The sequence below is a fragment of the Rosa chinensis genome, chromosome 2 (assembly GCF_002994745.2).
Source record: "Rosa chinensis cultivar Old Blush chromosome 2, RchiOBHm-V2, whole genome shotgun sequence".
Taxonomy (NCBI): Eukaryota; Viridiplantae; Streptophyta; class Magnoliopsida; order Rosales; family Rosaceae; genus Rosa; species Rosa chinensis.
This window is the reverse complement of record NC_037089.1, coordinates 81,403,575-81,475,663: the sequence shown is the minus strand read 5'-3', so window position 1 is coordinate 81,475,663 and position 72,089 is coordinate 81,403,575. Positions and strand designations below refer to the sequence as shown.

Genomic DNA, 72,089 nt, shown 5'->3' with positions numbered 1-72,089 from the left:
ACTTTAGTTGTTTCTTCTTCATCTTCACTTGATTCTTCTTCATCTTCAGTTTTCAGCTTTCGCCTTTTTCTCTCATTTACTTTATTCCGTTTTATCTGTTTTAACTTTTCCGCAATTGTTTCTTCTGAACTTTGTTCTTCAGATTGTTCTTTTCTGTATTCCTCACTTTGTTTTCTTTTTAGTTCGGCCATTCCTTGAACTTTTTTTAAAAATCCTGTAAACAGTTAAGAAAATTAGAAGAATTCAACAGTTATTTTGATAACTACATAACCAGTGACATATTTATGCACATGTTTATGATAATGATTCAATAGTTATTTTTATAGTTACATAACCAGTGACATATTTATGCACATGTTTAAAGTAGTGACATAAATAGTGACATGATCAGTGACATGACCAGTTACATTATCATAGCCAGTGACCAGTGCAGCGACATGGGCAGTGACAAAGACATTGAACTTTGACAAAATGCTGAAATTTTATGGCATCATCCCACATGTAATTCAAACAAAACTAACGTGGAAATTCATTTTCTCATCAAATCCCACATGTAATTGAAACAGAAATCATCATTTTCTCATCAGATTCCACATGTAAGTCAAACAAATCTCAACATTTTCTCATCAGATTCCACATGTAAATCAAACAAATCTCACCATTTTCTCATCAGATTCCACATGTAAGTCAAACAAATCTCGCATTCAATTTCATTTTCTCATGAGACTCCACATTTAATTGAAATATCTTTTCTAATTCAAACAACGCATGCTATTCAAATCGAAATTATATGAAAGAAGTAGGAGGAAGTTACCGGCGGCTGTTTGACGAGCACTCTTAGTCGGTGAATTTGTAGAACCGTAGAATTTGGGGCTTAGTCGGTGAATCACTCTTGCTTACCCACGGTTGACGGTGGCGGAAATCAGTCGTTGTTCGCTGTTTTAGCCGGAGAGAAAATCTTCGAGCGGTTTGTCTGATTTTTGAAATTGTGAAAAGATATTGTAAAATGAACCAAGAGATATAGTCGCCCTCGGGAGGATAACTGCCAGTGGCAGTTTTCTGGAAGTTGAAGGGTTGGGTAGGTAATTTTAAATATAGACAGTGATATAAGTAGTGACTTCAATTTTTACAGTTTCTAGTTGTATTTATTGTCTCCTGACATTATTTTTTAAGTTACTTGGCCAGTGACATGGGCAGTTACTTTATAATGCATGTAAGGATATGAATTTTTTTACAGTGTGCTTTGTGCAGCGGCACGCTGCAATTAAAAATAAAAAGATCAGTTTTGTAATGTCTTGTCTTTTGCTAGTGAGTGACTTTGTCAGTTACTTTTCCAGTGACTTGGCCAGTTACTTGCTTTATGTATTTGCTCATGACATTACCTTTTACAATTATTTTGCCAAATCATGCAGTGTCTTGGCTAGTTACTTTGGCAGTTACGTTGTCTATGACTTTGCCAGTTATTTAAGACGGACAGTGACTTGGCCAGTGACATTCAGGTCGCCATTTCCAGTGACATTCAGTTTCTCTGTAACTTAGCCACTTACTTACTTTAAAAGGTATCATATCAGACAAAATTTTATATACCGAAGCAATATCTGCAAGAAAATATTAAAAAAATGAAATTTTTTAATATTTGGAAATGACTATATAACCTATATAGTCATTTCCTATATAACTTATATAACCTATCCTATTCCCTAAACAAATTTCTACACTTCATTATGTTGTGAGTTCCAGAGATGGACGATTTACCAGAGGATGTTCTGGAAGCAATAAGAGAGATGGATGCTGCAGAAAATGCACAAATCAATAAAGAGCCAGAAGAGAAACAGATACCTGCTGAGGTCGTAAACTGGGAGGAGAGCAAAGTATACAATTTTATGGACCAGGACACCAAGAGGAGAGTCCAGAAATACTGGCAAAATGCACCATCAGGGTAATAATTTAATTAAGTTAAATTTCTATTTTAAACTTATTGTCACTTGCCAAGTCACTGTCCATGTAACTGACAAAGTAACTGGCCAAGTCACTGTCCATGTGAACTCATGATGTCGCTCGAAGCAAGCGCATAATTTAACCCTGAAATATCGTTAGTAGTATAAGCAAATAGGGATCGTTCTATCCGGGGATTGAGGGTACACTTGTAATTATGAAACAAATAAAGAAAAGTATTATTTACAAAAATAAAATAAAGAATAGAAATATATACAAGTAACAAAATAAGGGGGGGGATTAGGATTCTTAAAATTAAAATTAAAATAAATAAAATAAAGAAAATGTAAAAACATATATACAAGGGTGGAACGCAAGGAACAAAGATCAAAACCACATCCATATGTAAGAAATCCAATTACAATTCCTATAGTTGATTTTAAATGTCATGAGAGAGGAGTTGATCATGTGAAACATTCGAAAGCAAATGATTTCCCATATTTTACTTTTCAATGCTAATTAACCTAAGCGAAAGCACCTATATTAATCCTATCAAACATGCAATCAAGCCCTAGAAAGCTAGTCAATCATGACATGTTCAACGCATTAGACATAGAGAAAGGCTATCAACTCAAGTGTACAACTTAGTATGGAAAAGTCCACCTAATTGCAATCCTCTTTAATTAAATTCGGTCTTTGCACAAAACCTTTACTACTTTGATTCAAGTTTACACAAAACGAAAAGTCGATTTCATGTTCTTAAACCTAGCACCAATTATATCAAAACCCTAAGTGTTTGCAACCACATAAGATTAAAATACAAAAGTTTTCTATCATGCAAATTTAATTAAACAAACCCACATAAGCAACATAAAAATCAACATATAGAAATCACAACTTTATCTCAAAACATATAAACGGGCTTTAAACTTTGCCCTTAACATTATTTTTTAACTAGAAACAAGTTCATATGAATTCAAACAAGGAAAACAAAAGATCATTACAAGGAAAAAGAACGAATTACACCGTGAGGGGAGATGAAGATGGAGAGCTTGAACGTTGGAATCTTGAATCTTGGAAGCAAGTCTTCAAGGTGGACGATGGAGGCTATGTCCTCACGGCTTCTTCTTCTTCTCTTTACTTGAAAATGCAAAACTAAGAACTAGAGAATGGAAAATGAAAATGGAAAGGAAATGGAGAGACAAAGAAGATGAGATGGATGAAGGAATGTAGAGGGAAAATGGAAAGGAAATGGAGAGACAAAGAAGATGGAATGGATGAAGGAATTGGTGATTGAGAGTGAGAGGAGAAAGTGTTTAAATAGGGAGGAAAAAGAAGAGTGAAATGATGAGATGAAGAAAAATAATGAAAGTGGAGTATGAGAGTGGTTTGTAAAATATGTAAAAGATGAGGTAATGATGAAAGCAAAGCATGAAGGTGAAGAAATGTGGAAGTGATGATGATCTTTTAGAGTAGAAAAATGTATCCAAGGAAAAAGAAATGCTTTCTTCATGTGGGTGGGAAACATGAATATGTGGTGTTGAGCTGTTTTCAAGTCAGTTTCTGCCCCTTTATTCCTTCAATTATTTCTCCAACAAGACTTCATTATATGCCTTCGACTTCTTCATATGAAATTATCCACCATGAGTGTAGATTACTGTGGTAAAATTTCAGAATTTCTTGCCATGTGGTTGGGCCGGAAATGCTGCTGGACCTCTTACAGGTCCAGTTTTCCGGTTTTGCTTCTGTAGAGAATTGGGCTGATTGTTTGAAGGCCTTCCACTCATATTTTTCTCTGGCACTCTTCATAAGAAATGATCCTTTGGGTGTCTAGAATGGATCTGGAAGGTTTCAGCTCATTTGAAGTTCATTTGGTCAGGCGGCCGCTCCTTCTTCCTTGCTTGGCTCTGATTCTCCTAGCCGGAGTAAGAAAATATTCAAGGTTGACTTTTTAGTGCATTTTCATTCTTCTCCATCATTTCTAGGTAATTATGGACCTAACGCTCATTTCACCTTCATTTACTCCAATGTACCTAAAAATAGAAATTGAATTAAAATCGATTCAGTTAAGGAATTAACTAAGCAAAATGTGAGGAATTAACTATTAAAATATCACATTAAAATGCTCCTATCAAATTCCCCCACACTTAGCTTTTGCTAGTCCCTTAGCAAAACAAAACAAAAAAAATCCAAAACAGAACAAAGACTTGACAAAAGGCAAGTAAATGACTCTATTGCTCCTAACTGTTGTCTCAGAGACTCCAAACTCATGGCTTTCACGTTAAACACTTAATCAAAATCACAAAGATAATTCCATAGTTAATAAACCTGTGACATTCATATGACTAAGCAAGATATGGAGAACTTAAGTTATACAGTGAATGATAGCATGTTTCGAACAAGTCCAATCCAAACTTACAGGGCATACTCTCGATTTTTCTCTCAGAAATGGCTATGCTTAAAAGCTTCACACTCAAGTATATGCAAGAGAACAAATTGTAAGGCAACAAACAGCTTGCATATTTCATCAATAAACACATTTTGTGAAGAATTTTTAAAGACCTCATGAAATGACTAAGTGCACAAATGGACCTAAACCATAAGCTCGACTGCGTAACTGACTCCACTAACCAAAGACTGCCCATCTCAAGGATCAAGTCAGCACTTAAAACAGGTTGTAATGGGGCTAAGCTAGGGTTTTCGAAATGAAGATTAAGGATACAAAAAAATCCTAAGGACCTAGCAGAGCATATAAGGACCACCTTATGTCATCATTTTTGTAGACCAAATATCATTGTTTTGGGCCAAACCTTCACTCTAACCAACATGGGAATGGACAAAGGCATAATTTTCAACTTTGAGCCTTCTACAAATTTGCAAGTCCAAAACCACACTTCAACATTTTCCCAAGAGTTTTCTTTTCAATTTTTCTTCTCTTTTGCCGCTTTTCTTTCTTTCTTTCTTTCTTTCTTTTTCTTTTCAAGGCAAAAAATTTTTTTTTCTTGGATTTTTCCCACCCCATACTTGTCTTTCATCGTCACCCCTACATACTATGTCATGCTCTACGAAGTCCTTAAGACAAGGGTAGAGATATCCTGTACTAAGCTCATGGTAGGGTAGTGAGGGTGATGAAACAAAGGTTTTCAACGTAGGCTCAAAGGGGTTCATTCTAAGGAGTCCCACGACGGGCACAATTGGGGACACATGCTTGTTTGGCTTTGGTGGTTACCCTAATGCCTTCTATCCTATCCAGGATCAGTGCATATTATGGCATACAAGTTTTGACAGTCACAACAGCCGAGTTCTAGTACTCTCTAGTCCATTAAAATCTATGGCACATGATCATTGGATTTTCAAAGAAAGATGAGGTTTTGCAAATACAGCCATGAAATTCTGAAATTATCAGTAAGCACTCAAAAAGAAAGTATTTTAGCTCAACAGCTCACTTGGGTCAAATGAATCAGACTTAATCCTAGCATGCTTAATGAACCAAGTTACAATCCTATCTCAAATCTTCATACAAGCATCACAATGTCGATTAACCACAGAATTCAATTAAGTCCTATTTTGATTGTGAAAACCTTCAGCCATGAATTCGGAGACATGTTCATCCTAGACGTTAGGAGCATCCTAAGACTCAAACACACAAAAACACTCTAAAACCAACATTTTTTTTTTACAATTTAATTTAATTTCAACACTTAGGTACGGGAACATGGAGTCTCGATGTGCAATGGGACTGAAACAGCTACCCTTTTTCAAGACTATGTTTAATCCAATATACCTTAGTGTATCACAACATCAATTAAAAACACAATAAAAACACAATCCAACATCAACTATTTTTTTTTTTTTTATATACTAACTACTAAAAACACAATAAAGCAATAATCCTTCCCCCATACTTAATTCATGCATTGTCCTCAATGTATAAACAAATAAAAATCATGCAAAGCATAAATCAAGCATAGAAGAGAAAGTTAACACAACGAAACCTAAAACAACCTAAAATTCATGAAAATAAAATAGAAGGAAGAGTTCAAGAAAGCAAATCTGCGTTTGATGTCTCCTCCACAGATACGGTTGAAATGGGTTGCCTCCCATGCATCGCTTAATGTTTAAAGTCTTTCAGCCTAGACTTGTACCTCCATTTACTCCTTTGGAGGAGCGGTATGCGGGCGAGTGGCAGCCCTTTTGCTGGTTTCAGCCTCCGGAGGAGAGTTCTCATGGTGTGATGCAGTAGTGTCCTTGCGAGGAAACCCAGGAGGATAACTCTGCAAGTTATTGACTTCCTGAGCAAGCTTGTTTATTGCAATGTGACAGCGGATCAAAGAGCAGTTCATCTCAGAGATGTAATCGATCATGCAATTGACTCTCCAATCTGTGACCATAATACCATCGCGGAGAGAGGAACGCAAATCATCAATCGAATTCGACAAGCTTTCCAGGGTGGCCATAGGCCGAGGAGCACGAGCAGCTGGTGAGGAAGAAGACTCTCCGGGATGCAGTCTGGGAGAGCGACGAGGCAGAGGAGGGGGACTGCGGGTACGCTCACGGATAGGACGATGGTCCCATGGACGAGTAAGCCCAGCTCTAGTGGCCGCTTGACGACCTTCTTCCTCCAAAGAGAGAACACGGCGTTGATTTACGCCCCTGCGAGGGGTTACCTTGGTTCGAGCCATGAGGAAGTAGAAGGAATTTGAAACTGCACGCTTAGACAAACCTTAGTAAAATCTGGAGGAGACAAAAAAGGATTTATATGTAAAACACAAAATAGGGTAGAAATCTCAACAGGCACACGGTTTTAACAAAGCTTCTCCGGGAAGGAGAAGAGTTATGATAGTTCACGGCCCAAGAAACTCCCCCACGTGTAAATATTCCTTTCTTTTCCTGGATTTATGGCATGCTTTCGGCTATAGCTTGTCTGTCACGGATCCTCGAGATTCGTTTGATTCCCCCACGCGTCCTTTCTTTTCCTTGATTCACGGCAATTAAACTTGCTTTCTGCTGTAGCTTGTCTGTCACAGCTCCTCGAGATTCGTTTGGTTCCCCCACGTGTCTTCCACGCACCAACAGCTTTTCCGTGTTTTCGGGTGACTTTAATCCAACGCGTAGATTTAATCTCAGAGATCGTCCATCCAACGGTGGAGATCCGTTCACTCGTTCTATAAATAGGTGCATTCTGAGGGAGCGACTATTCACTCCAAAAGAAAATTCTTCCGAGTTCCAGCCTTTCTCTCTCAACCCTTCAGCCTTTCTTTCGAAACTCAAATCATTTCTTCATCAACATGGAACCACGAACTCTGCAACTAATGGAGCAACAGACCCAGCAACAAATCGAGGATGGAGGAAACAACCAAGCAGCCGGGACTAATAACCGGTGGGCTCCCACACCGCCTCAACTAAGAATCCTCAAGGGCCTTTACTATGATAAGGGTTTTAAGTACCCAACTCCAGAGCAGATTCAAGAGATCTGCCTTCATCTGAAACAGTATGGGCAGATCGAGGACAAAAACGTCTTCTTTTGGTTCCAGAACCTCAAGGCTAGTGAGAGGCAGAAGTTGAAGGAATTTCGGAACGTTCCGGTTGGTGGATCTCTCGATCTCAATTTTGGTTCCACTGGTTCTACTAGTAATGATAGATCCACTGACAGATCCATTGATCTAAACTTTGGGTCACGTGTCGGCTATGGTGCTGATGGATCGATCATGGAACAACGAGGAGAATATCACCAGGAGATTGAAACCCTTCCACTATTCCCCATGCATGGTGAGGACATCTTGGGCAACATGAAGACTACTTCCGAGGGAGGTGGCGGTTATGGCGGTGGCTCTCACATTTCCCTTGAGCTCAGTCTCAACTCCTACAGAGATGCAGACATGGCTTAGTATTATTATTATTATTATTATTATATTTTTTTAAATTTTTTTTTTTTGTAAATAGCTGAATTTAATAAGACTGAATGAATGCAAATTTTTTTTTATATATATATTTTTTTATATTTTATTTTTTTTTATATAAAGGACTCAAAAATAAAAGACAAATATATATATAGGACTCAAAATGAAAGACAAAAATATAAATCTCTTCCCCCACACTTAAATATTGCATTATCCTCAATGTAATCAATTAAAAGCATGCAATGTAATAAGTAAGCATAGATAGAAGACATTTACGAAAACAAATCTTAAAATAAAAACTAAAGAGAAAAATTGAAAAATAAAAAGAAATAGGGAAAGAGAAAGCAAATCTGATTTGCATGGGTTGCCTCCCAAGTAGCGCTTGTATTTTACGTCTTGCAGCCAGACAGTACCTACATTAAATAAAGTTAGTAACTATAATTAACAAAGAAATACAAAATAAAAACAAGTATAACTATTAATTACAAACTACAAGTATAATTAACAAGTATATTGTACATAAGACACAAGTTAAGTACTCAAGTGAGTATAAAACGTGAAAAGTATTTTTACAAGTTTAAAGTGTGAAACAACAAAATAATTTACACGTATAGAGTATTCACAAGTATTTCTTTTATTATAAACATTATTGATATCGAATCAAATTCCAAGCGGTAAATCAAGTGGACGTGCGGCCCAAGTATAGTCGCCTAGACACAAACTCCCTTTCAAATCGTTTGGGCAACCTTACTGAAATGGCCAGGTGGGGGAGGACGAACACGAGAGGAAAAATCCATTTTGGCATGAGCTACTCCCACATAGTGGTTTAGGCCCATTTGCAAGCACTTCTGGATTCAAAAACCCGTCATGAACGTTGTCCCCTTCCTAGACACCATTCCACATAGGCTATACTTACTAATATGAAAAAGTTCATAAGTGTGAAGACAGTTCAACAAGTGTTAATAAAGGCCGCCCTCAACCTTAAGGGACCTGAGCTAGGTACCAATAAGGGGTTTAGGCCAATATTAACAAAAGAGACTTCACCTATTCCTCTCAATTTACAACCTACAATTAAAATTCGTGTTCAATAATATAAATAATATTTAAACTAAGTTTTAAACAATTTATATACAACAAATATATATACAATAAATGATACAATTTAGCAAGTGATTTTTCAATCCCCGGCAACGGCGCCAAAAATTGATGTCGCTCGAAGCAAGCGCATAATTTAACCCTGAAATATCGTTAGTAGTATAAGCAAATAGGGATCGTTCTATCCGGGGATTGAGGGTACACTTGTAATTATGAAACAAATAAAGAAAAGTATTATTTACAAAATAAAATAAAGAATAGAAATATATACAAGTAACAAAATAAGGGGGGGGGATTAGGATTCTTAAAATTAAAATTAAAATAAATAAAATAAAGAAAATGTAAAAACATATATACAAGGGTGGAACGCAAGGAACAAAGATCAAAACCACATCCATATGTAAGAAATCCAATTACAATTCCTATAGTTGATTTTAAATGTCATGAGAGAGGAGTTGATCATGTGAAACATTCGAAAGCAAATGATTTCCCATATTTTACTTTTCAATGCTAATTAACCTAAGCGAAAGCACCTATATTAATCCTATCAAACATGCAATCAAGCCCTAGAAAGCTAGTCAATCATGACATGTTCAACGCATTAGACATAGAGAAAGGCTATCAACTCAAGTGTACAACTTAGTATGGAAAAGTCCACCTAATTGCAATCCTCTTTAATTAAATTCGGTCTTTGCACAAAACCTTTACTACTTTGATTCAAGTTTACACAAAACGAAAAGTCGATTTCATGTTCTTAAACCTAGCACCAATTATATCAAAACCCTAAGTGTTTGCAACCACATAAGATTAAAATACAAAAGTTTTCTATCATGCAAATTTAATTAAACAAACCCACATAAGCAACATAAAAATCAACATATAGAAATCACAACTTTATCTCAAAACATATAAACGGGCTTTAAACTTTGCCCTTAACATTATTTGTTAACTAGAAACAAGTTCATATGAATTCAAACAAGGAAAACAAAAGATCATTACAAGGAAAAAGAATGAATTACACCGTGAGGGGAGATGAAGATGGAGAGCTTGAACGTTGGAATCTTGAATCTTGGAAGCAAGTCTTCAAGGTGGACGATGGAGGCTATGTCCTCACGGCTTCTTCTTCTTCTCTTTACTTGAAAATGTAAAACTAAGAACTAGAGAATGGAAAATGAAAATGGAAAGGAAATGGAGAGACAAAGAAGATGAGATGGATGAAGGAATGTAGAGGGAAAATGGAAAGGAAATGGAGAGACAAAGAAGATGGAATGGATGAAGGAATTGGTGATTGAGAGTGAGAGGAGAAAGTGTTTAAATAGGGAGGAAAAAGAAGAGTGAAATGATGAGATGAAGAAAAATAATGAAAGTGGAGTATGAGAGTGGTTTGTAAAATATGTAAAAGATGAGGTAATGATGAAAGCAAAGCATGAAGGTGAAGAAATGTGGAAGTGATGATGATCTTTTAGAGTAGAAAAATGTATCCAAGGAAAAAGAAATGCTTTCTTCATGTGGGTGGGAAACATGAATATGTGGTGTTGAGCTGTTTTCAAGTCAGTTTCTGCCCCTTTATTCCTTCAATTATTTCTCCAACAAGACTTCATTATATGCCTTCGACTTCTTCATATGAAATTATCCACCATGAGTGTAGATTACTGTGGTAAAATTTCAGAATTTCTTGCCATGTGGTTGGGCCGGAAATGCTGCTGGACCTCTTACAGGTCCAGTTTTCCGGTTTTGCTTCTGTAGAGAATTGGGCTGATTGTTTGAAGGCCTTCCACTCATATTTTTCTCTGGAACTCTTCATAAGAAATGATCCTTTGGGTGTCTAGAATGGATCTGGAAGGTTTCAGCTCATTTGAAGTTCATTTGGTCAGGCGGCCGCTCATTCTTCCTTGCTTGGCTCTGATTCTCCTAGCCGGAGTAAGAAAATATTCAAGGTTGACTTTTTAGTGCATTTTCATTCTTCTCCATCATTTCTAGGTAATTATGGACCTAACGCTCATTTCACCTTCATTTACTCCAATGTACCTAAAAATAGAAATTGAATTAAAATCGATTCAGTTAAGGAATTAACTAAGCAAAATGTGAGGAATTAACTATTAAAATATCACATTAAAATGCTCCTATCAACTCACTGGCCAAGTCACTATCTATGTAACTAACAAAGTAACTGTCCAAGTCACTGTCCATGGCCAATTCACTGTCCATGTATATGGCGAAGTCACTGTCCATGTGAAGACACTGGCCAAGTCACTGTCTATGTAACTGAAAAAGTAACTGGCCAAGTCACTGTCCATGTAAATGCGGAAGTCATTGTCCATGTATATGGCGAAGTCACTGGCCATGGCCAAGTCACTGTGCATGTATATGGCGAAGTCACTGGCCATGTGAAGTCACTGGCCAAGCCACTGTCAATGTAACTGACAAAGTAACTGGACAAGTCATTGTCCATGTATATGGCGAAGTCAGTGTCCATGTAAATCCGGAAGTCACTGGCCATGTGAAGACACTGGCCAAGTCACTGTCCATGTAACTGACAAATTAACTGGCCAAGTAAAGTCGCTGGCCAAGTCACTGGCCATGTAAATGAGGAAGTCACTGGCCAATGAGTTGCGCAAGTGAAGTCACTGGCCAAGTCATTGGCAATGTGATTGTTAAATAACCAACATCACAAACTATATTACTTACACTTCATTCTTTGCAGAGTATACTTCTGGGATGGAAGACGGTTTGGAGCACAGGTTTCAAGACAGGATTTAAAAGACATAATCATGGATGAACCTATAGCAAGCAATTGCATCGAATGTTATGGAATTCTCTTGACTGATCAGTTGTTGGAGAAAGAATCACAAGGCTTGGATGTCCCAACTTTTATGAATCCATTATGCTGGGTAAGTAGTGGAACAATTATCAATCTAAAATCAAAGCAACTAATTCTTCATTGATAATAACTAGTCTTCTTTTTTTCTTACAAACAGCATTTTGCAGAAAATTTGACGGTGTATTACGTACATTTGTACCTCTGCGAACCACTGTTCCAAAATCTGGCAAGATCCAACTATATATTCTTCCCAATCTCACATGAATCAGGATTTCATCATACACTGCTCATTTTTGACAAGGAATTAAAGAAATGGTTCCACTCTGATTCAAAAAGACCAAAAAAATTATCAACTGGAAAATGCTTTCAAAATGTTCAAAAAATGGTATGAAACACCTTCGTCATACTAATTTCATATATTTAATTTAAGCAGAAAGCATATTATTGATTATGAAACGATATTGGAAATGCAGGTTGAAATGGTAGAGCTTTGGATGACTCGAAATTAAGTAAGAGAAGTTTCTGAGAATCGAGTCTGAAAGATTACCCGTTCGAGGTAGACGATTCGAGTTCTGCAATTCTTCAAATCCCTAAAATTTGGGGCTTTTTCTGTGAAGTACTTTTGCACAGTCGGCGCTGCTCCACCGTTGAGCAAAACAGTCGTCGGAGAATGTATGTGTCTCAGAATGTGGTAGCCAGAGATGAAGAGGATTAAGAATTCTCTATTTCGGAGTAGGGTTGAGTGATTTTTTGGCGTTTGAAATCCCGAAACGATATGGAGAAGATGAACAAGTTTTACTTTACCGGCCAGAAACTGCCAAAGAAAACTGACGGTGGCAGTTTTGTAATTAATTTGAAATGCAGTGGTAGATCGTGAACAGGTGACCTAAATTATCATCGGAACATTCGTGGTGTTTAAATTATAATATCACACTTCAAAATGACCTTTTTTTATCATTTTCCCTATTATTATTTTTGGCTGAATAGAGGATTAAGAAAGGCAATGAAACTCCTTAACGCCTCAAAATTTAATTAAAGAAGTTAAAAGAGATACTTTCGTGGCTAGCAGCAGTTTAATTTTCACCACACTTCATCTTTAGATTCTTCTTCTTCTGCTGTCTCTATTTAATATGTTAGATGGTACCAGAGGTAAAAATCTCAATTTTGTTCCCGCCCTGTCTAGTTTGGATTTCATATGCAATGTGTAGTTCTTTTTCTTTTCTTTTTTCTTTTGGCAAGAAAGTTTAGGTTACAGAGAGATTGCTCTCCAACCAAGACAAGAAGACCCTGTTGAACCACCACAACTATCACCACCAAGGCCCGCGATGTAAGAGCCTAGCTTGCAACCCAACTTCTAATTTTGAGTCGATCAATTTATAGCTACGCGACCTTACAACTTAATGAGTACCACGGTGCTAAACTATGTCCTATGGATTGCTACACATGTGAGTTTCTTTACCAGCTTCAACACCAAAAGAAAACTAGATTTTCAATTCGAGGCTCAGGTAGGTCAGCAAAGGTGGTAACTGACTAACTGTTACGGTTCTCAAAGATGGAAATATTGGGTTCCAAATTGGACCTTGGGCTTAATGTGGGCTTGGTGGTATTGGATTCACATAGCCTCTAGGTTTTTAACTTTTTAGTTTAGTTTTAGGCTAGCATCGAATTTTTTTATTTTTACATATATTGTGTGAATATCATGAATGATCACTCAATTTTTACATGTTTGACATTTTGGTCCCTCACTTTTTAAAAATATATCACTTTAGTCACTCAAACGTTAACTTTGTTATTTAGTTTAGTCACTATGTTAATTTTTCCAGTAAAAAAAAAAATTCCACAATATCAATGATATTTTCATCCAACCAGTCATGAAAAATTGTGAAGTTTGAATTGGAATGATTGGGAGAAGTGATGAAAAAGTTATATTTTGATAAAATTACCCTCTAAAAATGCATTTTTACAAAAAAATCGTGTATTTAACTGAGATTTTAATGAGGATTTAGCAAAGTAACTAAAGTGATTAACAAAGTAATAGTTGAGCAAACAAAGTTATATATCTGAAAATTTAGTTACCAAAGTGTCGAATGAATCATAGTTAAATGACCAAGGATATAGCCACAATAGGGCGAGAATGACTCTTGACCCTTCTCAGATTTTCAAACTAAGCCATGATTGGTCAATATATGTGATATTGACATATATATATATATATATTATACTTTAATCTAATCTTCTTCTTTTTTGAGTTAAAAAAGTCATACTATTATGAGGTTCCATGGAATATTCCTTGATGGTATGCCATATAGCTAGGGTTTTTTTCATTGCTCCACTTTAATCTAATCTTTGACCCTTCTGATAAGAAAGAGAAAAGGTTTGTTTTAAATATTATAATTACCAGCTTGGGACAGAACTCCTACTTCTAGTCTCCTACTATCTCATAATTTTTTAATATACTTTCCTAAGATCATCGGCCACGGTAAGCTATAACTGGCTTGCTATATGGCTTACCATCAAGGAATATTCTATGGAACCTTTGAACAACATAGCAAAAGTTTCCCACGGTAAGCCAAAAGCCATAAGGCATAATTGAAAAAAGTAGTATAATTCATTATTATGTATTAAGATAATTTAGTCCAAATATATTCAATATTAGACTCAAATAAAAGATCTTGTTGTGATCTTCATAATAGTTTAAATTTTATTACTAAGAAATTTATAAGCATAAAATTTTAGAAGAAAAAAGAAGTGTAATTAAAATTGATAAAGGATACACATGGAATAAAAATAAGGTGAGTTCAATATAGAGGGACAAAAGAGGAACAAAAGAATAAATAATAAAAAATAGAAGTGCCATACCTTATCAAGTTGAATGCCATATATGGCTTGAACTATTGCCAAATGCCAAACGGCAATTTTTTTTTTTGGAAAAACATGAGATGGCTTATGGTGGAAGGTGATGATATTCCATATATGGAGTTATGCCCTACGATGGCAGATGGTCTAATCAATCATTGATTGTTTTCTGCCACCAATATCTCAATTTGGATAGAATTCTAGTCGCTCACGTTCCTTATAATTTTTAATATATTTTCTTAATAAATGATTGTTTTCTTCTATGTTTGTTTATATTCAGGCTTATGCAGTATTTTTTTTTTGTCTCATAGTCATTCTCTCAAGTCGTTTCCTCTCATAATCTCGTCTTTTGTCTTTCTCAGATTTTCTCCCTACAAACGGCAAGTTGAAGTCTTCATAATTGAAAATTTGGAATATGAAAGCCTTTTTAGAGAGATATCATAAGAGAAAAGCAACGGATTAGTTAAGACCAACTGAAGCTCCTCAAATAAGAAATGCATCCAATGATGGTTCTTCAGAATATCATCCCGAAGAATTGAACTTGGAAAATCAATTGGCACCCCCTCAATCTCATCCGATAAGTAATGCATCTGAATATATTGGTACGTCAAAACATTCTGTTAATGAGATTAATATAGAACACCTTCCTAGAGATCCTAGACTTTGGACTCCGATTTTAGAGTACCATCCTAATGTTCAAGATCGAGTGTGAAGACATTATTTGTTGCAAGGTCCTTGTCAACCAAAAAACTATAATTTTCCTCAATCAGAATTTAGTGGTGTTAAGCGAAGGTTTAACACCAATTAGTTTAAAGATCATCCTAGTTGGTTGGAGTATAGTATAGAAAAGGATGGTGCATATTGTTTGCATTGTTATCGTTTTAAACCAAATATTGGAGACCAAGCATATGGTGATGTATTTGTTGGTATGAGGTTTAATAATTGGAAGAAAAAATATAAGCTTAAAGATCATGTTGGAGGGACCAATAGCGCTCACAACAATACTAGAAGAATGTGTGGAGTTTTATTAAATCAACACAACAAGATCGGATTAACTATCGCACTCATTTGATTGCATCAGTTGATTGTGCTCGTTTTCTACTTCCACAATGGTTGCCATTTCGCGGTCATGATGAATCTGATTATTCAAATAACCAACTTTAGAGAGCTTTTGAAGTGGCATTCCGATAAAGTTGATGGTAAAAAAATAGGTTGTCTTGAAAAACGCTCCAAGAAATCGTCAATTAACATCATCTAATATTTAACGATATTGTCAATGTTGCTGCAACTGAAACTTTCAATGTCATAATTAGTAACATGGATGATGCATTATTCTCTATTCTTGTTGACGAGTCTCGTGATGTGTTAGGAAAAGAGCAAATGACAATTATATTGCAATATGTGAGCGAAGGACAAGTAATTGAGAGTTATGTCGGTGTTAAACATGTCACTTATACTACTTCTGCATCACTTAAGGTAGCCATTGATCAATTCTTTTCAGATAATGGATTAAGCATATCTAGCCTTCGTGGTCAAGGTTATGATGGAGCAAGTAATATGAGAGGAGAATTCAATGGTCTAAAAACACTTACTTTAAAGGAGAATGGGTCAGCTTTTTATGTCCATTGCTTTGCTTACTAGCTTCAGCTGGCTATTTTGACTGTAGCAAAAAATCATATCTTGATCTCTAATCTCTTTATATTTATTGGCAGTCTGATGAATGTTGCTGGAAGCTCATATAAACGTCGTGATTCTCTTTGAGAAAAAAAAAAGTGGCCAAGATTATCGAAGAACTTAATATTGGTTCTATTTCAAGTGGGAGGAGCTTGAAGAAACCAAACCACCATAAACGAGCTGGTGATACAAAATGGAGCTCACACTATGGTACTTTGATAAGTATCATCAACTTATTTCCATCTTTAGTTGAATTACTTGAAGAATAAAAAAGAATGGATCATCTTCAGATCAGAATCAAGATGCAAGCAAACTATTGACTCATTGGAATCATTCGACTTTGTATTTAGTCTGCATTTGATGAAGGTTTTGTTGGGAATTACAAATCAATTATCACATACATTCCAAAGAAGAGACCAGGATATTGTGAATGCATTGAACTTAGCTGAAGTGTGTAAGGAGCAATTGCAAAATATGAGAGACAATGGATGAGATTCTCTTCTTAGTCAAGTTAGTTTCATTTTGTGAAAAGCATAAGATTGATGTTCCTAACATGGATGATGTTCTTTGTATTTCAGGGAAATCACGGCGTAGAGCTCTAAATATCACTAATCTGCATAGGTATCGAGTTGAATTATTTTGTGCAGTTATAGATATGCAACTTCAAGAGCTAAATGATCATTTTACAAAAACTACTACCGAGCTACTTCTCTGTATGGCATGTCTTAATCCATCTACTTCATTCTCAGCTTTCAGCAAAGAAAAATTGATTTGGCTTGCTCAATTTTATCCTAAAGGTTTTTCTGCAGTGTCTCTCTTGGCTCTTGAAGATGAATTGGACACTTACATATCTGATATGCGAAGCAGTAGGTGATTACACAATTGAAAGGAATTAGTAACCTTTGGAGAAAAAATGGTTGAGACACAAAAGGACAAAGTCTATCCATTAGTTACTTGCTCCTAACATTGACACTAATTCTTCCAGTTGCAACTGCTACTGTAAAAAGAATACTTTCTGCCATGAAGATCATAAAAAGTGATTTGCAAAACCGAATGGAAGACATGTGGATGAATGGCAACATGATTGCATATATTGAGAAAGATATATTTGATGGTATTGATAATGAAACCATCATGAAAATATTTCAAAATATGAGCAATCGTGTGGAAAATTATAATTATTTTAGAGATACTTGTTATTTTTAAGTATTGTAATGATTTATAATTTTTATATTATTTGATAAAGTTTATGTTTGTTTAGTATTATTATTTAAATTCTGACCTCCTAATTAAGATTTCTGGCCACACCACTGTGAGTGGCTATTTGTGAAATTCTTTTTTTTTTCTTTTTTTTTGAGTGAAGACTTTATTATTGAAATATCGATCAGTCTAGCACGATTGAAATAGAAGCTGGTTCGGTTTGAGCATGATGAATCACTGCGTGCCGATGTAAGGGGGCATGAACAACCTTAAATGCTTAAAATACTGTTATGAGATCCCAAAGAAACTAGTCGTTTTGTTGCTTCATTTTATTCCTCTTCAGATGTCTTGTTTTGATGTTTTCTTTTCTTTTGAGCGTAATCCTAAAAAGTGAATGTGTTAAGAATGAATTGTGTAATATACCGGCGTAGTTGATAATATATTTTATATAAATGCGTTTTTCTAACTATGGATATTAATTTTTTGTTTTAAAGAAGAAAAAACTATGATTATGTCGTTATTGTACTTTGCATTCATATTGAACGATCTTTTCAACTAAAAGAAACCATAGTGGGGAGTTGCCACAATGGGGTAGTGCCACAAAACAAATTTTGACAAAAATAAATAAATATCAGATAATTGGTCTGGTGGTCCCACTTAGTTTGAATGTTCTGATACTTTGACAGATTTATGAGGTGGTCCGACGTGTCGATGGTTCTTAGGCGGGTCCCACTTAGTTTGAATGTTCTGATGCTTTGACGGCTTTATGAGGTGGTCCAACGTGTCGATGTGCTTTTAGGCGGGTCCGACATGACATCATGTATAATCTCTACAAAACCTTCGACATCTTGACGTACAAAACCGTACTCCAATTAGTTAGGAAGCTAGGATGTCCTATAATAAGACGACTCAATGTTTCCGTCTCACATTTCATTAACCGACAAGTGAAGCCACAACGAATAAACGTCTCACAAGACAGAACCGACGCCCTGGAATGGCAGGAGCAGACAACACTACTCCCAGTTCACAAGGGTTAGTACAAAATTCATGAGTTCCCTGCTTCCTCTTTTATCTGTTGCAGCCCCAGTAGTCAGTTTGTTGATTAAAATTCTCTTGTCAATGATCTTCATTTTTAGTAAGCCCAAAATTTATGCAAGTAATCTTAGCTCAAAACTAAAGAATGCAGGTTGTACTATTGTTTTATTTTCATACATATGGAAGTTGGAACTCTATGTCGTTCATGGAAGTTGGAACTCTATGTCGTTCATGGAAGTTCTATTCTCTGTTTTTTATAGTCGAAGATTTTTGTTATATTTCTTGAATTCTCGTTACTGTGTCATCTGTACGTGTAACTTTTTACATTTTATATTATGAACTAAATAGTAAGAGGCCTGGTTTTTTTTATAGATGCCAGAGTTTTCTATATTCATTCTTATTACTCATGACCTCATGTACATGCAGTTTTTCGTTGTAGCAAACATTAGATGATCCACTCCGCTTTCTTGATTTCCCATATTCAACAGGCTCAATATATTTTTCATCATTAAATATGGAAGTTGCTTAGATATTAAAGAAAAATGGGCAAGTCCCATGTGTTAGAAGAACATAGAAACATCAATCAGATGTGCATAGACCTACATTGGCATGTTACATCATGAAGTAAGAATGATTAGAAGCAGCAAGAAGGATTACCTGAAGAAGCCATCGGTGATGACTGCAAAAAGAAGACTTCTACTCTCTTACTGCACCTCCTGCTCAACTAGTAAATAGGACTAGTGCTTTTTAGAACGTGTACAGCAGTGAGAGCAGGGACTCCTTTTATATTGATATTATACTAACTAATCCCACCTATTAAGGGATTCAAAAGCATACTTAGTATCTTAACAACCAAATCAACATCTCAACAGAAACCAGCAGTTCTACTTTCATAGGATATTCAAATTACATATCAAAGACTCTACTTAGACCAAGTCAAATGGGATTATCTGCCACGTGTAATTAACCAAGCCCAAAAACTAACACCATGTTGTAGAAACAGGGGTACCCTGTTTTTGAAGTTTGGCAGTGTTACTTTTCTCAACATTCTTCTTCTTCTTCTTCTTCTTCTTCTTCTCATAGGTGCAGGGAGGAGGTTCAGAGTTCTCAAGGGGCGTTGCACCAATATAATTTTACTCTCCTCGCCATGCTAGGAATTCTCCTTCAAGTGAAGCAGGCAACCGGGAGTAAATCTCCATTTGTCACAGACCACGTTACAATGCTGACCTTTGTTGCCGTTTTCTTGATCTATATCTGGTCATTGGCAACTTACAAGTTATGTCACTTTCCCACCACAGATTTGGCCGATTTCATGGACAACATTAGCCTCTTCTTTGGATCACTTGCTCCGATCTTACTACTGCTTGTCCTCGTTCAAGCTTTCGGGTTGTTCACCCTCGGTTTGTGGATCCTGTACTTTCTTAGAGACTTTCTAACTAAGAAATCATACAGAAGGGCACTTGTTTATGTCTTGAAAAAAGTGCAAGAGCTGTTTAAAGGCCAAGAACAAAATGAGGCAGAGAATATTGTAGGATTACAAGAAGCAGGAGAGGAGAGTGCTGTACAAATACAAGAAGCAAGAGAACGGAAAGTTGATGAAAACAAAATGGAGGAGCTGCAGAATGGACTACCCTGATCGATTAAACATATTTATTCAGTTGTATTATTCGTTTCTAAACCTAGTAATAATATAGGCTTTATTTTTTTCTTCCACCTGTGAAGTTTTTCTCACCTGTATTAAATTTAGAGGATAATATGTCCCCTGTTGGAATATTTTTTTTCTTCGGGCAATTACCCTATTGGAATGTTTATTTCAATTTGCTTTTTTGTGTAATTTGGTTCAGGGCCCTTTGGTTCAGTTATCTACTTGTCTTGCTATTTAATAATTCGGGTGTTAGACATAAATATGAAGCAGCAAAGGATTTAATACAGATTGAGTTTCTCCTAATTCCCAACTAAACATTAAGCACTTATATTTTTTTTTCTTTTTAGCTTCCTGCATCATTTTACTCAAATAAGAGGGTCGGAACTCGAAGATAGATGAAAATATAATGACAAAAAAAAAAGGAGGCGTGTCAAGTGGAGGTGTCAAATAGGGAGATTAAGAGAATTTTGGAAAAGACGGTCAACTCTTCTAGGAAGGATTGAGATATTAAACTTGATGATGTTTTGTGGGCCTATCGGACTGCATATAAGACTCCTATTGGCATGTCTCATTTCCGTTTATGCTATGGAAAGAATTGTCACCTTCTGGTCGAGCTTGAGCACAAAGCTATGTGGGCTATCAAATTTTTGAATTTTGACTTGGAAGTAAGTGGTGAGAAGCGGAAGCTTGATCTTTGTGAGTTGGAGGAGATCCGAGAAGAGGCATATGAGAGTGCCAAATTGTTTAAGGAGAAGACTAAGGTGATACATGATCGAAAATTGGTGAAGAAAACATTTCTTCCCAAGCAAAAGGTTCTCCTATACAATTCTAGGCTCAAGTTATTTTCCGGAAAGTTGAGATCTAGATGGAGTGGACCTTTTGAGGTAGTTGAAGTTTTCCTTCATGATGCAATCACAATCAAGAATCTTCAAAGTGGGGAGCCCTTCAAGGTAAATGGGCATCGATTGAAACCTTACTTGGACACCAGATTTTACACTCAAGAGGAGGAGGTCACCCTCCAAGATGTCCCTTGACTCATCCTTGACATATGGACCGGCAATGAAGTCCTTAAACAAAGCGCTCGCTAGGGAGGCAACCCTACCATTACTTGTGATGTTCTTTCTTGTTCATTTTGCATCAATAAGGCTATTTAACCATGTTTTTGGGAGGTTGAGAGGTGCTTGGAGTGTGGAGAATAAGGAGATATTTTGAGCTACAATTCCTATGTGGAGGTCATGGAGGATGATTTTGGGTTGTGAGTTGATGGGATTAAGACCACGAGCTTAATGGAGGACCCTTGTCCTTATTCCTTGATGGACTATTTGTGATGCATTGCTCTTAGACACTACACATTTCTCAATGGAGTTGATCTTTTCATGAGCACCTAGAGCGATTATGGAGCATATGTTAAGGAAATCAAGGCCTTGTGCCTTGAAGTGGTGTCTCATATTGGTCTTCTCCGAAGGTCGTGAGAAATTGAGGGTCGACAAAGGGAGTTTTCCGTAACTTTTCTTCTCATTTAGATTTTCATTTTCATAGTTAATTTTTGTGCCTTCAGCAGGACTTCACTCTCATGCCTAAATCCGACACAGATTTTAGCTTTCAAGCTCACTTTACAACATTGAGGACAATGTTGGTTTTAAGTGTGGGGGTGAGGGCTCGGGCGACTAAAAAAAAAAAAAAAGATTAGCTTTATGTAATTATATTTTAGTGGTTAATGTCTTTTCTAACCCCAATGACGAGTCATGGACTTAACTTGTTATGATTGTGGATAGATTGAGCATGATCTAGGACTTTGAATTTGTTTTGTGATTGAGTGTATATGTGATCTATGCTTGATTATATGTGTGCATATAGCCTATGGTTAGGTTGGTTCATCATAATTAGAGAAGTATATAGATTATTTAATTAACTTGCATACCCTTATTTGTGAGCTTTTGTGCCTATATCTATAGTTTATGCATCGTTCATTCACTTATTCTTTCATGTGTGTACAATTTCATGACATTGCGTATCTAGAACTTGCTTGAGACCTCTCGAGGCTACTTTTAGCTTGCGACATGATGGAAAGGATGGAGGCATTAGGACTATATACCACCATGGCCAAAGAAGCATGTGCCCAAAAATATTTACCACTAGATTGCCACTTTGAGCCTATTTATATATTTAGCCTTTTTGTTCATTAGAACCACAAATTCCTACCTAGCCTATACACTTTTATCCTACCATTCCGTGGTAGTTGGTGAAGCGATTTGAGAGAATGACTTTATATTTGAGTGCTTCAAAAGAAAGAAAAGTCAAAAGTGTGGGGGTGAGTGATTTGTCTAGAAAATAAAGTTCTCAAAAAAAAAGAAAAAAAAAGAAAGTTGGTGAAAATAGAAAGAAAGTTCAAGGAAAAGAAAGGTGATTCAAAAAAAAAAAATTAGCTAGTATTATTTTTATTTATAGTATAGTGTAGTGTGGGTTGTATATCAGGATTAGAGTGAGTGACTTAGCATTCGAAAGCAAAAGTCTTAAATCTCTACAAGAGAGAGTTGCTTCACCGATTTCTATGGACTTTGTATTTCCTTATCCTTCATTTCTAATAGCCACTTGCCCTTAGCCCCATTACAACCAAATAAAAGACCTCTTAATCTTGAATGTTGTGGGCTACCTAGCGGAGACGAGATCGAAGAGCAAGCATATGGCGGCGCATGTTGTGAAATTGCTTTTGAGTGAAACACATGTAACCCCTAAACACTTGAGCGGTAATATTTAGTGAACCTTTGGGAGTTTAGTGGGTTATATCGGGTCTTCTATGTGCCTATTTGACTATGGTGGATTGATTTGATGTATGGATATCACATGCATATACTTGAGCATTTCTCACATGTGCATCTTAATTGCCTTACAAATTCATTATTCCTACGTTATGCTCTGTGGACCTCATGATCATTTACATAATTAGTTCTCCGAGGGTTATGGTTGGAAAGGCTAATACCGCACTTTCTTTATGTTTGAGAATATATGTTTGAGTCAATAGATTTTTGGTTATTAATTTATATTTAGTTTGCTTGGGGACAAGCAAAATTCAAGTGTGGGGGTGTGATTATACGCATTTATATGAGTATAATTATATCTAAAGCACTAGAATTAAGTCGATACTCATGTCAATTAATATGTAATTAATCTATTTTTATTTATTTTGTAGAAAATAAGCGAAATTGAGGAAACGAGAGAAAATAGTGCGAGATTGGAACAAATTGGAGTTTTCGACAAAATGACGAAATAGTCAATGTGGGTCAACCATGGTCAATGCCATCAAGGGTGCGGAATTCAATTGCCCCCAAGAGTATGTGTGGAAGTACATGGCGATGAGAGAAGAAAGAAGACGGAAAAGAAGAAGGAAGAAAAAAAAATGGAGAGAAGAAAAGAAAAAAAATGAAGATATATATTTATATGTGTATATGACATCATGCTGACGTCATCATGACGTCAGCCAAAGCATGATTGCACATGCAATGCACGGCTGCTCCTCTCCCTTCTCTCCTTAATTCTTGTGGTGCCACGTGGCACCTATTCACTTCACTCTTCCTCTGCGTCCACACACACCACCGGACCCATTAATTGATTTAATTCCAATTTTCCTTTTTTTCTCTCACACACCAGACGACGACACATATCAATTAACCCAATTTTTCCTCTCCTCCCTCTCTCACGTCCAGACCCAATTATCCCATTTCTTCTTCTTCTTCTCCCACCGAAACCAACTGTTGGGACCAAGATTAAGGAGAAAGGAAAAATAGGAATTAAAGTTCAATCATCATAATTCATAATCGGTCTTGGCTAGTTTGCCTACACATATAGATGATCTTGCATCCAGACAAAAGAGGAAGAAGACAACAATGGTACAGGACTACCATTGCATACTTCCAGGTAAGCAGCACTTGGGCCTATTGGGCCAATACAAAAGAGATTAAGGGGGAATTAGTTGGGCTATTCCTAACAAGTCCCACCCCCTTAGAAAGCAGGCCGACCTCGGCTGCCAAAGTGAGGAAAACGTGCCACGATCTCTTAAGCCTCTTCCCAAGTCGCGTCATCCTTGGGTATACCCGACCATTGCACGAGCCACTGTGTCACAGATCGCCCCTTTTTCTGCACCACGGCCATGTCCAACACCTTCTCCGGTGTCCAGATAATCTCGCCTTTGGCATCGAATTGAGGCAAGGTCTGTGAGCGGGGTGAGGAGTCACCGATGCAGCGTTTGAGCAGAGACACGTGAAAAACTGGGTGGATTTTCGAAGAGGCCGGCAGATCGAGCTTGTAAGCTACCTTGCTGATCCGATCAAGCACTTTGAAGGGTCCATAGAAGCGGGGAGCTAGTTTGTGGGAAGACCGCTTGATGAGTGAGCGTTGGCGATATGGATGTAATTTGAGGAAGACCCAGTCGCCGATCAAGAACTCCCTCTCCGTACGGTGTTTGTCAGCCTGCTGCTTCATGCGGTTCTGAGCCAAGTGCATGTGATGGCGGAGCGATTTGAGGAGATCATCGCGATTACGCAGTGCCGTGTCCACGGCATGCACCGCTGTGGTACCGGGCAGGTAGCGATTGACAGATGGTGGAGGAACACCGTATAAGGCCTGGAATGGTGTCATTTGAATGGTGGAGTGGTACGATGTGTTGTACCACCACTCCGCCCAGTGGATCAAGTTGTGCCAAGAGGATAGTTTATCAGCAATGAAGCACCGGAGATAGTGTTCGAGAGATCGATTCACGACCTCGGTTTGGCCATCCGATTGGGGATGGTAGGCGGAACTTTTGCAGAGTTGTGTACCTTGAAGCTTGAAGAAGGCCTCCCAAAAGCGACTGAGGAAGATTTGGTCCCGGTCGGAAACAATGGATTTGGGCATGCCATGTAATCGAAACACTTCTTTGAGGAATGTTGCGGCAATTTGGCTTGCTGTGTAGGGATGGGTAATGGGAATGAAATGCCCATATTTGGAGAGGCGATCGACCACGACAAGGATGGCATTCATACCTTGAGATGGTGGAAGTCCGTCCACAAAATCCATGGAAATGTCACAGAAGACTTCATCCGGAACCTGCAAAGGTTGGAGGAGGCCCGGGGGGTTGATAGCCTCGTAGTTTTGTCGCTGGCATTGATCACAAGCGGCTATAAAAGCTTTGACATCGCGGCGGACTCCGGACCACGCAAAGTTGCGGGTAAGGCGGACAAGTGTGCGGAGGTACCCGGAATGGCCAGCTTCAAGGGACGAATGAAATTCGTGTAGGATCTTGGCCCTCCATTCCGTTGTCTGAGGTACGAACAGTTTGCCTTTGTAGTATAATTTGTCGTTCACCAATGAGAACCCTTTATTTGTGTTGTGACTTTGTTTGACTGCAGTGAAGATGGCCTGAGCTTCTGGGTCTTTAGAACAGGCTTGTTGGATGTGGGTGAGGCAGTCGAAGACCGGGGCAGAAACTGCTTGCAGTGCACAAAGTTCCGGTTGACGGGACAAGGCATCCGGAACGGTGTTCAAGTGGCCGGCTCGGTACTCGATCCGGTAGTCATAACCCAACAGCTTGGAAATCCACTTGTGCTGTGACGGAGTGGAAATACGTTGGTCAAGCAAGTGTTTCAGAGTCTGGTGGTCCGTCAAGATGGTAAATTGGCTGCCAAGGAGGTAAGGTCTCAATTTACCCATTGCATGTAGTATAGCGAGCATCTCTTTGTCATAAACAGAGAGAGCCTGATTTCGTGGTGAAAGGGCTTTACTGAGATAAGCAACGGGGTGTTTGTCTTGTGACAGGACTGCGCCAATTCCAATGCTGCTGGCATCCGTTTCCACTATGAATGGTTTAGTGAAATCGGGCATGGCCAGGACGGGGGCTGTAGTGACCGCGAGCTTGAGGCGGAGGAAGGCGTCCTCTGCGGCCAGTGTCCAACAAAAGCTGTCGGTCTTGAGCATCGAGGTGAGGGGTTGGGCTATGAGCCCAAAATGATGGACAAAACGTCTGTAGTACCCAGCAAGGCCGAGAAAGCCACGGAGGCCTTTGGGTGTTTGCGGTTTGGGCCAGTCCTTGAGGCATTGCACTTTGTCTGGGTCCACAGAAACTCCCTCACTAGAAATGACATGGCCCAAATAGTGCACAGAGTCTTGGGCAAAGGAGCATTTCACCAATTTCACCTTCAGTTGCTCTTGTTGTAATATTTTGAACACTTCCTCTAAATGAATCATATGAGAATCAAGATCCGTACTATAGACTAGAATATCATCGAAAAAAACTAGTACAAATTTACGTAAAAATGGCTTAAACACATGATTCATCAAAGCTTGAAATGTAGAAGGAGCATTAGAAAGCCCAAAGGGCATTACCATGAATTCATAGTGACCATCATGAGTACGAAAGGCAGTTTTGGAAATGTCCTCCTCATTCCTACCGATTTGGTGGTACCCCGCCAGTAAGTCCAACTTGGAGAAAAATTTGGCACCATGGAGTTCATCAAGGAGCTCATCAACGACCGGAATAGGAAAGCGATCTTTGATGGTGATGGCATTGAGATCTCGGTAATCCACGCAAAAACTCCAACTTCCTTCTTTCTTCCTTACCAAAAGGACCGGTGAGGAGAACGGGCTGCGACTCGGGCGAATGAGGCCATTATCAAGCATCTCCTTAACTTGTTTCTCCAATTCCTCTTTTTGTGAATGTGGGTATCGATACGGCCGAACATTGACAGGGCCTGTGTTGGGCCGTAGAGGGATGCGATGATCGATAGGCCGGATTGGAGGAAGGCTTGTAGGTGAGAGAAATAAATCTCCATAACTTGTGAGCAGTTGTTGCACTTTTGGGCTGTGGGTCTTGGCCTGGGGAACACGCGGGCCCAAATTGGAAGAATTAGGGTATAAATGCTCTTGTGTCATTAAAGCCATGAGTGAGCCGTAGTCCACCGTTCTGGGTCGTTTCGTGATACCTTGAAGAACCTGGCAGCGACCCTTGGCCGTAAAAATCATGAGCTTTTCGGAGAAGTGCCTGCCAATAAATCCGAGAGAATCGAGCCATGGAGCTCCCAGAAGCAAGTCGCAGCCTGGAACGACTAAGAGAAGAAAGGAAGATTGAAATTCATAGCCTTGAATTGTTACCGGAACATCAAGAGCTTGGGTCGAGGTAGAGAGCGATGCACCGGTGGCGGCGGTGAATCGTAGTAGTGGCGCTGCCTCTATGTGTAGACCCAGACGTTTGGCCACCGTGGGATTCAAAAAATTCATGGCCGAACCACAATCGACGAACATCTCGATCGGGCTGCCGTTGATGGTCCCATGAAACTTCATCAGTTCACTCACCGAGGTATTGGTGATGGCATGGATGGGCAGAGGTATGTCAGAATCGGAGCTGTGGTCCTCAGCGGGAGCCTCTTCGATCTGTAGGTCTTCTAGTGGACCCGGGGCTTCCAGGATTGTCAGAATGGGCTTTTTGCACACATGGGTTTTGGACCACGTTTCGTCACAGTTGAAACAGAGACCTTTCGCTCTCCTGTCCCTCTGTTCATTAGGTGCTAAGTGACGAAAAGGGACCGTTGTATTTTGTCTATGGGATGAGGTGCAAGCATAGGGAATCAGTTGGGTGTTGGATGTGAGCTGGCTGGGGTTGGGTGCTGGAAGCAAATTTGGGGAAGAGTGGGTTTGACCATGGGATCTGGGTGTATAATGCCAGAGGGAAGGACGATGGTGACGTGAGCCTCTGATGTCAGCAAGCTTAAGCTCGAAACGGGGTGCCAGACGCTGAGCTGAGGCCAGAGAGCGGGGTTCTAACGCGATGACGTCATGTTGTATTTCCGGTTTCAGACCACCGAGGAAAATGGGGAGCAGCTGGGAATCCGACCAATTTGGAGACCGGGAAGAGAGCTTGGTGAAAGCGATGATGAACTCATCAACTGAGGTAGTGTGCCGCAATTGGGAGAGGGCGGTTTGAATGTCTGTATCGCTGCCAGCGCTGTAATGCTCCAAGAAGGCTAAGGCAAACTGATTCCAAGTGGCACGGGGGTGACGCGTTTCGAAAGCGTTCATCCACATGCACGCATCCGGACCGAAGTGGGAGGCGACGGTGGAAATGTGCTCAGAGAAGGGAATGTGCTGGTTGCGGAGGTATCGTTCCGCCATGGTAAACCAGCCTAAGGCATCATCGCCGAGAAACCTGGGTAAATCGATCTTGGGTGGTCGGAAATGGTAAGAATCTTGGTGTTGGTGGGGGTTGAGGTGTTGTCTGTGGAAAGTAGTGGTGACAAAGTGAGGGATGTGAAATTCGGGAAGTGAGAGATCAGGAGAGGCCGTATGAAGGTTGTGAAAAGATGGCGGGTGGGTGGTTGAGGTGATGGTGGAGTAGTGTGGAGGAGTGGCGGAGTACGGTGGTGGAGGTGTGTGAGGAGAAGGAATCTGGGGTGTGGTGAGTTGAGACGTGGAAGGGGTGGGTGGGATGGGTAATATGAGGTTGGGCCATGGTGATGCAGGTACAGAGATGGTTCCAAAAGTAATAGTAGGGAGACTGGCTTGACTTTGTGACAGTGGTGGTTGACGCTGAGTAATGGCCTGCACAATTGTGCTCTGTAAGGCTGCCATCTGAGCTCAGATGTGGTTTTGGAAAGAATCTTGCTTTTGGTTGATGGCGTCCATCGAATGGTGGAACTCTGCTTGTAGCAGTTCAAAGGAATGGTGGAGTTCTTCCACATGGTCGGGTTGTAGCTCATCGGGTTGATAGGATGAGGAACCAAGTAGGCGGGTTTGTGGTGTGTTGGATAAAGGTGGGACAAAAGCGGAGGTGGTTGGGGTGGTGGAGGGATTTGAAGCTTGCAGGTTTCTAGCCGGAGCCATCCGGCTCTGATACCAGATGTTGGGACCAAGATTAAGGAGAAAGGAAAAATAGGAATTAAAGTTCAATCATCATAATTCATAATCGGTCTTGGCTAGTTTGCCTACACATAAAGATGATCTCGCATCCAGACAAAAGAGGAAGAAGACAGCAATGGTACAGGACCACCATTGCATACTTCCAGGTAAGCAGCACTTGGGCCTATTGGGCCAATACAAAAGAGATTAAGGGGGAATTAGCTGGGCTATTCCTAACACCAACCCACCTCCAACTCTCTCTTTCTCACAATTTCTTCCTTCTCATCTTTTTCATCCCACCTCACCAAGATTTTCTTCTTACCTCACCAAGATTTTCTTTTCACCTCACCAAGATTTTCTTTCCTCCTCACCAAGATCTCCTCACCAAAATCTACCTCACTAAGATTCAATCTTCTCATCAATTCCACAAATTTCAAAGGGGGAGCCCAAGCATCAAGAAATTCATCTCCATTAAATTTGGGTAAAAGTGGGAAGCCATAAATCAAGGCTAGCCATAATTGTTTTATAGCAATTTGTGGCTTATTCTTGTTACTCCTACTTCTCTTCACTTTGTTCCTCTTTAAATTTTGTATATTGATGTTTGTTTAATGATGGGCAGTGAGTAGATTTGTTGTTGGGGGCTAGGGTTGTGTGCCATAGTCCAAATTTTATGTAAAGGATGCCTATTTTAATGTCATGATGCAATTTAATTTGTTGGATGCTTATATCAATTTTTGTTGGGTTAAAATGCATGTCTAGGAGCCTAGTTAACTCTAGGGTGTGTATTTTGAGCATGTCTAGGATGGAGTTAGAGGCTTGACCTCCTTTAATTCCTAAGCTAGAAACCTTCAATTTCGTATTCGAGGGGTTATAAGCATGGTGATTTACACCCGTTGCGTGAATGCGCGGGCGGGTCGCTTAGTAGTCTAATTCCTCGATCTTTAGGCCTCTTGATGTGAATTAGAGACCCTTGAACCGGCTCTAATTCATGCCAAGTGAGTTCCTACAACCCTTGAACCGGAGTAGGAATACCATGAAAGGGAATTTCGGTCCTTGAACCTTGAACCGACTTGGATACGACTACCGCCAAGTAGGAAATTTGCATCTACATTAGATTAGCTTCTGACACATGAGATTTGGGTGAAGGAACCTCCCTAGTACCCGACATTCCCATTATATTGTTCACACTTTTCTAGTTTAATTTCCTTGCATTTTTATTAATCGCTTTACATTTTATTACTTTTTGTTAAGTTCAAATCCACTCTCAAACATTAAATCCATCGACTCATTTGTGTATACCCATCTTGAGGCTACAAGTTAGTGGCTTTGAATAGGCTTGTTGTGAACTAAGCCGAGCATTGCCAAGGCTTGGTGCGAACTAAGCCGAGCATTGCCAAGGCTTGTGTAGAATCGCTGTAAATCTGTATGTAATTAGGATTTTATTTAATTAGGATATCCTGTAATTATGGAAAGATTGTTTCCTATTAGAGTTAGACTACTCCTTTGTACTTGTATATATACCCTCATTGTGGGATGAATAGAATTATTGAATTAACCCTGAATTGAAGTATTCTTTTCTACTTGGTATCAAAGCAGGTTCAATCCTTTGAACTTGCCTGCATCCTTTGAATCCTAAATCCTGAATCCTGAATCCCAAAGCACACCACAAACCGCTGCGTACCACCACCATTAAAATCAAGCCATCCCTGAATTTTTTGAAACCCTAAAAAAACCAAACCTGAAAAAAATAAACAAACCCCAAATCCCTCAATGGCCGTTCAACGCCGACCAGGTCCTCCTCCAGGCTTCTCAGGTCCTTCTCCACACCGTTCTCTAGGTAAACTAAATCCATATGCAAACAAAAGGTGCATTATCTGTGGGGAATTAGGTCATAGCAAGGAGCGGTGCTATGAAGTGATTGGTTACCCTGATTGGTGGGACTTCACCAAGAAACCGCGAAAGAATCTGGGCAAGGCCGCTATTGCTACTACAGAGGAAGAGCATCTCGACAATGCCTCCGCTAATGTAGCGCAGTCAGGTATGAAGGGTAAGACTACTTTGAATAATACATGGATAATTGATACAGGTGCATCTGATCATATGACCAATGACCCAAGTCTTGTGAAAAACTTTAGACGTTCCCCTCAAGACATTGTCTCTACTGCTGATGGTACTCCAACTCAGGTCACCGGAGAAGGTTCTATTGCTTTATCTGATACCTTAAGTCTTGAATCTGTCTTAGTTGTTCCATCACTAGCTTATAATCTCCTGTCTGTTGGTCAAGTTATTTTAGCTCTTGCATGTATTGTGACCTTCTATCCGTCTTTCTGTGTGTTTCAAGACATTCTGACTCGACGGATTCTTGGTTATGGTGTTAGAAGGGGGAAATTATACTATCTGGATCTGACAGAGACTGGAAAGAAACAGAAGCATCTTTTGGGACAGGCTAATCATATCAACGGGGTAGAGAATGCGAAGGAAGCTGTATGGTTATGGCATCGCCGTTTAGGTCATCTATCATTTCGTTATCTTAAGAAGCTGCAACCTCAATTGTTTTCAGTTGTTAGTGATTTGGATTTCCACTGTGACATCTGTGAACTGGCCAAGAGTCACCGTATTTCATATTCACCAAGTCTTAATAAAAGTCTTGTTTCTTTTATGAAGATTCACTCCGATGTCTGGGGTCCTGCGAAAATTCCTTCTCTTTCTGGAGCTCGGTATTTTGTAACGTTTATTGATGATTGTACTCGCATGACATGGGTGTCAATACTGAAGAATAAGAGTGATGTATTTGGAATGTTTACCGAATTTCACAAAATGGTGGCAACTCAGTATCAACAATCCATCAGAGTGTTTCAGTCTGACAATGGTGGAGAGTTTGTGAATGGCCCAATGATTGAGTTTTGCCGGTCACATGGAATTCGTCATCAAACCTCCAATTCTTATACTCCTCAACAGAATGGTTTAGCAGAATGGAAGAACAGGCAGTTGATGGAAGTTGTTCGTGCTTCCTTGTTTGGTATGAATGTACCTCGATCCTATTGGGGAGAAGCAGTAAAATCAGCAGCATATCTTATCAACCGTACTCCTTCACGGGTGATTGAGTTTCAGAATCCTCATTAGAAGCTTCATACACTTTTGACCATCCCTTCTATGCCTAATTTGGAGCCCCGGGTGTTTGGGTGCACAGCCTATGTTCATATTCCCAAGCCTCAACGCAGCAAGCTTGATCCCCGTGCCCGTAAGTGTATCTTTGTTGGTTATGCTGACTTCCAGAAGGGTTATCGATGTTATGATCCTCTTACTGGCACTATACATGTCTCTCTTGATGTTGCTTTTCGTGAATCCGAGCCTTACTACTCATGGGGAGCTTCTCAGTCTTCCCTTCAGGGGGAGAGAGGTTGTGAAGGGAATCCTCGTTCTCGTTCTATTATTGATTTTGATGTCTTTGAAGACTTGGAAAATTTGGAAGATAGATTTGAAGGTAGAAATTCCGAAACAGAAAACGTGACTGCCGAACAGAATGACGTAACTGCCGAACAGAATGACGTGACTGCCGAACAGAATGCAACTGCCGAACAGAATGACGTGACTGCCGAACAGAATGACGTGACTGCCGAACAGAGTGTTGTGAATTCAGAGACAGAAGAGACAACTTTTTTGGATAGTTTGAATCAAAATCAAGACATATATGAAGCTCACACACAAGATATTTCCCCTTCTGCATCACCAACTGAAGATCCCGGTCAGAATGATCCACCTCAGGTACCCCTAAATTGTAATGATTCTTCTGGGTTAGAAAGTGTCGAACCTAGGAAATCACAAAGGGTTACCAAGGGAATTCCTAAGAAACAATATGAACCAGATATCAAAGCCAAAGCTAAATACCCTATAGCTAATTTTATGTCTAACCATAGGATTTCTGGGTCACATGCACTTGTTGTTGATCAATTATCTACTGTATCTATTCCTAGTAACGTGCAGGATGCATTGGCGGATCCAAAATGGACGAAGGCGATGAATGAAGAATTGGAAGCTCTTCAAAAGAATGCAACATGGGTGCTAGTACCTATGCCGGTTGGAAAGAAGACTGTAGGATGTCGTTGGGTATTTACTGTGAAGCTTAATGCAGATGGAACTATTAATAGATATAAGGCGAGGTTGGTTGCCAAAGGATATACACAACGCTATGGGATTGATTATGAGGAGACTTTTGCACCTGTGGCAAAGATCAATACTGTCCGGATTCTAATCTCACTTGCAGCAAACAAAGATTGGCCCTTGCACCAGTTTGATGTGAAGAATGCGTTTCTTAATGGGAATTTGGAGGAAGAAGTGTACATGGATATGCCCCCAGGTGTTAAAAATTACCCAAGTGATGTTGGAAAGGTGTGTAAATTGAAGAAGTCTTTGTATGGCCTAAAGCAGTCTCCAAGAGCTTGGTTTGGAAGATTTTCAAAGTCCATGAAAGCCTTTGGATATAGACAGAGCAATTCTGACCATACCTTGTTCATTAAGCGCAAGAATGGTAAGATTACAGCACTTATTGTGTATGTTGATGACATGATTGTTACAGGAGATGATCCGAATGAGATAAATGAATTGCAAAAGTATTTGTCAAAGGAGTTTGAAATGAAGGATCTGGGACAACTAAAGTATTTTTTGGGTATTGAAGTTGCAAGGTCTAAGAAGGGGATTTCACTTTCACAGAGGAAATATGTTCTTGATTTACTTGCTGAAACGGGGATGCTGGACTGCCGACCCATCGAGACACCCATTGAGATGAATCACGGACTTGCTATCTATCCTGATCAAGTGCCAACTGATAAAGGGAGGTATCAACGTCTTGTAGGAAGGTTGATTTATCTTTCACATACTAGACCTGATATTGCTTATGATGTGAGTGTTGTTAGTCAATTTATGCATTGTCCTAGTGAAGAGCATATGGATGCAGTCTTTCGTATTTTGAGGTACTTGAAGAGGGCGCTAGGTAAAGGGTTACTGTTTCAGAAAAAAGATGAATTGGAAGTTGTTGGGTACACAGATGCAGATTGGGCTGGTGATAAAACTGACAGACGTTCTACATCTGGATACTTCACTTTTGTTGGAGGGAACCTTGTCACTTGGCGTAGCAAAAAGCAGAAAGTTGTTGCCAGATCAAGTGCAGAAGCTGAGTTCCGAGGTATGGCACACGGAGTCTGTGAAATGTTGTGGATTCGTAATGTCTTGAAAGACCTGGGATACAAGCTTAAAAAGCCTATGGATTTGCATTGTGATAATACAGCTGCCATTGAGATTGCACATAATCCAGTTCAGCATGATAGAACAAAGCATGTGGAGGTTGACCGTCATTTTATTAAAGAAAATCTTGACAGAAAGGTTATTCGCTTTCCATTTGTAAACTCAGAGGAGCAATTAGCTGATGTTCTTACTAAAGGAGTGTCCAGGAAGGTATTTGACAGCTCAGTTGACAAGTTGGGCATGATAGATATCTATGCACCAACTTGAGGGGGAGTGTAGAATCGCTGTAAATCTGTATGTAATTAGGATTTTATTTAATTAGGATATCCTGTAATTATGGAAAGATTGTTTCCTATTAGAGTTAGACTACTCCTTTGTACTTGTATATATACCCTCATTGTGGGATGAATAGAATTATTGAATTAACCCTGAATTGAAGTATTCTTTTCTACTGCTTGGTGCCTTGATTGTTTATAGTCTTATTTTACTTTTTATTTTTCTTGTGTGCTTTTAGTATCCTACCGCCAATTATCTTGGGTAGGTCCAACACCTAATCCCCGAGGTACGATAAACTAAGGTTCAATTACTTCCCTTACTTGACAACGATTCGTACGCTTGCGAAGAGTTTATAAACCAAGTCAGAAGACCAAGGGTATTAGTGACCGAAACAACTGTTGATCCATTCATCCATCCAAGCACGTACGAAGCAACATGTGTGACATGAGGGGTACCTAGTGACATTAAGTAGGAAACCTTTCAGTTTCATATTTAGTTTCTGATCAGCTCCAAACCTAGGGCAGCAGTAAAATATATAAGTTTTTAGGCCCGGGACTTTGTTTTTATGCGTATATATGCTATTTGACATTTGTTAGGCCCTGTGACTCTGTAAGCAAACGGGCAGCTCGATCGAGCACTATGAGGTATTGTCATTAGAAGGCATGCCATAATCCTCATAAGCATATCTAATATTCCTCATAACTTCATTTCTCCCATATATCATTTCTTTGTTGGTCCGGACTCCGAAGGTGGTAGGAAGCGAGAGGAAGGTTTGAGCTCCACACAGATCGAGAAGCTGCGGAATGGAGAACAGCAGTTCTGTTAACTTGCAAGTGTTAGCCATCTTACTATATATGATATATTTTGCTTTAGTTCCTCTCAATCTTAGCTTATATATTCTTTTAACATGCATGCTTTTGATCTTTACGGTTTCTGTTAATATTATTTAGCCCTATGTAGTTTTTTGTTGATAGAAATGTAAAGCTACTGCTGTTGCAACTCTTAGCTATTTCTGTCAAGTCGCTCTTGATGTTTTATAGTTTCTGCTAAAGAAGGGAAGTTTCGTTCTATAGTTATGTTCAGCAAGACGTAATTGAAAAAAAAAAAAAAATATATATATATATATATATATATATATATATATATATACGGAGGCGTTCCAAAGAGGACGTCCGCACTTTCGTTAAAGTGCGGACGGCGCTGCTGCAGCTCGGCTCGGGGCGCGACGGAGCGGCGGAGGTTGCCGGAAGGATGCCAGGGGTCGGGCGGAGAGGTCTGCAGTCGGTGGAGTCGCCGGCTACGTCGTTGCAGCGCTGCCCAGAAAACCTGCAGTTGCAGGTCGGGTTGCTGCCCAGAACCTGCAACTCGGACCTCCTCCGACCTCGAACGCTGCCCAGACCCGTCCGCCAATATATTAGAATGTAATGGCTAACCTGTAAGTTACAGAATTGTTATGCGGCTGGAGCATAATCATAATGACAGTCCGAATCGCAATATTCTAGAGTTGCTTAATATAATTGTGCAAGAAGTGGAGATGGAGATGACGATGATGACGGTGGATATGATTACGCCCCGGCAGCCCGGCTACATCAGCATGGATATGACTTGGAGTTTGGTTCACTTAGCTTCCCTTATTTAATTTTCTAATTTGGACTTTTTGGAAGAAATTTGAAGCCTTTAAATCTCAGCGACCTCTTTGATATATTAAAGAATATAGGGAAGTTCCATGTAGTAGGAACAGAGGGCTCTGTTTTTAAAATTGACCCTCCCTAATTTTATAATTTGTAATTCATTCATAGCCATAGACCATAGTCGATCTTTTTCACTAATTAGATAAATAAATTCTTACTCGATTAATTTTCTTATGGTCTTAACAATAACAGAATGGAGGAGTGTGCACGCCGGACCAAATCTATGGTGGGATCAAACACATGCATTGTTTCTCTCATTGCCATCTTAGGCTTTTGCCTCCAACTGAAATTTGCATATTCGTCTCCAGACTACAGCAGTACACTATTGATGAGGCTGTTTGTTATCGACGTATCCGCTTACTTCGGGTCAATAGGTGTCATGATACTCCAAACTGATCACGTACGACAGACTTTCGTAATTTAATGAATAGGATCATCATCTTGGTGGGAACTTTTGCTTGCATTTTAGAACTTCTCATCCTCGTTCCCCCTTTTGGATGGCTCGTTCTCTTCTTCTGAGTATCTGTTTTGTTAGCGTTGCGAGTAAGTCATACCAATACTTGAAAACACAATGTGAAAGTGCGGTTTCAGCTCTTGTTCTAGCCTCTGGCGAATTGAAAGAGAAGCTGATAGCGATGAATGGCCGTTTGATGGAGAATTTTGTAGTTTCAGGGATTTTTCGTGCCTGTGAAAAACTGAAAAATCTTATCAGAATTTTCCGCTGCACTGGGCATGAAGCCCAGAACCAGAACCAGATCATCAATGGGTTACCTGTTTAATTTATAACTACAGCCTACCATGTGTGTACACTTATTAATAGAATACATAGATACAATAAATTTGGAGTTTTGGACATATGATTTCGCAAATTGATGATATTGTTGTATTAATCACTTTAAGTTTCAAAATATTCTCTCTGATTGAGTTTGGGGCTTGAAGCAGAGGCAGTAATTAGTTTCGCAGAAAAGAGCGGGAGCAGAGTAGTTTTGACTTTTGAGTTTTGGAAGTGGGCCGGACCAATCTGGCATAAACAGCCCGTTAGAACAAGTCAGTTCATTCGGCCCACTATCAAATTCTATGGGGCATGTTGTTGTTGCATTATTGCATGAGGAAGTCACGTGCTGATGAATGCGTATTTGTGATCTGGTACATTGTCCCTAGTCATTCAATCTTCGCCCATATTTAGCGCTTCGCGCGTTTCATTCATAAGTCAAACAGATAATAGTAAAGGAACTTCCTTCCTGGAAATTGCTAGAAAACGAGCTTTCTAGATTCTTAACGACTGTGGACTATGTAATCACTATAGGGTATACGGTGTGTATTCTATTAAAACGGCTTCATGTTGTGTCGAAGAAAATAACATTTCATTACAAACATCTTGAATTGAAAAATTTAGATTAGTCATACAAAATACTGCAGAAAATAAGACAAACAATATGGAGCTCACAACGCACTACTAGAAAAACCCCCATCACACACGGATGAGAATCCGTGTGAAATGGTAGTATTCCATACGGATATCCGTGTGAAAACGTTAATACACACGGTACAACGACGGATTAATAATCCGTACGTATTGCTGGCGTCGCTAATACTACTTTCACACGGATTTGTCTAATCTGTGTGAATGCATTGGTGGGTCCCACTTACACCACAACTCTTGCTATTACGTCCAATCACCCAAGAATCCGTGTGTTTCAATAATCAATATATAATACTTTTTGCTATTAATATTCTTATTTTACTTTTATTAATACTTGTCTCACATAGATGAGAAACTGTGTGTTTTGTCAACATAAAAATAAAATAAAAATATCTCACACAGATGAGAAACTGTGTGTTTTGTCAACATATAAATAAAAAAAATATATTCAATTTAATATGTGGTCATCTATATATTTTTTAAATAATTAAATAAATCATATATTTAATGCAACTAAGACCAAAAAATAAAAGCTCAAATATTCACAATATCCATCCAAACATAAACAAAACTTTACATTAATATATAAAAACATACACCATGCTTCTCATTAATATACGTTAAGAGTTTATGCTGCTGCATTTCTCCTGATACAAAATAAGGCCTATTTCAATTCCCTAAGATTATATAACAGTTGGTCAAGATGAACAAAATTTAACAAAATGACCAACATTAAACAGCATTCATGTGCATTTATATAGCAACAATAAAGTACTGTTTAATAGGTAACTGAAATATGCTCACCAACGCATACCTATTGCATTTCTCTTGATGCATTCTCATGCTAGAGCTTCATCTGGAAGAGCTGATTGCATTTGAGGCATTGAAGTTTCCCCTTGAGATGATGACACTTGAGAAATCTGCTGAAAAAAATTCAAAATATGTGTGTTATCACCAGCAACCCCTTTCATCATGTCAGCCATTTTTGTAGCAAAAGATATTTGCATATTCTCTTCCATTTTCTTCATCTTCTCCATCATTTGTTTTTGTTCATCTTTTATTTTCTCCAACTCTCCCTCACGTTGTTTTTCTCTTTCAGCAACTTCATTTCTCTCTCTTGTAGCTTCACTTCTCAATCTTTCAACCTCCATGGATGCTCTTTCAGACACTTTTTTTTGTTCCTCCACAGCAGCTCTTAATGCCTCCACCTCCTTTGAAATCCCTCGTTTCTCTGTATGGATAAACGGAACATCTGACCATGTATACCCGGTCCCCATTCCCCTAACGCGGTTTCTCTTCTCAACACCAAACACCTCTGCATATATGTCTTCTACAACTTCAAGGGTTATGTCGATATTTTGGTTCCTTTTTTCTGCTTCTTTTTGTTCCAAGCTAAGCTACAACCGACACAAATAATCATCAAATTATATCTATTTCAAGGACTATATGGCCTTTCAAATAAAACACATAACTATAATATCATTAATACTAACCACAGCTTGTGTGGATGCTTCATCAATGTACTGTGTCTTGGAACCCTTTTTTAGGTGTGTTATCTTGAATCTTTCCTTACGGTTCGGCGGTGCATCTTTGTTGTTTTCAACTTGCTGTCAAATAAGAGCCTATTAGCTTTTTGGTAACATGCAGTGGTTATAATATTGTAGAAGTATAGATAAATAATACTACATGAAGATTTTGAACGTTGCACATCATATATATGGTTAACAAGTTTAGCAAGTTTACAGATCTTTTGCATTTGATATATATTTCCCAACACCAAATCACAAATGATATTAACAATATACAGCTAATTAAAGCATGGTTTGATCTGAAACACACTATATATGATGTAAGCTGAATACTTCAATATGTAAAAGCACAAATATACTTCCTAACACCAAACTAATCATAGATGATACTAATAATATTATGGTGCAGACCTAGATGACGCTCATTCAATGGGACATGTCAAACCATTAAAAGAATTACATAGTAGAAGTGAAATTGGGATTCTCATTAAATAAACATCAAATAAAACACTCAATATTGTATACGATCAGATATAAGATCATAGCTTAAACTCACCCATTGATAGATTTTAGCTGCATAAGTCAAAGTTCCAGTTGTGTGGCTAATCTTCTTTTGTTTCCTGTTATTGACATTTATTGCAGCCTTTTCCTATTCACAACCATCTCTAAGTTAACACGAGTAATATTTGAAACCCCAATTTCGGTTAGTAACAAGTTTTGGATATATTGTTTTCTTACCTTCATCTCGACTCTGTCTAAGTTTTCCACAAACTTAACCCATTGACCGTTGTCCACACCATGCTCACCGCACAAGAACCGTACAGGAGAATCTTGATGCGGTTCCCAAAACTTTTTTTTAGTTGATGCTTATGTTGCCTCCAACGATCATTGATTATGTCCACAACATACTTCCTAATCTTGTGTTGTTTAGATAAAGTCTCTGGAACAGACCAATCTATAGTTCCCTGCAATATGATGCATAAATTAATCTGAACAAACTCATTTATTCAAGTATGAAAAGCTAAAAATTGATATTTGATACCTTAACTCTTTCCCACATCCTATCGTGGTTGTCCCACTTTTTGAATTCAGCAAAGGATTTGACATCAATAGGGTAGAGTCCAGCATCAGCGGCCAAATACCCAAGATAACGAGAAAATTCTCCACACTTCTCTGTTGGCCATATTGGCGCACCACTGTCACCCCACAAAACATTTTCCCTCTTTCCGCGCCTACCCCATTTTATTATATTTTTTCCTCTCCCATTGTTGTTCTGATCTTCGTTGTTAACATCACCATTACCATTTGAAGCATTCTCATTGTATACATTACTTTGTTGTTCTTGGCTTAGGAGAACATTCTGCACATCTGTTGTTTCACTAATGCCTCCTCTGGTGGCTTCCCCCATGTTGTCCAAGCCTAATTGTTCAAAGTCATAATTAACATCACCTGGAAAGCTCTCCATATCTGAAAACAAATGCACTATAACCTATAAACTTTATTACTGATACAACTATTACTTTTCCAGCACCACATCCAAAATTATTGAGCACATCAAACATAAAACAACAGGATACTGTAATCGGCTAACTAAATACTCAGGTATGAAATAAATAGTTGATGTTGCACATAAATAGAGTTAAAGTCACAATCCATTACCAATTTAGGCCTCTATCAAAATAAAGGCTATTACGGAAAAAGCTTAAATTGATAATTTTTGTTCTTGGCACACCTTCCTGGTATGAAAATTGGGATGGCTATATATGATTTTGATAGCTTTTAATAAGCAAACTATAAAAGTTATGTTCTTGCTCATATATGATCATATAGTATAGATACATATATGAAACCTAACCAAGGAACGACCAAAAACACAAGTAAGGCTTGTATTTAGAAGAAAAGTATTATGCTAGGGTAGACTGATTAAGAACGACAGTACCTAAGCAAATTTGCAGCTTCTTTCCAGTAAAGACCACCTAGTAGCTTCAATTTTTGGACAATACCTGTCTCACTATTTGCATAAAACGCTGAGAAATAGCTGACAAGTACAGGACACGCCTTCGATATGTACTAACCTTCGATTGAAATTGAGATAATTACATGAGCCTAATCGATCGAGCGGCCTACTACAAAGAGATTGAGGTTTTGGGGAGAAAGAAAGACATTGTTGAGAGATAGGCTTCTGTGTTTGGGGTGTTTGGGAGTAAAATAATTTGATAAATCAGGTACATGTGATATGCTAAAAACAAGCGCTCAACTTAACCCTGCAAGATGTAGTCGTTAGCAATATAGAGTAAGCAGGGATCGTTCAAGCCGGGGATTGAGGGTAACTTTATAATTCACACAAAATAAAACAAAACCAAACTAACTAAAGCACAAAACAAATAACAAAACTAAGAAAAAGAAAAACGTCAAAGAGGGAAAAAGATGGCAGGACAAGATGGGGATTGAAGGGTGCGTTGCAATCCTAAGTTGAAACAGATTTGGGGTTTTTATGTTCCTACGAAAATAAAAGGAAAATAAAAGAAAAACGATTTTTATTTTAGGTTTTGAGAAAAACAAGATGGAAAACATGTTAGAGACTCGGAAATCCACCACCAATTACTTTCGAACAATGTTAAGTTAACCTAGTTTCAATTACTAAGGTGTGAACAGAAATCAACCAAGAAACAAGTCGGAGCAGATCATGTCCCTATTAATGTTTCCCTAATTACTTAGTCTACGTGAACGCACAATAGCTAAGCCTATCAAACATGCAATCAAGGTATAGAACGCTATCCTATCAACAACACATATAGTGTCAACACATTTGAAGCATTAGGATCTCATGGAAACGATTGATTTTAGAGTTGCAGTCTAGTGTGGAACGCCTACCTAGCATGCTCTTCTAGTTGTTTAAAACATCAACTTTTGTTCAAAGCCTTGCATACTTGTGGATTAGAAAACAAAACGATTAGGTGAATTATTTTCTAAACCTAGCTCCAATTACATGCATAAATCCTATGTTCGCGACCATAAAACATACACATGCAAAAGTTTTCAATCAATCAGAGATAAACAACCAATCCACACCACAGATCAAGAAACTAAATTCAAACAAACATATGTTCTACAGAATTGGGGCTTCAAACCTCGCCCCTAGCAAAAATAACTAGCCACACATCATCTTAAATTCAACAATTAAAAACATGAGTATCAGATTACAAGCTTATAAAAACCGAAAAAGGGAGAGTATGAGAGCCACGAATTCACTTTTAGGCAGCCTTAGATGCAGGAAATCCTTCAAGATAAGTCACGGCAGAAGCTTGATGGAGATGGATGGTGATGTGCACAGTTTTCCTTCTTGAAGACTTGGGAATTTTTGAGACTTTGTGTGCTAGGGTTTGGGAGCAGAAGAGGAACTGTAGGATGGTTATTTTCAACGTGTTCAGAGCCTCTATATATATAAAATACACAGCCCAAGTTTCCTTTTCCAATTCCGCTTGAAAGCCTCTCCTAGTTGCTTGAGGATTCTACTTGGTGCATAATTAAATGATTTTCAAGCCTTAATAATCTTCCCAAAATCTTGAGGAATCATTCTAGGACTCTCCTTCATATTTGCAGCAGCAATAACCTTCCAAAAATGCACCCAAAATTCGTCCACAAAAGATTTCTGCCAAACAGTCCTGTTTCGACTAGGATTCGATTTCTTACTCTGAAGCTTCCTTCTTGGACAAGAAACAACTTCGTCTTGACAAGTTTCTGGATGGTTCTTGACTCCCACGTGTTCTATGACATCATATCATCTAGAATGATCAATAACCTTCTGGAAAAACTCCAAGAAAATTGCCGGAAAAGATCTCCCAAAACGCTTCGTGAAAAGCTGACAGTTTCTGCCTTATCGGGAAGCATACTTCTACTTTGATTTCCTACTGTCTCGTTGATGATTTTGACCTGTTGTTTGGCTGTAGTTGAAGTATAACATCATGTCTTCAAGGATCGTTGGCCCTTTCTTCAAAGGTGCATCTGGAAGGGTGCAAGAATTGCTCCTCAAAACCCTTCCCAGAAAGCTGATTCTGAAACTGCAGTTTTCTGCTTTGGAGCAACTGTTTTGCACAACGATTTCCGTGGATTTACCTTGTGATTCCTGGCCAAATGGTTGATCAAACTTGGTCCTCTGCATCAGTACTTCATGTTTCATGGCTTCGTTGCTCCCTTTCAGCTCCTATTTCTGTTGAATCACTCCATGAACTACCTAAAAAGAAAACGAAGTTAAAACTGACTTTTTAAAGGAAATAGCTAAGAAAAGTGCAAGGGATTTCACACTATATTTTTCGCATTTATGCTCCAATCAACATGCACACGGACAGGTGTATTATCCCTAAATTTCCACGTTATTCCGTGTACCACATTATAAAAATTAGCATAAAAGGCTTAATTTTGGCCACAAGAGTCCGTATGGGTTCCATTAGTGCGGGACATCCATTTCGTCTCCCGCCTTGTTCAATTTGGGCGGTTTTAAAATTCTTTTGGTTTTCATCATGTTTATACTAATAACATACATTTACAAATAGAATCAGTTAATTATGACTACATCAAAACTCATTGACAAGAATACAAAAATGCACTTCCAGGGAATATAATAAACTAAAGGTTATTTGCTTCATTTTCTTTGAGCATAAAAATATAAGTGCATCCATGCTGAATTTTATAATCCTGCTTAAGATACATGACCATTTTGTCTTCCATAGGTTACATATATTGATCATTAGTTAATCCTACTTCAAAAACATGGTCTAGCTACCAGCTTGTCCCACTATTCATGTTTGACGTTCAGAAGCATTGAACAAAAAAACATGAGCACTAGAATACCAAATAATTCAAGTCAGCTAGTTAATAAATTTGAGATGTTCCTAAGATGAGGGTTAGGAGAGCAAGGAGTGGCAACAAAGAAAGGGATCAACTGATAATAAAGCTAAAATCATAATAAAACTAAACCAGATGACCATTGAAAAGAACTCAAAATTAATGATCCAAGTCATTGAATGAACAAACAAAGATAAAAAGAAATCGTTAGGGAAGTCAGTAGGACGTTACATGAGCAAAAACTCTATCTTCCCTTGTTGCAATTCCATCATGTTCCAAAACCACATTATTTACAATAATACAACTATATACATGCAGGTTTCACCTAATCCAACGCAATGTCTGGCATATCCGTTCTCGGAATAGTCATGTCCTCGCCATCATCATCTCCATTATGTAGTTCCTGATGTGCATATGGCTCAGGTGATAAGTCTGCCCCCATGTCAAAATAATCTCTCGGTCTTGTCCTCACAATCACATCCCAATCCAACTCAACAGGACACTTTACATAAAATACCTGTAATGTTTGTGAGGCAAATACTAAAGTGTCTGGCTTAGGAAGCAAGTGATTAAAGTTTTCTAATAAGAATCCATACTCATCCTTCTTTATCCCTCGATTAGCTGTCCGGTTATCAATCCAATCACCATCAAATAATAACACTTTTCTACCACTGTGATAGTCAAGCTCTATGATATCTGTTAATATCCCATAGTAGTCAAGCATTCCATCTCTTGGTCGATGGTCATCAGCAGTAGCGTAACAGTTAGATCCGGCATTAACAAATATTCCACTATTTTGAGCATTGGATCCGGTGTCCAGAGACTTCACATGAAAGCGAAATCCGTTGATGACATATTTCTTGTATCTCCCAACAGTTTCATTAGGGCCTGCAGCTAATGCTCTAACATCAGGGTCGATACCTCTATCACCATTCCGAACCTTTGTCTCTATCTACATCATAATTTACCAAAAGTTAGTTTGAGAGCTAAGTTTGATAATGCAGTAGACAAAAACGGTCACCATTAAAATGTAAAAGCAAGAACACTTTACAAGGTTCTTGAAGTATGCAGCAAATGATAAGTTTGCCAGTCTCTCAGAATCTTGACATGACCGGCGACCTCTTTTACTTTTTTCTCTTTCCACATGTTCTCTGTTAGAAAGTATCCATTACAAGAATTACTAATGATATAGTGAAACAGAACAGTAGAATTTTTTAATAATAAAGTTTTCAACATGTAGTGAGTTAATAACTTACTTTAGATAAGATTTGATCTCTGGACAGTTGATGAGAACATGTGTATGAGCTCGCAGCAAATCCTCTTTAGTTAACTTGAACTCATGTGGTTTCTCTAGAGCACGCCCTTTTTTATCAAAGACTGGCAATCCCAACCTTGGGACATTGTTCGGGTCATCGGCGTTACGACCTATTCTTGTTCTTTTAGAATCTACTCCATCTGATAGATACATGACACAAAATGAAAGACACTCTTCTATTATGTATCCCTCAGCGATACATCCTTCTGGAAGATTTTTGTTTCTCACATATTTTTTTAATGTGAACAGATACCTGCCAACACGAAACAGAATATGCTAATAAATTTAGGATTTTTCTATTATCTTGATGAATTTAAACTATAAATGAACATATATAGATAGTTGATAAGAACTATTATACCTCTCAATGGGATACATCCAGCGGTATTGAACCGGACCAGCTATAGCAGCTTCATCAGCCAAGTGAATTGGTAGGTGTTCCATGACGTCGAAAAATGCCGGTGGCATGATAGCCTCTAGTGTGCAAAGAGCTAAAGCAATTTGACGAGACAAATTTGCATAATAATCAGCTGATCCCACCTTGGTGCATAATTGTCTGAAGAATGAGCTTAATTCCAACAAGACCGTGGTTAAGACCTTACAACTAATGGCACGACGAATGGCAACCGGAAGAAGATGTTGCATAAGAATGTGATTGTCATGACTTTTAAGTCCCACCAAAGTCCTTTCTTCAACACGAACACAATTACTAATATTTGAGCAAAATCCATCTGGTGGATGTATTGAATGTAATACCTTGCAGATAGTGGTCTTCTCCATATTTTTTAAGTTGAAAATAGCTGGAGGATATCTTCCACCTGGTGATATAGGGTGAAGACCCTTTTTCACATTCAAAAGTACCATGTCTTCATGAGCTTTTGCACTATCCTTGTTCTTCCATTTCATCCCAAGCAATGTACCAACCACACTATCTGTGACATTTTTTTCGATGTGCATAACATCGAGATTGTGGCGTAAGAGCAAATGCTCCCAATATGGCAGATCAAAAAATATACTTTTTTTCCTCCAATTTCCTTTGACTGGCTCTTGCTGCAATGTTGATGACCGTGATCGTTTTCGAACCTTTGCAGGTATTTTTCCCTTCCCAAATTGAAACCTCAACCCACTCAAAGCTCTAAGGCAATCAGTTCCTGACATTACTGTTGGTCTACCACGATGCTCTGGGAGACCATTAAAGCTATTTCGCCACCTCCGATATTTGTGCTCAATAGGTAACCATCGTCGATGCCCCATAAAACATTCTTTATTTCCATGATGCAGTCTAATAGAATCAGTTTCTTCCATGCAAACAGGACATGCCTTATAGCCTTTAGTACTATAACCAGACAACATGGCATAAGCCGGGAAATCTGATATAGTCCATAATACGGCTGCACGCATTGTAAATGTACTCTTAGTAAAGGCATCATATGTATGAATCCCTTCATTCCATAAATTCTTTAGCTCTTCCACTAAAGGTTGCAAGTAAACGTCGATATCATTACCAGGCCCTTTGGGTCCGGGAATGAGTAAAGATAACATCATGTATGGTTGCTTCATGCACATCCAAGGTGGAAGATTATACACAGACATAACAACCGGCCAAGTGCTATGTGATGTACTCATATTGCCAAACGGGTTGAACCCATCACTAGCCAAACCCAAACGTACATTACGACTCTCATTTCCAAAATTAGGATATAGCTCATCTACCTTTGACCAAGCAGGAGAATCGGCTGGGTGACGAAGAAAACCATCTCTTGGTCTTTTTGTAGAATGCCATATCATTGACTCGGCTGTGTGCCGAGACATATACAACCGTTGTAATCTTGGTCCTAGTGGAAAATAGCGAAGTACTTTTGCTGCTATCTTTTTAGCAGATGTTCCATCTTCAGCTGCCCCTTTAATGTACCGACTTGTGCTACAAATACAACAAGAAGTAGCTTCGGAGTGCTCTTTCCAATATAACATGCAATCCTTTGGACATGCATCTATCTTTTCGTATGACAACCCAAGATCTTTCACCAACTGTTTGGTTTTGTAAAAACTATCAGGGAGGTTCTCTCCCTCGGGAAATGACTCCTTCAATAGCTTCAATGACTATGTGAATGAAACATCACTCCAACCATGCAAAACTTTGAGTTGATAATATCTAATCAAGAAGTCAATCTTCTTTTTCCTAGCACCAGGGAACAACTCTATGTCAGCTTCACTCATTAGCTTGTAAAATTTAGCTGCATCAGGTGTTGGAATGGAATCATGATTGGCCAAATCCTCAACCTCTATGTCTGGGACATGTTCATTATCATGAAGGCCAAAAGCATCCTGCAACATATCTGGTATATCGCCTACTGATATTGGTTGATGTGGCTCAAAGGGTCTTGCTCCATTAAGTGCTGGTAACTCAGGCAACTGCTCACCATGTTCTACCCAAGGCAAGTTTACATAGTCGGGGTCAAACCCGTCAACATAAATGTGATCTTCAACCTCTTGCACTAACATGGGCCATCTGTTGCGGCATTTACTACAAGGGCATGAGATTTTATTCGAAAATGAAGAAAACTGTAATGAACGGTTGATGAATCCTTGGAGTCCTTCTTTATACTCGTCACTGTCATGATCAAGGAAAACCCATTCTTTGTCCATATTGCTTACATAAGTGTGGATACAAGATCAACAACACCTAAATAGTCATCACAGTAAACCCATCCTACAGAAACATGAAGCAATAAAATTTCCAACACTAGTTGACAGTCAAGACCAATATAATCGAATTACACAATACCCAAACCCATTCACCTATGATCAGAAATTAAGAAACCTAACTACAACCATAATTAAGCATATAACGAATTCACTTACCTGTAGAAGAAAAATTTGCCTTTGAACTTTCATATGAAAAGCCTTATGAAGGAATTGATAGGCAATTTTTTTGGAAGAAAATAAACTGTTTGATCGGTTTAACTGATGAAGAAGGCTGAATTCATAGAGATGTTTAAAGCACCAAGCAATTGTATATTCTGTCAGTACGGCAAGAGAAAGAGGTGGAAGTTTAATGAGATACGAATTCATCAATGAATTGGAAATAGAATTGAAAGAGGAAAGTTAATTATACTTTCACACAGATTTCTTCTCCGTGTGTTTATTAAATGAAAATACTTATTTAAATATAAATGATAAAAATAATTAAAGAAAAAGTGATAATTATCATTATACATTATGTGTCAGATGTAGCTTTCATATTGCTTCTATTGTAAGCTTTTGCTAATAAACTTAATGTCCTTTATTATCCGCAACTGAGTGTCAAAAAGAAAATACTATATAATAGTTTACAAAAACTCCAACAATAATGCATTATAGATAGTACATTCTAAAATGACAACATATATATTAAAAATAAAAAATAAAAAACACACATCTGTGCATCACTAGTATGCAAGCAATGTAGTACATACACAAACAAATTAAACATTTGTTTAGTAGCCACATATAGATAAAGAAATATAAATGTTATCTTATTATAACAACGTAAAAGCACAAATATTCTCATTATTTATCAGATGAATCATAAAGTACAATATCAGAATTTGGACGACTTGAGCTTGCTTCCAGTTGTTCTATCTTAACCCGAGCGTCCAAGGCACGAGTCTCTTCTTTGGGATCATCACAAGTGAGGTTAATAGGGTAACGAGGATCTTTCCCAGGATAACACCAGGCTGGTAAAACACGGCCTCCCGGACAAACAACACCAGAATGTGTAGGGTGAACTACCTTCAACGCAGGTGGAGCATGTTGAACGCCTTCGATATAACCCACTGGAGATGACTGGTTAACAGGGAGCACTTGTACATTGATTTGTTCGGTGGATTTCTGAAGACAATCACTATATGGAGGAGATTGAGAGCGAATACGAACTGGTCCATGATTACGACTCTTGCTCAGACGCCTACCTGACATTTGGAAAATTATAAGCAAAAATGAAGAGTTGAAACTAGAAGTTGAAAGACCACTTCAGTTTCTAACTATGATGATACAAACTCACAGAAGATCGATTTACAAATATATAAGCTTAGTACAATTATTGAAGAATCTTACATTCACACAGACAACTGTGTGTACAATTAAATGACAAATTTTGATTAGACGGAAAGCTGATTCGGGAAAATCAAAGAAGATGTAGAAAATAAATTTTCACACAGATGGCTGTGTATAATCGTAATTCATACGAAAATCCGTGTGAATTTTCGACAATCTCTGAGCCGAACTAAGTTTTCACACGGATGTCTGTGTGTCCCTATAATTCATACGATACTTTCTGGCAATACCTGACACATATGCAGGATTCCTTAAGTTTTAGATAAATTTTCACACGGATTTCAGATCATCCGTGTGAGTTTCTTCATGGTCCCACTTTCAGAATATATTTCACACGTATTTCTGTGTGAATGTTATTTTCATACAAAAATCTGTGTGCATTACCCGTTTCCTCATACAGAATTGCATCTGTGTGAATATCCGTGTGATTGTTATCTGTGTGCATTGGGGGGTTTTTCTAGTAGTGAAGGTCAATACGGTTTGAACTCTTTTAGTTGCACTATTATCATGGCCAAGGTACAATTTGGACGTGGTTTTAACCTTTTTTTTTTTTTCATGCTAGTTTGCATTAGTAAACGTATAGAAAATAATGCATGTATTAAATCTTTTACCTTATTATTGTATATGTTTTAAATAATAAACATATGCCATAAATTTTCCTAACCCATCTATGCCTTGTTTTAATTCTTAAATCGCCACAGATGTGCCTAAAACCATCTAGTATAATTTTTGATGTGAAATTTTCTTATTCAGCATTCTTAATATGAAAATTAATCCAAATAACATCCCTAATTAACAATAAAGATGAGTAAAGGACAATTAGTACAATGAAATTAGATATTCATGTAACAAAAGATTTACTTTTGGTCTATATCAAAATCTCGAAACATTGTGAGACAGAGAATATGACACTTTTTTTCAATGACAGAGAATATGACACTTGTATCATGGGGTTGAACTAGTTATTCACAAACACTTTATGAGTTTCTGTTTATCTAAAGAAAACCCAAATAAACAAGAGATAACTCTTTGTAATAATTCTTCATGAACACTTTATGAGTTTCTTGTATCTAAATAAACTCAAATCGACAAGAAAGTTTCTTTCTTGTCGACATGACGATTTGAGTTTATTTAGATACAGAGAAACTATTTTTGATTTTTTTGACTTTTTGTAATTATTACAAAAAGTTATCTCTTGTCTGTTTTGGTTTTCTTCATATAAACAGAAACATGTCTTGTCTTTAGCATTAGAATTTTTTGACAGCAGCCAAGAAGACAAACAATTGAAGCTACATTTCCTCACTTCGCCCAACATATACGGTCGATCGTAGAGAAGCTATGACTGAATGGACTTCGCTAAAGTTTGCTGTGGTTTCACAAGTGTTAATAGAGATCGATAGCTCTGGAATTGCAGACATCACTGCGGTTAACTCTTCACCTTAACCAGTGTTGGTACGTATTAAACTCCTTAATTTGCTTTGGTTTGCAACTTTTAATTTGGTTCTCCTTGCTCATATGAAACTACTGAGTTTGCTTGTTCTATGTTGCTCTTGATCTTTACTGTTTGTTGTTAACATTACTGAGTCATATATATGGAATTCACGGTATATATCTAATTTTTGAAAAAAAAAAAAAAATTTGGGATGCTACATTTCAGGAAGACCCGCTCACCTGCTGCAACTCTTAGCTGATATTTAAAAAAAAAAAAAATCTGTCTTAATCTTTATACATTTAATATCATTTAGCGAATTAGAAGGGTGATACCGCGCGCCGGAGAGTGTTTTTGTGAAGAATTGGAGCGAGTCGACTCGGCCGTTTTCACGGTCACATTCAATTTTGCATTTTCCTCTGGAAGTTATATTAATTAGTCGAAGGGCAGCTAGTAGCCCATGTCTTGGCCGGACTGTCGACAAATTTTGTAGTAACTCGGGCTATGATTCAAATGTAGGGGTTTTGAATTAGATAGTTGATTCTCTGTACAGTAGCACGAGAGGCAGTGGATCCGAGTAGCCACGACCTGCAATTTTTTTTTTCTTGCCATATCCAGAATTCTATATCCTCTTTAGATCAGGGGTTGGGTTACATGCAGCTCATCGGTGGTCAATTACCAGAATTTTTTTTTTCTTTTTTGGCAGAATCGCCTCTAATATTGGGTGGCAGGTCGCGGTACAGTTAAGTTAGTCTACCGCTAAAAACAGGGGATTATTCATTTGCTCTTACTTTTCTGTATCTTGCTGATATTTACTTTCTGATTCTTGATACTTATTTGGCCACAATTAATTGGTTGCAATATTTGTTTCTGTCAATATAAATGCTGATTTTCCTTCAGATGGTATCTTTTTCATCACAAGCCACTGCTGCAGTGATGAGCAGCTGCAGTGATCACAAGTTCTGTTTTGATTTTTACAATAATTGAAACATCTATTCTTGCTCAGTACTGAATATGGAATAGGGATTCGGTTTTGATCTCTGAATAATGAATCTGAAGTATTCCTGTTAATGATTCATACGTTAAATGTTTTTTCTTTGGTTACATTGGAGGGCTTCGATCATACTTTCATTTTCATAGGTTAGTTTAGAAGTACAATTATCTTATAGAGCTACTAGTGGCACTCGACTACAATGGGATTGATTGTACCGAGAGTTGCTACAAACAAATCACTCCCAATTCTTGTTGCACTGCACCTTCTCCCATGTTTTGGTAACCTGCAATATGCTCTTCATAATTGCCCATAAAGAGGGACGAATAATTTTTCATTGTTAAAACACAAGACTCTTAACTGATATTGAAGAACAATGGGATCGAAGTCTCATGTAGTAGGAACAGGGGGCCTCTGACCCTCTGTTCTTAACATTTGCCTTCCTAATGTTTATAATCTGTACCTCATTAAAACCCTTGGTCCTTCTACTTAGTAAATTGATTTTCTCATGGCCATAACAACAGGATGGATCAGAGTTCACTTCTCAACAGTTCTACAGGGGCATTACACGGTTGCGTTGTTTCTCTCATCACCATCTTGGGCTTTTGCCTCCCACTCAAGTTTGCAAATGCATGTCCATTTGGGACCAACTACGGCAGTATGCTGATGACTCTCTTTATTGTGGACTCAGTCATTTACTTTGGGAGCTTAGCTTTCATGATAATCCAAGTTGCCCGCAACAATGCAGATATCGGAGAGTTCATGAACAAGATTAGCCTCTTGTTTGGAATTCTTGCCTTTGTTTTAGAGTTGCTCATCCTTGTTAAACCTTTTGGATGGGTCGTGCTCTTCATCTGGAGCCTCTGTTTTCTGAGCGTTGTGACTAACTCGTTCCAATTGTTGAAAACACTCTATGGAAGTGCAATTTCAGGTCTTCATCATCGCTCCAGCGAATTGAAAGAGAAATTGATTGAACTGAATGGCCGCTTGATTGAAAGCAATGCATTTCTAGCACTTGCTCGTGTCTTTGGGAAATTGAAGGAGCTGATCGGTTGATGGACAGAGCACGAAGCCCAAGACCAGAACCAGACCATCAATCACCTACCTGTTTAATTTCGATACATAGCTGCCACTTATCTTTGGATAATACATCTTATTTGGAAACTCATTTGTCCTTGTTAGTAATAGTACTTGCTCTTAATTCTCTTTTCTTCTTGTTTTTTCCGTTTTATTTTTTTGTTGTGATAAAAATACTCTTTTCTGTACTTGCTCTTAATGATTTTCTGTAGTTTGATACATTTCTGTTTGGTTGAATATGCTTCGATTGAGTTGGGATCTGGGGAATGAAAACAGAGATATTAGTTTCGCGGAAAAGAGCGGGAGTTATTTACTTTTGAGTTTTGTCGGGACCACGCTGGACCATTATCGAATTTACGGGCCCGTTAGTATGAGTCCAGCACAATCAGCCCACAACTACGGACTATGGACTCTAAACAGGTTTTGAAGTTTAGGTTCGTACGGTGTGTTTTCTTTAAAAACAGGTTTCTGCAATCACTCAAGTCCAAAACTTCATATGGAATTTCTTCTCACAAACCAACTTCAACTTTTGCGTTTTCACCGTTTGCAGGGGGCGCTTCTTCTCCCCTGCTTTCCTTAATGGGTTTAGAGGACTAAAAGCAGGGGACATTAGACCAGAAAAAATAAATCAAAAAATTTAGGATTCTTCAAGGTTAAAGTTTTTCCCAGAGAGCTTAGAGGAAGAACCAAAGTACAGGGCAGGTGGTGCAAAAAGCCGTTGGGAATTCTTGGGATGGATATCAATACTGCTGTTAATCTTCAGAGTTTAGAAGAGTGAGTGATGTTCCAACTCTTTTTTTTGTTTTTTTTTTCATTAGTAGCTGGATCTTTTGCTGCTGTTTGTGTGCATGTACCAAATGAAAAACTTAACACTTTTGTTGGAAATAGTATACCAACCCTCGAAGTAAAATGCCACGTATTTTCTTAGTCAGGACATAAAAGCCAGTCGTGGATTAGCTTAGCAGCCCGGGCCGCAATCACCAAAACTCTGTTCCTTTTTTCTTTTTGTTTTGGTTCGGCTAGCTGTTCGGGCTAGCAATTGTGCTTGACTACTTGGGTCAGGTCACGATCTAACAGACTAACACCGAAGAAATGAGCAGTGTTTGCTATTGTTGCTTAATCTTCATTTGAGCAACAATAGCAAAACAAAATGGAGAACATTGACGACAACAAAATGGAGGAGCCGAATGGACTACCGGTCTACCGTGATCAAGGGACTATAGTATATTAGTATATATGTACTCCGCTTTGTTTTCTCCACCATTTGAAGTTTTTAAACTGTATATATAAGGCATGCATGATATGTACTGTCCCCTATTGGAGTTTTTGAAATTTGAGTTAGTTGTCTTGTCTAATGGCTAATTACTGTGTTCATCCAAGACACCAAAAATGTAGTTAAACAGATGTTTAACTGAAGAAGAAAAGCTCGAATAGATTTGGAGACACCAGTAACAGTTGCAACAGATCGATGTCATCATTGGAGTAGCTAGCTTTTCTGAATGAAGCCAATTGAAGGAACCATCTGAGGACTTGATCAGGGCTGCAGCTGAGGCTTTAGTCGCCATCTCATCATCCCAAGCTCATCAAATGCTTGGAAATGCTGCACATGATCTTCACACATTTGAAGGGTCGATTAGAGCAAGTGGTGGCAGTTCAGCAGGGACGGAACTAGTAAAGGGTCTGCAGGGGTTCAGACCCCCCCCCCCCCCCCCCCCCAATCAATTGAACATAACAACTAATTAATAAATTAATTATGTATAATTATATATAAGTTTATATGTTTTAGCAAACCAGACCCCCCCTGTGGTCAAAATTAAAAGAGAGATGAGAGCATTTACCTTTCATTAATTATTTACTAAAATTCATAAGAATTCAATTATTAGGATTCAATCAAATAAAAGGAATTTAAAAAAAAAATTCCATCACTCAACACTTAAAATTTTCCAAACCCCTTTCAAAAAAAAAACTTATTGCGGTTTACGGTTAATTTTTTAGATTTGAAGTTTTATCAGATCATAGTAAGGATTGAACAATAACGTTTGTAAAGAGATTGCTTGCTGTAGTTGAAGTCTAAAGAAAAATGTTGTGAAGTTTTTTTGTTTCATTTTTAGTTATATGTTTAACTATGTCCTGACCCCCCAAGTTATAAATCCTGTTTCCGCCCCTGGGCAGTTGGCAGTCAGGATTAACAGAGGGATGCAATTGGCAGGCCCCAGATTGAGCAGCGACCTCAATTTGGGGAGCTGCAGGGGCTTGAGGAAAGAAGTCTGGTAGTGGGAGGTTGGGGTAAGACCACCACAGCATATGTAAAGACAGACAAGTGAGAGTGATATCGTATGAGTGAGGAATAGGTTTCAGTAAGTACAGTTCCTTCCCCAGTTTGTGTGATAAATTGAATCGGACTGAGGACGAGTTAGCGGTGCCATCTCTCCTGCGACAGGCAGGTTATGTAGCTAGGAAGGTGCTGATCATCGATCATCGCAGTTGTATAAGCCCAATGCATGAATGCATATTCTTTCTCATGTCTATGCTAGGATACTCCTCCAATTGAAGAGAGGAGGAGGAGTGGGAACTGCATCTCTGTTTGTCACAAACTACTACTCTTTACTCACCTTTATTGTTGCCTTACTTGTTTACATCGGGACTTTATTTGCTGTCAAAATACTCCAAGGTGACTCTAATTCTTCAGAGTTGACATCTGAATTCATGAATAACATTAGTATCTTATTCGGAATTCTCGCCTCAACGTTACTATTGCTCATCCTTGTTCCAGTTCTCGCGATCGGGTATGTTGCTCTAGCCTTCTGGAGCATTTACTTCATAAATTTTGTGATCAAGTCGCACGAATACTTGGTATTATTGTATGGAAGTGGAGTTGCAGTTCAGAAATTAAAGCAGCTTGCAGGACTTGCTCATGCCTTTCAGAAATTAAAGCAGCTATTCAATATTCGCCTGAACCAGAGCGAAGCCGCAGGCCAGATCAATGGGCTAACAGAAGTTTCATTCCGGCCAGCATGAAAATAGCTAGCTGATGAGCTATCCGAGCTTATTCTTCCTACTTTCGGTTGAATAACTCGTGAATATTTATGTTATATATCAAATATATACAGGTTGAGATTATTACCTAAAATCTAGCATAGGAGATAGGTATCAATTTCGATTGTACTAGATCAAGAACCCAATTTGGATTTTTGATCATCTATTGGTATACGTACTTTGACACTTTCCAGATTTTTTTTTTTAGAGTCTTGGGCCGCAAACCTCAGAATGAACGAAAGCTAGATATCTTATTTAGTTATTTTTAATTTTATTGGTATAACCGAGGCAACAATGAATTATTCACCCTAATTAACAAAGAAATAAAATTAGATGGCTGTGGTATATTATGGGCATTGACTAACCAACCCAGCAAAATTATTGTTATTAAAAAATAAATATAGACAATGACAAAGCATGAAAGCAACGAAGTGAATGAGCCGGTTTATTAGAGCAAGTTCACCCGTTGGGTCATCAGGTCACCCATTATTCACTTCTTTTTAGTGTTAATTTTACCATCTGGGTTACGAGCACAGTGTATTTCGTACCCTGAGTCACGGGCACAGTATATTTCGTGACCCAGATAATGAAAATATACACTAAAAAGTAGTGAATAGTAAGTGACTCGGTGACCCAGTGACCCAACGGGTGAACTTGCTCTTAGAGACAGCCAAAAACAGTTAAACTAAATATAGCTAACTTACAACCAGCGATATCTCTCCTCTAATCAATTCTCTTTCATAATGCTAGCTAAACTAAAACAGTGAGATTGATCTCTGCACGTACCAAAGACTAGTGGAATAGAGGAGAGCTCTTGTTAACTCTCAACTATTACAATTGTCTGTACACACTACCCACACGCACATATTTGTCCATTTTAGCTCCAAATACATTCAGTTGCTCCATTGCGGCTCTTGTCAGTGATTGTAACCGAACTTTTTTACGGTATAGGCTTTCAAATGTAAAAAAAAATAGAACTTTGAAATAAAATTAATTCAAAAAACTAAAAAATAAATATAAAAGTAAAGTAAAATGAAGTAGAAACAACGCAAAAACGTCCCACTACTTCTTATCTTCCCACACACATAATTTATGTGTCCTACTAGTTTGTAATTTCACTTAATTGATGTGGAAAATACTCGAATTCTGAAAACAAACTGTTCCTCTTTTTAAATTTGGCAATTTAGTCGAGAGAATAGTCTGGCGGAAAAGAGCGGGGTCGAATGTTACGAGACTCGGCCTAACTGAAGCCTAGCTTCTTCATTGGTTGGAAGTTGAAAGCAACGATCTGGCCCAATCTGGCTTCAACAGCCCGAGCGCACAGGCCCACTCAAGTAATATATTTGCAATGGGACCAGTGTCACCAGACCTATGTGGCAACTGCGTCTGCTTTGTTTGGGGAAACTGGGAAAGGAGGAAGAGAGATACCATGTGACATTAAAAGACAGACTCCAACGACACGTCGTACACATGCATAGAACTGAAGAGCGCCGGAGTTGGTACTGCGTCTCTGTTTGTCACCAACCACAACACTATGCAAAAAAACTACAAAACTTACTAGCTTTCAGTTTCATTGTGGATTCATTTGTCTACACCGGCACATTATTGGCTCTCAAACATAGCCTAATTATTCAAATTAATTTGACAGCCGAATTCATTAATAACATTTTAATTCATAAGTGAACTCAACCTAACAAAAATTTATTGACATACACTTTCTAGAGAGAGTTTTATCTGAATCAAGTCCCGGCTCGAAGTGATAACACAGTTGCCACAATTTAAAAAAAAAAACTGCAATACTTTACTAGCTTTCATTGTGGATTTATTTGTCTATACCGACATATTATTGGCTCTCAAACATACTCTGAACTCAGCCTAATTATTCAGATTAATTTGACAGCCGAATTCATTAATAACATTTTAATTCGTAGGTGAACTTAGTCTAACAAAAATTTATTGACATACATCTTTTGAAAAGAGTTTTATCTAAATCAAGTCTCGCCTCGAAGTGATAGCACAGTTTGCTACAATTTTGAAAATATATGTCAAAAAATTTATTGACATAAACCGCTCAAGTTATCTGCTATCTTTTGTTTTGTTTTGTTTGGTTACATAGGGGAGGTTAAAGGAAAAACAAAACCTAACTCAAGTCGAACTTGAAACAGACCTAGGCTCATATACCAGCAAGATCATTCTTCCATAACTAAATAGGAGGGGAAGAGGGAAATTGGTTCAGTAAATCGTTACTACGTTCTATGCATGTTATAGCTAAATCTAACTTCACCCTCTGATTCGCTATTTGCGGTCGTGAACGATTGTACGCGGTACACCGCGTCAGTTACTAACATAAAGAGAGTACACATAAAGAACTAGATCATGTACACCATAACGACTGTTTTGGATAAAAACCAAACTGACATAGGTTTCATCACCCTATAAATCTAAGGGAAAAATGCACAAATAGTGTCTAGAGACTCTGAGGACTGTCAAAATGATACCTGAACTTTCAAACGTATCAATGTGATACCTGGACTTATATTTTTTTGTCAACGTAGTACCTAGATCAACTTTCCGTCACGGCACCGTTAAATTTACCACATGTGACTGTGTGAGGCACGTGAGGTACAAAATGAAGGTAAAAAGACTGATTTGCCCTATAACTGAAATTTTAAATATTTATTTTGGTAAATACATTTTTAATATCTTTTTTTGGTAAAAAGAATGATTTACCTTTAATTTTTTATTTAATTTTTTTTCACCCCTCCACCTCTCGTCTTCTTCCTCTCCCCTCGATCAACTACTCTCTAAAAAGATTGGTTGTCCTCGCCAATTCCTCCCTCAACAACATTGCATTACTCCTTGATTTTAGGCACACAGCGCTGACGCTGTTGACCTCGACAAAAGGATCGGCGACGCACTTCATCGCCGATTTCAGATCTTTGACAAGCGAGACTTCAAGAAAAATGTCCTTCATTTTGGAGGACGAAATTGAAATTGAAATTGGGAGATTGGGATTGGGATTTGGATTGGGATTTGGATTTGGATTTGGATTTGGATTGGGTTCTCTAGAAACTTCGACGGTACTCAAAGCGGGAATTAAGATCGAGGAAGGAGGAGGGCGGAGAGATCATCTATATCATTACTTGCTGGTGTTTTTGTTGTAGTTAATAACTTGATATTAATGGATTTTGAGTTTGAGTTCAAGTTTTGGTGGAGGTGTGGGTGTGGGTGTGAGTTCTGCAACGTCTTCTTGGTTCTTCTTCTTCATTTCCCATTTCAAAACAGGTCTGCATTGATGTTGTTGAGGTGATTTCAAAGGAGGAATGAAATTTTGTGTTAATTCGATTTGATACATCTGTGATTGTTTTGGTTGTTTTGCAATCCAAGTCTTCGTGCTTTCTCTGTTGGACTTGGAGGTGTTGAAGAGGCCATCGACCTCGCTGCGGAAGCTGATAAGGCAGTGGGTCTTCTCCTAGATTCAATGCTCGGCCCACTTCTTCGGGGCGAGGACCACAAGGTCCTCGCCGCAACTGCTGGTGTTGCCACCAATTAAGGCAGACTTGGGAGTTGAATAGGGTTGAATGAATTTGCAGAAACAAGTTGGACTTGGTTTTGTGTTTTAGAAGTGAATCGAACAAGGGAGAAGCTTTGCTAAAAAAAATTTATTTCTCATTCTTTTTTGTTCTTGGAGTTCCCAGATCTTTCATTTCTCTTTCAAAATGGGTTTGTCGAGTTTAAGAAAATGAACAAGAATGGGTTCAAGAACAAGAACAATTGAGATTTCTTTTGTTTTATATTTTTTGCCTTTTTGCTGGGTTTGAGAAGATGAACATGAAGAAATGTTAGGTTCATACTTATCGGATTGGGAATTTTTTTTTTTTTTTTAGAATATATTGGATTGATCTTGGTTAATAGAAAAAGCAAAAACAATTAATCATCTTTTATTTTCAGTATAATAAATTATTATGTTTTTATTTTCAATTTTAAATTTATTCATTTAGGATTTAGGGGAGGATCTTTTTCTAATGGCATAATTACACTAAAATAGAAGTCATCATCCACATTGTCTTACAGTAACAAATAAGTACTAAGTAGCCAATAATGAGCAAGTAAAGTTTACTGGGGACCTTTTTCTAATGACATAATTACACTAAAATAGAAGTCATCATTCATACTGAAATTTAAAGTGAGCTAGCATGTCTTAAACGAACAATAAGTACTAAGTAGCTAGTAATGAGCCAGTAAAGTTTACTAGAGATCTTTCCCGAATGACATATTCACACTAAAATATAAGTCATCATCCATTGAAACTTAAAATAAGCTAGTGTGTCTTGCACGAACAAGTAAGTACTAAGTAGCCAATAGTAAAGTTCAACGAGAAATCTTTCCATAATAACATATTCACACTAAAATTGAAGCCATATATCATTCACATTGAAATTGAAAGTCAGCTAAGTACTAACATGTCTTATACGAACAAAAAAGTACTAAGTAGCTAATAATGAACAAGTAGAGTTCATTGGGAACTTTTTTCTAATGACATATTTACACTAAAATAGAAGCTATATATCATTCACATTTAAAAATCATTATTGTCTATTGAAAAATTTGGGATCAACAAAACAAGTATACTTTCAAAAATTAATTTCCTCATGTGCAATATATTGTATTCCATATTAAGCAATTTCTTCTCTGATATCAACTTCCCAATCAATTTAGATATCTAGGTTTTCAATCGCCAGATTTTATGAGTTAAAATTACGATTTAAATACATTTTCTTTCCATTTTTGTGAATCCAATTTAATTTTTGACTTTTCAAATTAACTTGTTAATGTAAGGTAACTAATCTTCCATTAATTTTATTAAATTTATTTATTAAAAAATTTAAATATTACTTCAATTTACCAGATTTCATGAATTATAATTACGATATTAATATATATATACACACACACACCACATTAATTCTCCATCAGAAATATATAAATTTTTTGGACGAATTATATATATATATATAGAGGAATTTTCTCAGGTACGGACGTCCGTACCGAATTTTCGGTACAGATTTCCTGTTTTCGACCACTTTCCGGCCACATTTTTACATCTTAACTGTTCTGTTTTTAGATCCTAGTGTATAGATCACCTCTACAAAATTTCAGCCAATTTGGTGATCGTTAAGGCATCCAAAACTGCATTTTACACGAACGGACCGAATCTGTCGAACCGGAACCGTTCGTATTTATAATGATAAATTTCAGTTTTGGATGCCTTCACGATCACCAAATTAATTGGCTGAAATTTTGCAGAGGTGATCTATACACTAGGACCTAAAAACTGAACGGTTAAGATGTAAAAATGTGGCCGGAAAGTGGTCGAAAACAGGAAATCCGTACAGTCCTCTCGGTACGGACATCCGCACCTGAGACGGTTATAGACACCCATACTTTTTTTTGAATATGTATAATGAAAAAAAATCCAAAATAATGAAAAAGAAAGAAAGGAAAAAAACCAAACAATTTTTTTTTAAAAGAAAGTCAAAATAATTTAGAGCCATTATATATTCAACAACATATATATATATATATATATATATATATAGACGAATTATAGATAAATAAATATATATATATATATATATATTCACAAAAATATATAAATATAATTTTTTTAGAAGAATTATATATATAATAAAAAAAAGGAAAAAAAATAAAATAATGTATTTTTTCTAGAATAAAGCTAAACTAATTTAGAGCCATTAGATTTTGAAAGGATAAAATAGTCTTTTTATTTAAGAACTACATGACATGATTTAACAAATTAGTGAGGTGTATATATGACATGACTTGACACCTACGATTGAGGCCACAAATCTTAAACCTCATTTTAAAGAGAAATTTTTAGGTGCTCCTGTCAAACCACCTTGGATTGCCAAGTGGTTTGACGCACCAATGGAAATTTGACATGTGGTTTCCACTAAAACCTAATTAACTCAGTCAATTGTTAAAAAGACCATTCAAGGCTTTTATTCTCTGCTTCGTTCTTCATGATCGTCCAGAATTCCAGATCCTGCTAATGAAAAATTTTCTCGAACTCTATATCCTATCCCATCAACACTATCATCAAGATCCTCCTGCTACGCCTGCCCTATCCTTAAAAAGCCATTGGATTATACTCTTAAGATCTGAAATTCTAATTGTAATGATTTGAATTCAATTACTTGATGATTAATTATTATAAAGCAAGATCGACCAAACCTGTGGATATAGCCTCGGTGAAATCCTCAGCATTGATGACCAAAGCTTCTGGCTAGAAAAATCAAGTAGATTACATAGATTGATCTCTCATATCCAAAAACTCATAAATCCAGTAAGTTTTTGAAGGATCGCAACTGTTCCAATTAAATTCCAAATACAATTCAGATTTGAAGGACCCAATTAATATTGAGGGACATATTACATATTTTAAGATTAATTGGTTCACTCTCCCAACATTGGTTATAGTTGCATAAGACGGTTCTACAAATTATGGATAATGGTGAGGTTGGAGGATGAAGACGAAAAGATACTGAATAAAAGACCATTCAAAGAGGACCTGAAATGGTCTTTTCCCAAATAAAGAGAAAGACTCTACATTTTTATTCAATAAATTAAAAATTAAGTGTCAATGTCAGATCGATTCGTCAAACCAGGTCAAATGGACTGACGGAAGCACTAAAAACATTTCTCGTCGGTTGAGGCCCTATTTCATTGCCCTTCCCTAAATCAACTCTCAACTTCAACCTCCTTCTCTGAATCTCAGTTGAAAATCATGTCAGACCTCCCCAACCCTCTCTACGATTTAATCATCCTCGGCGCCTCCGGCTTCACCGGAAAGCACGTCGTGAAAGAAAGCCTCAAGTTCCTCAACACCCCATCTTCACCTCTCAAGTCTCTAGCTTTAGCCGGCCGCAACCCCGCAAAGCTCTCCCAAACTCTCAACTGGGCCACCGGCCCAAACCCACCTCCCTCCATTCCCATCCTCACCGCCGACACCACCGACCCTCCGTCCCTCCGCCGCCTCTGCTCCCAGACCCGCCTCATCCTCAACTGCGTGGGCCCCTTCCGCCTCTACGGCGAACCCGTCGTTGCCGCGTGCGTTGAGACCGGCTGTGATTATCTCGACATATGCGGAGAGCCGGAGTTCATGGAGAGGATGGAGGCCAGTTATTTCGATAAGGCGGCGGAGAAGGGCTCGTTGGTCATTTCGGCTTGTGGGTTCGACTCTGTTCCGGCGGAGTTTGGGTTGATGTTTAACTCAAGGCACTGGGTGGGGGCGGCAGTGCCGAGTAGAGTGGAGGCTTATGTGAGCTTGGAGTCCGAGAAGAGAATTGTTGGCAACTTCGGGACGTTTGAGTCGGCGGTGTTGGGTGTGGCTAATGCGGATAAGTTGATGAAGCTCCGGCGGTCCAGACCTAAAAAGCCGAGGCCGGAGGTAATGAGTTTGAGTAAATTACCGAACTTTTTGGATTTGTTGATTGCTTGATTGGTTCTGTTGTTTGAACTTTGAAGTTGAAAACTTTGCTGCTATGTTCTGTTTTTGGGATAGTAATGTAGGGGAGAACAGAAATGAAATTTTATACTAGCTCAATTTATGTTATACTAGTCAAAACAATTTATGGTTCATCAGAAAACAATGACAATTGAAGCTTGTGTTTCTTTGTTTCTTGTTGTATCTTCCTTCGAATTTCTTACTCCGGTAATCAATGGTTTGCTTATTTATAGTGTAGTACTGTACTTCTATTTTTCACTGTAATTTTAGCCCTTTTGTTGTTACTAGCCAATAAAAATTTAAGCTCGCTTTTTTATTGTAAGTTTCTCAGAAGCTAGCAGTACAATGGTATCCAAGACAAATGTTATTTTCTTACTTAGCTAGCCAGAGAGGGTTTACTCATTCATCTTGTAGTTCTATATGCTGCATGATATAGGGGATTCATTGTTTATGACTAATACCTTGGAGTTCTCCTTCAAATGTTTGCAGCTATAGACACTGACAAATGTAGCGTTTTTGGTTAGAGCAGAAAGGAAGATTAGTATCTTTACTATCTTAATGGGCAGGGAAGTTCAATAGGTTAATCTTTATTTAATTTTCTGTTTGCAGATTCCTGCTTCTCCTCCTTCCAAAGGACCAACTATTGAACACCAGAAAAAGATCGGCCTTTGGGCTGTGAAGCTACCTTCAGCAGATTCTACCGTTGTACGAAGAACACTTGGAGCTCTGACCGAAAATCCCGGTGGTCTTCCAGGGAGGAATGAGAGTGATGAACACATTAAAAAAAGAGAAGCCTTCTGGTCAACAGTGAAGCCAGCTCATTTCGGGATGAAGATAGGCACCAAGTCTCTGTTGGGCATTTTTCGGATCATGACAGTTGGAATTTTTATTGGGCTCTTGGGTCAGTTTTCCTTTGGGAGGTGGCTTCTCTTAAAGTATCCCCCATTTTTCAGTGTTGGATTGTTCAGGAAGCAGGGTCCCTCCGATAAGGAGGTGAGAAGTGCATCTTTTAAGATGTGGTTTGTTGGATGTGGTTTCAGCGACAGGAGTCTTGCTTCTCAGGGAAACACAAAACCTGATATGGAAATAGTAACAAGAGTTATGGGACCTGAAGTTGGCTACATAACAACCCCGATAATTCTACTTCAGTGTGCACTTATTGTTCTGAGCCAACGCGACAATCTTCCAAAGGGAGGAGTTCTCCCACCTGGGATTGTATTTGGCCCAACTGATCTCCAAGAAAAGCTACAAGAAAATGGAGTTACTTTTGATGTTATTTCAAAGAATGTTATTTCTCATTAACAGGTACATACGTTCTGAGAAAATAAATCTATAGTTGGAAGTATCTATGAAACAGTAACTTATAATAAAAGAGTAGTTATTTTGCTTCCTTATTACAGTTTGGTTTCCTGATAAGAGTGCTTAAAAACTAGATGAGATTACAGTTCAATCTACATTTGATTGCATATTTGTTTCTATTCTGATCTTAGTACTAGAGTCCATCTGTAAATGAAGATGGGTTCAGAAAAGGAAGGTTTAACTAACTCGAAACTCTTTCCATGTCTCAATGAGAGCAGTGAGTCTCTTTTTATGTTACGAGGGATTCATAGGTTATTTTTTAAAGGTAAAAGTACAATAATCTTATAGGGCTATCTGGGGCACTCGATTAGTGTTGATACAAACAAAATCAGTCCCAAGTCCGAGCTCGTGTTGCTCTGCATCTTCTCTCTTGATCTCTTTTATGTTCATTACTAGGGTGTACTGTTCTACTTATTGTTTCTTAATTTCTAGTATTATCCAATATGCTCTTTTGGCTGACCATAATTTTGTAGGGGATTGAGTAATCTTTTGTCCTAAAAACTAGGAAAGCTCTTACGGAAGTTATTGAACATTGACGTACGTTCTTCTTAATTTTTATGATCTATAGTTCACTAAAACTCATAGTTTACCTCTTTAATCGATTAATTTTCTTCATGATGATAAAAGAACAAGGGAGGAAAGTACTCCTCCGGCTCAGGGCAGTTCTATTGGGCTATTTCACAAAGGGCTCGTCTCTGTCATCACCATCTTGGCCGTGTTCTTCAAACAAGAACCTGTAGAAAAATACATCTCTAACTGTCACCTTCTAGAGCTCCTATACTCATCCCGATATCCCAACTTAGTGAATACAGTTAGCACTGTGTTCGGAATTCATCATTGCCCCAGCTCTTATATCTTATTGAAAGATAAAATGATAGCAATGTACATCAGCTTAAAGCAAAGTAGAGCAGTTTCAATGTTTCATCACTTTGGTGGTGTCTGTGGAAAATTGAATGAGCTGATTAGGATTGGCGGCGGCGGGACAGAGCATGAAAGCTAAGGACCAGAGCCACATCAATGAGCTACCTCAGGTTTGATTTCTATAGCTACCGCTATTCCTTTGTTGCAATGATTTGCAGTAGTTTGATATATTTCTGTTTGATTGAATTTGCTTCGATATTAATTTTGGAAAACAGAGACTTCAGTTTCGCGGAAAAGAGCGGGAGTTATCAACTTTTGAGTTTTGTCCGGACCACGCTGGCCCACTATCGCCTTAACGGCCCCGATAGTATGAGTCGAGCTCAATCAGCCCACAACTACGATACACGGCCTGTGGTCTGGTTGACCGTTGTATAACTTGTATCCAAATACATCCCATGTCTAAAATACATTCATATACTTCAAATAAAAAATATAAAAAATTTACACATTCATAATTTTTGAGAGTCACAGTGTTTAATGTGCGTAATGATCGAGAGGGACCATCGGCAACTATTAATTATAAGACTGAAATTGACCGATAGTTATTTTATTTATTTATTTATTTATTTTTCTCGGGAGAACTAGTGGTGAAATTATTGCTCGTTGCAAAAGCAATTCTTCAGTAATTTTGGTTGTGGGAGGTTGGGGCTAGAGCACAAGGCGTCCACCATGCCAAAGATGTATCATTATTAGTTCTCTTGTTTGAGTTGTTTCTGATAAACAAGTAGGGAGATGAATCAGTAGATAAAAATTATATATTATAAATTTTTGCTTGGCGTGTCCATTTAAGTCAAATAGATAACAACGTTTTCTAAGCTCTTGGTTTCTGCTGTCACTTGAAGACTTTCATTTTTGATTTTGCCCCTCCGTCTTTCTTTTTTGTTTTTTCCACCGTCTCTCAATATATTGCGCAACCAGGTCACCTCGCAACACGTTGTGGCCATAGAGCGGTATTCCGCTTCTGCACTTGGACGTGCAACTGTGCTATGTTTCTTTGTTTTCCAAGAAATAGGTGCATATCCAAGATAAATGCAATATCCAGTTAGAGATCTTCTCGTGTCCTTGCAGCGGGCCCAATCTGCATCACAAAACGCTTGCAACTCTAGTGTTCCATTAGTAGGTAAGAGGATTCCTTGACCAGGCGCTTGCTTTATGTAGCGCAACACTTTGTGTGCTACCTCAAGATGGGGGGGCTGCCTAGGCTTATCCATAAATTGACTCAGTATGTGGACAATGTAGACAAGGTCCGGCCTAGTAATTGTTAAGTATATCAATCGACCCACGAGCCTCCAGTATTGCGATGGATCTTCAAGTAAAGCACCATCCATTTGTGTGAGTGACAAATTCTGCTCAACTGGGAATCTTGATGGCTTTGCACCTAGGAAGCTTGTGTCTTCAAGAATCTTTAGAGCGTATTTCCTTTGGCAAAGTGCAATTCCTTGCGTTGACCTGGCTACCTCTCAGGGGCTCTAGGCCAAAAAAAAAAAAAATGGGGCTCCCCACCTTCGAATATATGCACAATTTTTTTTCCTCTTTAAAAGTAATTAAGTAAGTTACTAACTTTATAGCTTTTTAATAGGCTTACAGGCTTCTATAAGAATACAATTCAGTAGTATAGTCACTTGCAATTAAACTACTGAAGTCCTCACTAATACTCTGCCTTCATAATCCATTAAACCAACTCCACCACTCAGATTCCGCTACTTTTATAAAAGTTTGTCAGTTTGATCGACTCTTCATGTCTTGGTTTTGCTTTCTGAATATATATTGTCAGTATTTCAAGAGCAAAAGGTAGCAAAGGCAATAAAACTTGCTATCTTCTGCACTTGATTCTTTTCGCATCTCTGCATAATAGAGTACAGCTCTGTGGTTTATCAGTTTATGTATCAAAAAAAAAAAATATTCAAGCTTGCATTTGATACTGATACCACTACGGCACTAGTACCAGTCTACCATTATTCCATTAACAAATAACAAAGATGCACTTAATTCATAATTAGTTATAATCACTATTAGTTCAGACGAATCGAATAAGAAGAAAAATAAAGAAAATAGACCTTAAAATCTTAATCATTGATTCATTGAAAAATATTTGAATTTGCAAAGAATACTTAAAGACTTGCCCAACGAAATTGATGTGTTAATTAGTATCAAAAGGTTAAAATCAACCGCTATTTTCTTTTTCCCAATTCCCAAATTTGCCAGAAATTCAGAAAAATTAATAAAACATTACAAAGAACAAGAAGACAAAAGAATGATTGTAGATGATGATGATTATTGGCAACGATCGATGAATCAATGATCTGATGATGAATTAGCTGCTAGGTTTTAAGATTTGAGAATTGAGAATTTGGGATTATGGAGGTGAGGTAAGAACAAGAGATGCTGTCTCCCGGAGTAGCCGCTTAGAAGTCTAGGAGAACTAGAGAAGAAGTATAAAACGACAAGAGAAGAAGTATAAAATGACAAGACATATGGGCATATATTACTTTTTTTTTTTTACATATATAAATATATATAAAACTTGGTTTAATTTCGGGGGCCCATGAAATTTGGGGGCCATAGGCACAAGCCTGCTGGGCCTATACCCAGGGCCAGCCCTGCTACCTCTATACCCAAAAAGTATTTAAGCTGCCCCATATCCCTTAGCTTGAATTGACTGGAGAGAAACTCTTTAGTGTCAGTGATGTCTTTCAAGCTATTTCCTGCCAAAATAATATCATCCACATACACCAACAATGCAGTACATCTTCCTGAATGTGTTCGGACGAACAATGAGTAGTTGGACCAGGATTGATGGAAACCTGTTGACTTGAGTGCAGTTGACAACTTGATGAACCACTGCTGGGAGGCTTTTTCAAGCCGTAAAGGGACTTGTGCAACTTACATTCCCTATTCTCCCCCTTTCCTCCGAACCCAGGAGGAAGTTTCATATAGACTTCTTCATAAAGATCTCTGTTCAAGAATGCATTGCTGACATCCAATTGGTGTAGATGCCAATCTTGTAAGGCTGCAAGGCTAAGAAGAACACGAACTGTGGTTAGCTTGGCTACTGGTGCAAAGGTCTCTCTGTAGTCAACACCTTTAATCTGGCTATACCCTTTAGCAACGAGCCGTGCTTTGTATCTTTCAACTGTCCCATTAGGGTTAAGCTTGATCTTGTATACCCATTTGCACCCAATGGGATGTTTGTTGGGAGGCAGCGACACTAAACTCCAAGTGTGATTGGCTTGTAAGGCTTGGATTTCTTGGCGCATAGCCTCACAACATTCTGGAACCTGGACAGCCTGTGAGAAAGAGGTGGGTTCTTTCTGGATGGTTAGAGTAGTGGTGAAAGCTCTGTGTTTAGGAGAAAGGCGATCATACGATAACACATGTGAGAGAGAGAATGTTCATTACCTCTGTTAGGTGAAGACGGTGGTGCGGGCCTTGAGGGTAAGGTTGCCTCAATATGAAAGTCCTGCAAAAATGTTGGTGCCTTGGTAGGGCATGACGATCGGCGTGGAGGTGGATGTGGTATAGCCACTGTGGTGGGTTGTTCAATAGTAGCAGGTGGTTGGGATGAATTTTTTATTGGTGTGGGTGTAGCAATCTCAATTGGATTCTCAAGAAGTTGAGAAGGAGGAGGAGTTGGTGAAGGAGAAGGTGGAGTTGGTGAGAGTGTGAAGGAGTGAAAACTGTTGAGTCTGTATCAAAGGAGTGTGAGATTGGGGATGACTGTAAGATGAACTTTTGGGGTTGAGTTTTGGGCTCTGAATTGAGCTTGAAAGGAAATGTATCCTCAAAGAACACCACATCTCTCAACACAAAGACCGTATGTTCTTCTAAGTCATAAACCATATAACCCTTTTGACCATTAAGATAACCTAAGAAGATGCACTGTGTAGCCCGAGGGTCAAACTTGGTAGGTTTGTAAGGGTGAGTGGATGCGAAACACAAGCAACCAAAAACTCGCAAGTGATCGTAACTTGGGGCTTTCTAAAACAGTTTCTCAAAAGGTGTTTTGCCTTCAAGAAGTGGTGTAGGAGTCCTATTGATGAGATAAGCAGCGGTGAGTATAGCATCCCCCCAAAAATGTTTTGGCAAATGGGCTTGGAAAAGTAAAGCTCTAGCAACATTAAGCAAATGCCTATGTTTGTGTTCAACGACACCATTTTGTTGGGGTGTGTTGACGCAACTGGTTTGGTGAGTTATCCCTTTCGAAGAATAAAAACTTTCAAGCTTAAATTTGGGTCCATTATCACTACGCACAACCTTAACCCACTTATCAAATTGATTCTCAACTAGATGAATGAAATTAACTAGGAGTTTTCGGGTATCCGACTTATGTTTCATCAAGTAAATCCAAGTGCACCTAGTGTGATCATCAACAATAGTAAGAAAATAGTGTGCATCAGTTAATGAAGGGACATGGTAACCACCCCATATGTCAACATGAATCAATTTGAAAGGAGACTCACTTGTTATTGTACTCAATGGAAAAGACTTTCTGGTTTGTTTGGCTAAAGGACAAATGGAGCAGTTGCTCGGATTACAAGCTTTATTTGCAGAAAATGGAAATAATAAAGTAACTTTGCTGGAAGGGTGACCAAGACGTTGATACCAAGGATGTGATGTACAGCTACCAACAGAATTGCATGTTCCTTTCTGTGCTTGGTTGAGGCAGTAGAGTCCCTCTCTCTCAGTTCCCATCTCAATCATCTTCCCCGATCATAGGTCCTATATGACACAAAGCTGTTTGAGAAATATGGTGATATAAAAGGAATCAAAGGCCAACTTACTGACAGATATCAAATTCAGGTAGAAAAGTGGCACACAGAGAACATTATGAAGAACAAATTGAGAAGAGAAGACTACTGTGCCAATACGGCTAACTTGGGTCGTGTTTGTTAGCGTGAGTCATGGCTTAATGTTATGAATAGAATATATTGTAATTATTACGTAGTTAATACTTACTTATTGTATTCCTGTAATCTTCTCTATATACCTCCACTGTGAGATGAATCAAATATCAGAAAATTCACTCTCAATCTTGTCTTATTTGACTTGGTATCAGAGCAAAGATCCAAACAGGACTTTGTCTCCTTATTCTTTTTCTTTTTTCTCTTAATTAAAAAAAAAAAAGGTTTTAGAACCACATTTATTAGGGTTTTAACTCCAACTGACATCAGCCTTCATCTATCAAAAGGTCGGCGGTGTCCTCTGTCTCTTTCAGGTCGTCTGTTCCCTTCAAGGTTAACTTCACCTGTCTACATCAGCTTCACATTCAAGACCGACCTCTATCTCTTCGGATCGCCCTGGTCATCTCCATCTCTTCGGATCGAATTCATCACTTCCTCTAATTCGGGTTTCCTGGCGTCGCTGAAGAGCACCGAGATCGTCGGCCCAGGCACCAATCTCCGTCTCCAGGCACCAATCTCTTCAGGCACCTGTCTCGATCCAGTCCCATTCGGCCACCTGGTCCATCTCTGATCGTGCTTTCGTCCACGATTGTGCCCAGACTTGGCTCAGTCAGGCGTCGTCCTTCGGTCGCTCGCCTCACTCGGTCGGAACAGCCACAGTCGGTCAACTCGATCAGAGCAAACTCGGTCAGAGCCAACTCGATCAGAGTCAACTCAGTCTCACTCGGTCAGCAACAGATTCTCTAAAAAAAAAAAAAAAAAAAGGAAAAACGGTTTCTGTTATTATTATTTTGGAGCACTCTTTCCTCTCTTTTTCCGTTGCATACTCTGTGCTCTTTGCTACTATATTGTGGTGATGGGTGGTGATAAAAGTGAATGTCAGGGTTCTCAGGCCAATGAGGTTCAGAAAGTTGAGGTCTCTGTTAAGAGCTCAGAAGGTGGTTCTTTTGGAGATACCAAACTCACTGGTCCCAATTTCCGAACATGGAAGAAGATTATGTCCGTTTATCTTCGTGGGATACACAAGATGAGACATGTGACTGGAACAATCAAGGTTCCTAGTGAAGATGACGTGGAGGCTTATGCTAAGTGGGAAGATGATGATGGGTTTGAAATGTCCATTCTATTTAGAGCCATGACTGATGATGTGCTACAGATGGTAGAGGAATGTGAAACTGCTGAGGCAATATGGAAGACGTTGGGAGATCTCTATACCAATGAGTCTGATTTTATACAGGTTCATGAACTGATGTGCAAAGCTGCAGGAATGCAACAGAATGGGCAACCAGTGTCAGTGTTTTTTACCAAGCTGAAGAATGTATGGGCTGAGATTGATAAGAAGCGTCCTTGCAAGATCAAGAATCAGGAGGATATTACATGGTACCAGAAAGAGAAAGAACTTGAGCGGG

At 38.4% G+C, this 72,089-nt stretch overlaps 5 protein-coding genes across 6 annotated transcripts; 3 read left to right on the top strand and 2 right to left on the bottom strand.

Annotated features, from left to right (window-relative positions):
* Window positions 1-18,429: 18,429 nt before the first annotated feature.
* Window positions 18,430-20,374, top strand: LOC121051396. The gene is made up of 2 exons (XM_040513692.1): window positions 18,430-18,513; window positions 19,600-20,374. The coding sequence occupies exons 1-2, from the start codon at window positions 18,476-18,478 to the stop codon at window positions 20,150-20,152; spliced, it is 591 nt and encodes a 196-aa protein (XP_040369626.1). The 5' UTR covers window positions 18,430-18,475; the 3' UTR covers window positions 20,153-20,374.
* A 350-nt stretch (window positions 20,375-20,724) lies between these two features.
* LOC112185175 lies at window positions 20,725-21,195 on the top strand. The gene has a single exon (XM_024323384.1). The coding sequence runs from the start codon at window positions 20,725-20,727 to the stop codon at window positions 21,193-21,195; it is 471 nt and encodes a 156-aa protein (XP_024179152.1).
* Window positions 21,196-38,493: 17,298 nt separating this feature from the next.
* On the bottom strand, window positions 38,494-40,095 carry LOC121051350. The gene is made up of 5 exons (XM_040513624.1): window positions 39,922-40,095; window positions 39,740-39,832; window positions 39,148-39,261; window positions 38,800-39,051; window positions 38,494-38,577 (listed from the first exon to the last, which is right to left on the bottom strand). The coding sequence occupies exons 1-5, from the start codon at window positions 39,925-39,927 to the stop codon at window positions 38,494-38,496; spliced, it is 549 nt and encodes a 182-aa protein (XP_040369558.1). The 5' UTR covers window positions 39,928-40,095.
* Window positions 40,096-44,353: 4,258 nt separating this feature from the next.
* On the bottom strand, window positions 44,354-47,314 carry LOC121051349. Its single transcript, XM_040513623.1, has 4 exons — window positions 45,705-47,314; window positions 45,285-45,596; window positions 45,080-45,179; window positions 44,354-44,980 (listed from the first exon to the last, which is right to left on the bottom strand). The coding sequence occupies exons 1-4, from the start codon at window positions 47,312-47,314 to the stop codon at window positions 44,354-44,356; spliced, it is 2,649 nt and encodes an 882-aa protein (XP_040369557.1).
* Window positions 47,315-62,715: 15,401 nt separating this feature from the next.
* On the top strand, window positions 62,716-66,109 carry LOC112188604 (probable mitochondrial saccharopine dehydrogenase-like oxidoreductase At5g39410). 2 transcript variants are annotated; one of them, XR_005807155.1, is made up of 4 exons: window positions 62,716-63,442; window positions 64,109-64,804; window positions 65,486-65,889; window positions 65,995-66,109. XR_005807155.1 is itself a non-coding variant. In XM_024327752.2 (2 exons), exons 1-2 carry the CDS (start codon window positions 62,780-62,782, stop codon window positions 64,799-64,801), a joined length of 1,356 nt encoding a protein of 451 aa, XP_024183520.1. In that variant the 5' UTR covers window positions 62,716-62,779; the 3' UTR covers window positions 64,802-64,896. The 2 variants fall into 2 exon arrangements, 1 of the variants encoding a protein (XP_024183520.1); XM_024327752.2 differs by lacking the exons at window positions 65,486-65,889; window positions 65,995-66,109 and having other exon boundaries at window positions 64,109-64,896.
* Window positions 66,110-72,089: the final 5,980 nt, after the last annotated feature.

Coding starts and splice junctions, on each gene's coding strand:
- LOC121051396 (XM_040513692.1), top strand. CDS start 18,476: ATGGCAGGAGCAGACAACACTACTCCCAGTTCACAAGG. Junction 18,514..19,599: donor ACTACTCCCAGTTCACAAGG/GTTAGTACAAAA, acceptor TTCTTCTCATAG/GTGCAGGGAGGAGGTTCAGA.
- LOC112185175 (XM_024323384.1), top strand. CDS start 20,725: ATGTCTCATTTCCGTTTATGCTATGGAAAGAATTGTCACCTTCTGGTC.
- LOC121051350 (XM_040513624.1), bottom strand. Junction 39,052..39,147: donor AAGCATCCACACAAGCTGTG/GTTAGTATTAAT, acceptor TGTCGGTTGTAG/CTTAGCTTGGAACAAAAAGA. Junction 38,578..38,799: donor CTGAAAGAGCATCCATGGAG/GTTGAAAGATTG, acceptor AATTTTTTTCAG/CAGATTTCTCAAGTGTCATC.
- LOC121051349 (XM_040513623.1), bottom strand. CDS start 47,314: ATGTTATATTGGAAAGAGCACTCCGAAGCTACTTCTTGTTGTATTTGT. Junction 45,180..45,284: donor GAGATCAAATCTTATCTAAA/GTAAGTTATTAA, acceptor ACTTTCTAACAG/AGAACATGTGGAAAGAGAAA. Junction 44,981..45,079: donor CTGCATACTTCAAGAACCTT/GTAAAGTGTTCT, acceptor ATTATGATGTAG/ATAGAGACAAAGGTTCGGAA.
- LOC112188604 (XM_024327752.2), top strand. CDS start 62,780: ATGTCAGACCTCCCCAACCCTCTCTACGATTTAATCATCCTCGGCGCC. Junction 63,443..64,108: donor CTAAAAAGCCGAGGCCGGAG/GTAATGAGTTTG, acceptor TTCTGTTTGCAG/ATTCCTGCTTCTCCTCCTTC.